Source organism: Camellia sinensis, chromosome 3, assembly GCF_055761805.1.
Source record: "Camellia sinensis isolate YWXY chromosome 3, ASM5576180v1, whole genome shotgun sequence".
Taxonomy (NCBI): Eukaryota; Viridiplantae; Streptophyta; class Magnoliopsida; order Ericales; family Theaceae; genus Camellia; species Camellia sinensis.
The window spans coordinates 32712465-32784553 of record NC_138963.1 but is presented as its reverse complement, the minus strand read 5'-3'; the positions used below and the strand labels follow the sequence as shown (position 1 = coordinate 32784553).

The 72089-nt window shown below is 36.8% G+C and overlaps 4 protein-coding genes across 6 annotated transcripts in view; 2 read left to right on the top strand and 2 right to left on the bottom strand.

Annotated features, from left to right (window-relative positions):
- Positions 1-590, bottom strand: part of LOC114271849 (Tetratricopeptide repeat (TPR)-like superfamily protein) — a 2670-nt gene extending 2080 nt beyond the window's left edge. Inside the window, exon 1 of the mRNA XM_028213485.2 lies at positions 152-590. Coding sequence (XP_028069286.2) covers positions 152-366 — 215 coding nt within the window. The 5' untranslated portion in view covers positions 367-590. The remainder of the gene's footprint in view (positions 1-151) is intronic.
- Positions 591-2361: 1771 nt separating this feature from the next.
- LOC114271895 (protein PELOTA 1) lies at positions 2362-3450 on the top strand. The gene has a single exon (XM_028213561.2). It carries the CDS (start codon positions 2362-2364, stop codon positions 3448-3450), a length of 1089 nt encoding a protein of 362 aa, XP_028069362.2.
- Positions 3451-3719: 269 nt separating this feature from the next.
- LOC114271850 (DEAD-box ATP-dependent RNA helicase 38) lies at positions 3720-11660 on the bottom strand. The gene is made up of 8 exons (XM_082919479.1): positions 11179-11660; positions 10797-11090; positions 9487-9714; positions 8764-8829; positions 5446-5862; positions 5249-5360; positions 4302-4387; positions 3720-4125 (listed from the first exon to the last, which is right to left on the bottom strand). The coding sequence occupies exons 1-8, from the start codon at positions 11437-11439 to the stop codon at positions 4063-4065; spliced, it is 1527 nt and encodes a 508-aa protein (XP_082775605.1). The 5' UTR covers positions 11440-11660; the 3' UTR covers positions 3720-4062.
- Positions 11661-38574: 26914 nt separating this feature from the next.
- On the top strand, positions 38575-68373 carry LOC114271851 (Eukaryotic aspartyl protease family protein). 3 transcript variants are annotated; one of them, XR_014363732.1, is made up of 11 exons: positions 38575-39552; positions 40038-40167; positions 40246-40502; positions 41923-42150; positions 50841-51003; positions 66127-66200; positions 66315-66411; positions 66569-66635; positions 67477-67548; positions 67634-67889; positions 68026-68373. XR_014363732.1 is itself a non-coding variant. In XM_082919477.1 (10 exons), the coding sequence occupies exons 1-10, from the start codon at positions 39302-39304 to the stop codon at positions 67798-67800; spliced, it is 1506 nt and encodes a 501-aa protein (XP_082775603.1). In that variant the 5' UTR covers positions 38575-39301; the 3' UTR covers positions 67801-68373. The 3 variants fall into 3 exon arrangements, 2 of the variants coding, with proteins under 2 accessions (XP_082775603.1, XP_082775604.1); XM_082919477.1 differs by having other exon boundaries at positions 67634-68373; XM_082919478.1 differs by having other exon boundaries at positions 39071-39552; positions 40246-40391; positions 67634-68373.
- The last annotated feature ends 3716 nt before the right edge of the window (positions 68374-72089 follow it).

Here is a 72089-nt window from a genome sequence, read left to right as displayed (position 1 = left end):
ACAACAGGATGAGTGAATCATTAATATTTTTACAAAATTGTTGCTGATATGAAAACGTGAGGGGAAAAGAACTGAAAAATTGCTCTTTCGCTTCAAATATTATTTTCCCCGAGTGTTTTCCGAGTAACCAAACGGGAGGTAATTGACATACCTGACGGCGTTACGTTGGCCGCGAAGCTCCGGAGGGAGTTTACGGTCGTTGACGGCGTCGATAACGCCGGAGAGACGATCGGTGATCTTCTTATTGGGCTTCGGAGAGTCCTCCGACGAAGACGAGGCCCACCTGATCTTGGATACGAAGCCACGGCCAACAATTCCGATCAGAGACGATGCTGAGTCAGCAACTCTCGCGACCCTAGTAGCCATGGCTCGGACCAGAGGGAGATGGAGAGAGAAAGTGGGAGAGTTGTCTCTCTAGAACTTCAACTTGGGCTTGAGGATTTTGGGCCTGGTTTTGTAATGTTTTGTTTCCATCAATTACGGCGTTTGTTTTGACGTGGCACATTTCAAAACCATGACCCACGGCCCAATCGTTAAAATCGACCGCCCTGACTCATTTCATCCATTTTTAAGCTTTTAATTGTATAGGCTGATGGATGCGAATAATTTTTTTTTTTTTAAATGAAACTATATTTGAATGGATGAGAGATTACTTCAACCCTCTTAAAAAGTGATAGTACATTTTTATACTTTATATATATATGTTAAAAAAATAATATTTTATTTAGTAATAATATTAATTATTTATGAAGTATGAAAGTTTAGTCTTTATTTTAATTATTAAAAAATAAAAAAATAAAAAATAAAAATTTAGACTCAAATGAGCCTAAAATAATAAAAAATTATTAAAAAAAAAAAACATAAACCAGTAAAATCTAAACCGTCATATTGTTCCGCATTTACTCGACATCCTACACGATTCATTCAATCCACATCTGCTAACTAAGCGGATGCAGATAGATGCAGATTAATTTTTTTTAATCTAAGTTTAGATAGATGACAGATAAGAGGTCACCATACCCAACCCAGCCCGAGGCACAAGGAGCCTACAGTGAACCGATATGGTACGAGGCCTTATTTGAGCCCAGCTATGATTGGGCCGAGCATGTATTAGTGGGGCGGTTTTGCGGACTGAAACATTAGATTGACTTGGGCTTGGCTGTTTAGAAGGGTGTAGGGCAAGGCAGTAAATTTACCTTTGCGAAATCCAAATTCATGTAATACTAGGATTAAGGGGAAACCAGGTTTTCCTATTTTGTATTACTTTTTCATCATAAATACATGTAAAACTCTGGGAATTTATTCAATCGTTCAACGAGCAGAAATATGCTTTATTCAATCATCGAGGAGAAAAAATATTTTAATTTTGATTTCAAATCACAACTTTGAAGAAATTCATCAAGTAAGTATTCTTGCTTTTTATTTTTTTACTTTTTATTTTTATTTGTAAAATACTAAAAACCACACATAATCATTAGTATTGAGTCTTGCGCAGACCCAAATGCATACTTATTTGTGTTTTCAATTGTTTATTTATCTTTTGCATAATTTTGAATGTGTTCATGAATTTATTGCTTTGCTTGAAGCAATTTATTATTGATCGGTAGAATTAGAGCCATATTTTTTGGGCACAGGTAAACCCCTCTCCAATCCATGATTTAATTTCTTAAAGGGTTGTTACTATTCGGTTGAGTTTTGAGAACTTGTTTTGTGAAGAAAAAAAAAAACTAATTTGATAAAAATAAACACCAAAAAGAGATAAAACTTCTAATTTTTAAAAATTATTTTCATCCAAAAAATAAAATATTATAAAATTCATGGTTTCTTTTTCACTATATAAATGTGTTAAAATTTTCTATGACGGTGGATTATTTAGTTCCAGCAAAATATGAAACATGAAAATCACATTATTATATATATATATATTCATAATGTTATTTTATCTTTATTATTTCTTTAATAAACAATTTTAAATTAAAACAAATTAGAAATATTCAAGTAAAGTGTACCTAAAATAAGGGGTGGTTGGGGCGCTCTAAGAAGGTTTATTAGGTCAGCCATTCATGCTTATGCAAACATTCCCAACCCTTTCTTCGATCCTCCTAGGCTAGGGTAAGATTTCTATTGTCTAATACATACCATACATACACTCGCGTGAAATATATTACCTTTTCTTTCAAATTTTGAATTACCACATACATATTCCTACTTGTGTTTCCTTAATTTAAAAGGATTCCAAAATAAAAATATTTTTTATCTTTCAATCCATACATTCCAAGAAACTTACTCAGAATCCTAGAAATCACAATCAAATTCCTATCCCGAACTAACAAATTTTCTCGTGTCAGAAAAGAAACCACAATGAAGCTACTGGAAAAGCAAATTTTTCCCGACAAATCGGGAGCGGTGAAGATCTTTCTAGAACAACCAGACGACCTCTGGCTTGTGTACAATCTCATCGCTGTTGGAGACGTGATCACCTCCCAGACTTCCCGGAAAGTCAATAGTAAAAACCAATCCAGAGTCAATATTAATCTTGAAATCAAGGTCACGGCCATCGACTACAGCAAAGGCTCGTCGGTCCTTCGTGTCCGCGGAAAGAACCGGGTTGTGAACGAACACATAAATGCCGGCTCGTTTCATACATTGGAACTAGAAAAAAATAAGGAATTTACTCTGGAGAAGAAAGTCTGGGACACAAAAGCGATGGAAACAATGGAAGATGGTCATGATGGTGTCGTTGGCTACGATTTAGGGGTGGTTTTGATGGAAGAAGGGTTGGCTCATGTGTTCTTAGTTGGAAATAACAGTGTTTCAAAGCATTGTGCAAAGATTGAAGAACGTCTGGATCCAAAAACTGGGTTAAACAAGTTTTTTGAAAGCGTTTTACATGCTTTCATGAAGCATATTGATTGGAATATGGTACGTTGCGTAGTAATAGGAAGCCCAGGTAAGATAAAAGCTGAGTTTCACCAATACATTCTGTCTGAAGCACAGAGATCGTCCAAGTTGAAATCGATAGAGAACAACAAGTCATGTATACTTTTGGTGAACACAAATTCAGGAAAGGAAAACTGTTTGAATGAGGTTTTGCATAATATAACAGTCACAAATTTTATCAGAGACACAAAGGCTTCAGTGGAGATTAAGGCAATGAAGGAGTTCACTGACCTGTTATCGAGCAACTCTGATCGGGCATGCTATGGTTTAAAGAGCGTTGAGGCTGCACAAGAGTTGAGTGCCATCAAAACCCTAATGATTACAGACGAACTTTTTAAGAATGCAGAGATTGCTATGAGGAAGAAGTATACCGGATTGATTAAATCAGTGAAGGAAGCCGGAGGGAAGGCACTGGTGCTTTCGTCAATGCATGTGTCAGGTGAGGAGCTTGCAAAGTTGACTGGTATTGTGGCTGTTCTAAGATTTCCGATGCCTGAGCTTGATATGTAGTTTTTTTTTTTTTTTTAAAGGTTTGCATCCATGCATGATTGTAAGAATTCACTTGAGTTAGATAAATGAGATATTGCAGATTCTTTTCCACCTAATTTGGTGCCTGTAGCACTGTCATCCTTTAATCACCTCATTGCAATAAATAAATTGGCATCAACTGAATTGGTGAAATTTATTAATGAAAAAAAAAATGTAGTTGCAGCACAGCCAAAAAACCAAAACACAAAAAAACAAATTCAAATAGCAAATTCAAGAGTCAGCACACAGCGTACAAAAGAATAGCATTATTTGCATTCCTCCAAATGGTAACTTTGGTGTAACAACTCCATATCCACATTAAAAATATAAAAATAAAAACACCTTAACTTCCAAAACATAGGTAGAAATAATTATTCACAAAACCAAACCCCTTCTATAAAACCAAAGAGCTGGAGCCAACATGAACTAGGCATGCACACAGCCAATTGTCATGCTAAGATACAAAAAAAGTTACACGAAAGCTGATATATCATTGTGTGCAACTATACTGATGACTCAAAACACCAGAAATCACTGAAATCACTGGTGTTCATTTTCAAGTATAAACGCTGGATATCATGTCCTCTTAAACATTCAAAGCAAACCGGCCTTTTTAAGAGCTGCCTCAAAATCTTCATTACTTCTCCAGGATGGCACCTGCACCCATAGAAATAGCAAGAATACAATTAGACATTACCCTGATGTGTACATCTTGAGACAAACATTTACACTGTTATTGCCTCCAATTCCACAGTACTCCCACCCTAGTACTGTAAATTTGTGACTCAAAACCCTTAATAATTTGAAAAATGTATCACTTTGTCAGCGATTACCTCAGCTATTTCCATGTTGAAGTGTCTCTCAATCTTGGCCATGATCATAACATCTCTATCATTACACAGCAAATTGAACACGGCTCCTGTAGGAATAAGTAAAACCAATTACAATTAGCAGAAAAATTGGGGAGGAATCTCTAACTCCTCGAGCTTCCACATTTATCCAATATTACTGATACATGCAAACAAATATAGCCTGCTGTTTTTCAGAAACATGCCAGCAGAAGAGGGGACACATGCAGCCACAAATATTGCGCAAGTTACGGATTTTATACGCAATTATATAAAAATAAGGCTATTCTTTGTGGTTTGGAATCACAATCCAAGTTAATAGTTAGTAGCAACTGCTGAAATCCCAGTATCATACAATCACACAACAGACAGACAACCTGAACGCATTTGACCCAATACCTGGACTTCCAACGCCTTGGTCAATCAATAAATGACCGGGCGAGATCTAAATGAACTACAAAATTTCCTTTGACATATCCCATTCATAATCACAACTTGAAACGCCTAATACAATAAATAGCAATAAAGAAAGAATGAAATGGTTTACTTTTTATAATTGCTGCTGATTCAAATTCAATGCAAACTTGTTGACTACATTTATGAATTCCAAGAACTTATACTCCAAAAAATTGGATCAAGTTCTATAATTTGTAAATATAAAATCTACTTCCTAATACCAGCATGCTTCTATAGCTACTGTTAAAAAGTGATACAAGGGTACTTCACATTTTGAGTAATTGAACCAAGTCTACAATGTGACCAAGCACAAATAATTCAGAATTTTAATTATTTTAAGCATAGATCAATGAACAATTCAGAATCTATCAAAGAAAAAAATGAACCAACCAGGAATTGTCTTCATAGGAATAAACAATTGATATGAAGCATTCAAGGAATAGCAAAGACAGGATCCAAAAATCAGCAAAACTTACCCTTGCGGCCAAAACGTCCTGCCCTCCCAACCCGATGCAAGTACACCTCACAGTCGGGTTCTGATGGGGAGTCATGCTTCACCGGAAGATCAAAATTGACAACCAAATTAACCTATTAAAATAGGCAATGTTAGGATGTAAGCATTCTAAGCACTAAATAAGCAAATCATCAACAAATAACACAAAGAGGTGCACACCTGTGATTGGTCAAAACCCCGGGCAAGCAGATCAGTTGATATGAGTACTTGAGTTAATCCATCTTTAAACTCCTTGACAATCTTGTCCCTATCTTCTTGCTTGAGAGCACCTTGAATAGTCGTGACCTCGTAGCCATCATCAGTAAGTGCTTTATGCAGCATGCTGGCACTATTTCTCGTGCGAACAAAAATAATTGTCTGCCCCACCCTCTGTCCTAATTCAAAAATTCTGTCCTTAATTACCATTATCTTTGCAAGTTCATCAGGACACTTCACTTTGTACTGCTTTACAGATTCCAAGGACAGTTCTTCTCTGTTAACAAACATTTGGTTGTAATCTCCTTGGAAGAGATCTTTAACAATCTTTGATACAAAGGCCCTGACAGCATCATCAAAAGTGGCAGAAAAAAGAAGCACCTGGTTTTTGAAAGAAATGAAAATTAAGTTAGATGTGTTGCTGCATTTTGAAAATTCAACAAAGTTCTTTGTGCCTGTTTGGCAGAAATTATTTACAGCTTATTTCAGCTTTCAGCTTAATTTAAGCTATTTTGATGTGTTTGGTTTAGCTTATAACTTATAGCTTATAGCTTTGTGGAAGTCAGAAATCAGCTTATTCTTTGAGTGGGGCAGGAGATGCTTTAAGAATAAGCTGGAAATCAACTTAAGCTGAAAGTTATAAGCTATAAGCTGTTTAGGCATAAGCTATAAGCACTTTCCCACAGCTCTACCAAACAGGGCTTTTGTCAAAAACAGAAATCATCTGAGAAATAATATCCAAGTATCATGTGAGAGTAAACTTTACAGAATGTTCAGTTCATATTGTGCCTGTTTGGTAAAACTTTTTCTAACTTAAATCAGCTTTTGGCTTAAATTAAGCTATGTTGGTGTGTTTGATACAACTTATAAGGAACAGATTGTAGCTTAATTTAAGCCATTTTCGGCTTAAATTTCAAAGTTGCTTAGCTTATGCACGCAGCTGATCATGGAGGGGCAAAATGACTTAAATGCCCCTCACAATTTCAAGTAATTACAAGTGTACCATGTATATAAACCAAAAAACTCTCATTTTTGTCTCTTTGATGAAGCTGTCTGGCGATTTCCGGCGAGATGTCTCCCTCGCTCCGGCGATGAAATAGAGATCTCTCTCCTCTCTCTCTCTGCTACATCCATGGTGTTGTACCTAGGGTTTTTCGTCGTCGATCTCAGGTTCATGGCGATTTCCGACAGATCGCAGCAGATCTCTCTCTCTCTCTTCGCGATCACGGCAGTTCTCTGTCTCTCCGGCGTTGTTCGTGACAGATCGCAATCGCCACGTCGCCGCTGTACCTTCGTCGTCGTCCCCCACGTCGCGATTGCCACGCTGCCCATCAAATCTCTCTCTCTCTCTCTCTCTCTCTCTCCGGCAAGGGTTTTCACTTTTTTTTTTCCTAGAAATTTTCAATATTTTTTTTTAATAAAAAATAATAATAATAATAATTAAGCCATTATTATTAATAATTTTAGTATTAATTATTAAAATTGATAAATTTTAGTATTAATTTCAGTATTATTAATATTTTTAGTATTATTAGTATTTTTAGTATTAATTATTTCAGTATTAATTTCAGTATTTTTATATTAATAAGTATTGACACCTAATTCATTTGTAATGAAAAAATGAAAAAAAATTATACTAATTGATACTATTATTAATTTTAGTATTAATTGATGGTAATTAAGCCATATTAATTGACACCTAATTCATTCATAATGAAAAAACGAAAAAAAATTATAATAATTGATACTATTATTAATTTTAGTATTAATTGATGGTAATTAAGCCATTAATTGACACCTAATTCATTCATAATGAAAAAATGAAAAAAATTATACTAATGGATACTATTATTAATTTTAGTATTAATTGATGGTAATTAAGCCATTAATTGATGCCTAATTCATTCATAATGAAAAAAAATTATACTAATTGATACTATTATTAATTTTAGTATTAATTGATGGTAATTAAGCCATTAACTGACACCTAATTCATTCATAATGAAAAAATGAAAAAAAAAAATTATACTAATTGATACTATTATTAATTTTAGTATTAATTGATTGTAATTAAGCCATTAATTGACACTAATTAATTTGTAATGAAAAAATGAAAAAATTTATACTAATTGATACTATTATTAATTTTAGTATTAATTGATACTAATTATATTAGCTATTGTTATACTAATTATATTAACTTTTATTAATGAAATTATTTTTTTTAAATTAAAACTGAAAAAATGACAAAATAATCATTTTTCTATCATATAAGGGCAAAATGGACAATTACATAATAAAAAGTTATTTTACCGCTTATTAACTGCTACTTAAATCCATAACCCTACAGTTGCACCAAACAGGTTCACAACTTATGTTCATAGCTACAAGCCATAATCTATTAAGCTATAATCTATAATTACTTTTTCACAGCTCTACCAAATGGGGACATTATCAAACTGGCAAAGAATCTCAAGCACTTAACATGATCAATATGAATTTCAGAAATATCCTCAAAAGAATATATATATGAGATTTTTTCAGTAGGTTAAGTTTTAAGATAATACAAAGGAACAAAACTTGCAATAGTATGTTCACTTCCAAATATGAACAAAATCTTTATCATTATTATTATTATTATTTTGAAAAACTTGGACTCATATCCTAGACAGGAAAAAGAACGGAGTTCTTACTAGCTTGGACTCATATCCTAGACAGGAAAAAGAACTGAGTTCTTACTTAAGCATTTATTGTCAAATGACACCACCCTAATTTTCCACACATCATTTGAACCACATCTCTCTCTCTCTCTCTCTCTCCCTCATCACACACATGCACGCACTACGTTCTGTCATCATTACACTCCAGACAATCCCAAGTATAATAACCAAATTTTAAAAAAAAGTCCTACAACACCAAAATGAAAAACTTAGGAAAAATCTAGGTAAAATCAGATTTGCAAAGCAACTCAGGTTTAGGGGCTGTTTGGGATGTCCTAAATAAGTGCACTTTTTTGACTTTTTGGACTAAAAAGTTGAGGAAGAAAATACGGTTGTTTGGGTTAACTTTTTGACTTTTTATGAAAAAAATGTGTATTAAAAAATTGTATAAATTAGTGTAGAGGGAAAAATTAAGATTGGGAGTTGTGCAACCGTACTTTTTGACTTTTGGTGAATAGTGATAACTTTTTAACTTTTTGAGTAACTTTTTGGCTTTTTGGCCACATGCCAAACTTGGCCTTAAGTTTATTTAAGCACAAGATTAGCAAGATATGCAACAAACCTGGCAGTCTGGAGCGCTTCTGACAATAGCCTTCATTATCCTCACGGAATCATCTTTAAAGCCACTCTGCACCACAACAATCTTAATGAGCTACAAAACACATTCATGAAATTCTTGTCAATCATCTTTAAAGCCACTCTGCACCACAACAATCTGCTCAGGGTACTTCTTCAAGTCTACCAAACAATGGCAAACAGAATTTACCAAGCAGAGCTGAAACATCAAACAAGTTGACCAAGACATACTCAAACAGTACAACTTGTTTGTAACCCTAATATACTATGATTGTAACAACGCTAGTGGATAGAAAACAACCAACAGCTAAGAGATTGAGGAGATTTCATCATATAATAAGCTTAATCACTACAGATAATCTCAGTACATACATCTGTTAAACAAAAGTTACCCTAATATACAATGATTTTCACAATGCTAATGGATAGAAAACAACCAACAGCTCAGAGATTGAAGAGATTTCATCAGATAATAACCTTAATCACTATAGATAATCTGAGTACCAACATGTGTTAAACAGAAGTTTTTAATTGTCGATGTCTACACATAAAAGTTGGCATACACGTTACGGTTGAGAAAAGTCACTAGATAGACACTGCAAACGCAGAATGGCAAGGAAAATGACGCCCACAAAATATAGACTCAACCGGACACTGATTTTGGGTTTTATAAAACAGACATAATCTAAAACAATAGAAATGATAATACCTCTGCCAACATGTGGTCAGCTTCATCAAAAACAAGAATCTTCAAAAAACTCATGCTCAATTTCTTTGCTGAAACCCATTTATTGATGGTACCAGGAGTGCCAATCACCACTTGAGCTGTAATTGGTGGTCGCTTTGAAATTGGCATATAATTGGTGCTATCCATTGGTATAGCACATTCCGAAGTAATTCCTGTATACTTTCCCATCTTCTTAAGTACTTCCATGTTCTGCACCATTGTACATTCACTACTATTAGTCCAATTCTCAACTTACAAACCCTTACCATGGATTAGACGGTAAAATACACATTATAGAAAACCAATCTTTAAATTTTTTAACATAAAAACCCACCAAACAACCAGATATCACTAGTCCAACCTTAGTTAAAAATTCCATAGCAAAACATATTCCCACCAAACAACCAGATATCACTAGTCCAACCTTAGTTAAAAATTCCATAGCAGAACATATTGAATAGATAACGACAAAAAATTAGTTAAACATTCCATGGCATAACTTATTGAATAGATAACTGAAAAAAAAAAAATATATATATATATATATATCAAACACACAGAATGATGAACACCGTCAAACAAAAAAACATGAAACCCACAAACAACTTTCAGAACCACACACTCTCTACCATTATTTAAGCCTAGGCTCATAAACACTTTAATAAACAAGACAATCCCTCAAATATACACACAAGTACGTCCAGTGATAATCCCTGGTTGAACATTTTCTTTATGAATTACAAAAATCAATTAAAAGAAACTGCATTGCACAGTTACGGCCCCAACTAACCCTTAGATCAATTAAAATTTAGCTTTTAAGTCTTTGTCAAAATGAACAGAGTTTTGAGAAATAAAGAATATGTTTTAAAAGATAAATTTCAAACTAGGGTTGTATTTTGAAGATTGTTGCTTTTTCAAAGAATAGATTCGATTATTTTTGTTGGAGTAGATATGTATTTTTCCTGAGAGCTCGGGAAAGGAAAAAAACGAATAGGATTTTTTTTTTTTAAATCGACAAATAAGATATTATTCAATTTTAGTTCTAGCTAATAGGGTTTTTTTTTTTAATAATTTATTCAAATAAGATGTTGCGAAAAAACACAATTATTAATGTTCTTTGCTCATCTGGTTCCAAAAAACAAACACCTATTTTTTCTTTATGAAATCTCAACCCAAGGAGTACCTTAATTAATACTAAAACCACATGCACTTCCAAAACAGAGAAGAGTTCAAACATACAGTTACAGTACAAGCATCAATAAATACACAAAGATATATCATATGTAGCGAACCTGAATCGCCAATTCTCGAGTAGGGCAGATACAGAGAGCCTGAGGAGCACTGACTTTGGGATCAACACGGCTCAACATGCCAAGCACGAAACAAGTAGTCTTTCCAGAACCATTATGTGCTTGAGCAACCAAGTGCTTGTACGGAGGAGTCAAAATCATCGGCAAACTGATCGCTTGAATCTTACTCGGCCTCTCAAATTTCATTTCCACATATAAACCCTTCAACAAGTCCGGAGACATTTTCAAATCCTCGAACGACTTCGCAGAGTTATACATAGTATCGCCCGCTACAACCTGGTGGAAGCAAATTAGAAACCCTAATAAGAATTTGAAATCAAAATCGAAACCCTAGAAATATAGGAATTGAGAGAAGAAGAGTTACGGCTTTGATGTTCGAGTCTTCGGGGTCGTCGAGGAACTTGTGGACTTTTTTAGTCTCGTCTATGGCTAAAGATTCGATCTTCAGATCGTCGGAGGTGGATTTTTCGTCGGATGTTGATGGGGCGTCTGGTTCTTCGGGTTCGTCCGCTATGTCGCCCCATGAGAGTTTGGTTTCCGAAGGTTTGGTCTCCGCCACCGTTGCGGCGGCGGAGGAGGAGGAGGCGGCGGCGGCGGCGGTGGTGGTAGAGTCGGTGTCAGCCATGGGGAGTTGTAGAGAGAGAGAGAGAAACAAGGACTCTTCTGGTGGGGTAGTATGGAAGTGGGAAATACTTGGGAGTATAGAATTCGCTTTTTACAGACATGTTCGCTTGGAAACGACGCTACGACCCTAGAGGGCCGGGAATGCCCAAAGACGACTACCCACTTAGCCCAGCCTGGCCCAGAGGGCTGAGCATGGTTTGAACAGGGAGTGGGCTTCTACTTAAATTCAAGTCTCGTTTGAAACAGAGTATGTTAGTAATTTTTAAATTTTTTATTAAAAAATGTGTTAACAAAAAAAGTAAAGAGAATGATTTTAAAAAATGTGTTAAAAAAAAAAAGTAAACAGAATGATTTAATAATTTATAATAACTTTTAATTTTTTAACTATCATACTTAATGTCCAAACCAGGCCTACTGATTCAAATTGGAAGATGTTATTGATATGACTATTTTTTTCCTTTTTTTTTTGAGTAATTAGGATGCAATATTTTAAATAAAGAAGTCAATTACATAACTCTAGGGTAGCGCACACCCTAGCATCATCAAGGCTTCTCAAGATAAGTTTTATATATATATATATATAAAAGGAATAATATGATCTAAATAAATTAACAAGTTGATTTTTTATTTATTTATTTATTTTTTTAGTTTTCAAAACAAGCCTTAATTACAAAAGCAAGGAGGTGGTTGCTGAAAAATATGAATTTCTTCATTTGTTGGAGCTTCTTGATTTGTTAGTAGGTCAGCGCGCAAGTGTTTGCCTCTCTTCAAACATGGTTAATTTCCTTCACTCCCAGTTGAGCCAAGAAGGATCTGCAATCAACAATGAAGTTGTAGAATTGATAAAAGTCATTTTCGTTGCTAAGAATGAGATGTTTTAGCATTAATGCATCAGTTTCCATTTCCAAGTTCTTGATATTAAGGTCAAGGGCTAGTTTCAAGCCATCCCTCATTGCCCACAATTCAGCAGCAGCACTAGTTGTTTGGGGAGTGATTTATTAGTTAAAATAGTCAAAAATAAAAATAAATTAAATTATCACATCACTCTCTCTCTTTTAGATATATTTTCGTAAAAAGTTAAATAGTTAACTAAAATAGTTAATTTTCAATCGAGCTTATTTATTAGCGTTGTGACTGGCACACATAATGCGTATATAATTTAAGTAAAAATAAAAATTAATAAAAAAATAATATTATAATATTTGTGCTGCTCAAGTAGTAAGTTAATTTTATTTTTTTTTGGTTAGACTAAAGGTCTTAATTTTGAGTCTTGTGCACCTCTCTGTATGCCTTTATTTATTTATTTTTAAGTAAAGTTGTTAAAATCAGGATCCTATGTTGGATCGTTTGGGTGTTTATAGGATCGGATCGTAGAATCGAATCGAGAATCATAAGATCCTACCAAAAAAAACAAATTATATAATAATTTAATTTAAATAAACATTTCTTAATTAATAAGAAATGAAAATATTGTGAAAAATATAATACTCCATGTAAAATGTACATATAATATTATACAATAGAAAACTCGATGGTAAAAATTTTGTATTTCATCAAAAAATAATGCGAAGAAGAAGAATTTTATAACAAAATATTTTATAATCTACAATAATGCATAAAATGTGAAGAAAAAATATTTAATAAAGTTGGATATAAAAATAGATTAAGAATTCAAAAGAACAACATAACCGAATGATAATGTTTGTCGTTAGCATCCTTGGTGGAGCGAATTCGAGTCACAAAAATAATCTCTCCAAAAATTAGGATAAAGTTGCAATCATCTTACCATTCTTAGACTCTACTAAAATTAAGTTTGTCTTTTCGACTAGTTAATTTTCTCAAATTACCGCAATATTTGAACGTTTGTTTCCTATTTTGTTTTTCTTAGTCTATTTGATTGAATACTATTTAATTTTTATTATTTATTTTGATCACATAAATTGGTATTTAAACAACAAACATAAAATTTACAATAAAATATGTCATACAATACAAACAAAGCTTGTAAATTGGATCGGACAGGATCGCATTTGGATCGGGATTCCACGATCCTATAAGATCCCATTACCAAGATCGAAAGATCCTACTTATAAGGAATTTTTTACACGATCTGGATCGATTGTACTCAAATAGATCGTAAAATCGTAGGATCGTAAGATCCGAATCAGGATTCTGATAACCATGTTTTAAGTAGAAAAATGAGAAACGTGTGATATAAAGAGAAGCAAACAAAGGTGACGTGTCTTCACTTTATATAATAGTATAAATAAGTTCTCTTAATTTTTTCACTTATCAATATTCTTAAAAAATGTTAGGGTAAAATAGACAATTTAGAAGTTATTGCTTCATTAAAAAAGTATATTTAGGAGTTATCAGTATTTAAGTTCATAACATATGATTGACCAATAATTAATCCTTAAAAAATCGTTCATTTTGTAAAGTATATAAGAAGATTATTCATATAAAAAATAGATTAATCAAAAATTAATAGCCACTCAAATATATCACATTTGTTTTTGAAAAAAAAAACGAAAATAAAAAAGGAAGATCAATTGTTGAAATAATATTTGTTGTTTATTTTTTTTATGATTTTTTTTTTCATCATGTGATTACCTATATTTTATCAATCTAATTTTTATATGAATAATATGCTTAGTGAGCCATATAAATTGAATAATTTAAATTATCAAAATGAGTTCGAAATGTATCCATGAGTAATTTATTAATCGGGTTCATTTTTAAAAAATCTTATTTATTTATGTATATTATATATTTAATTTTGTAACTGATTTATGTATTCATAAATCAAATTTCATAATATAAAGATTTAAGGATGGAAAAACCAACTTAAAACATTAGTAGCACATAATATTTTATGGAGTAATCACATCACAATGGTGTCAGAGAAAAAGACTACATAATCATGAAAAAAATTATAATTTTAATTATTAATATATGTGTATATATATAAAAATTTTCACTGATTTATAAATATTTTTGTAAAACTACACTGATTTAATATTTTTCCATATTTTATTTATGTGTTGGTGGTTAAAAAATGCATGCATGCGTCCATCAATTGCTATCCACATGCAGGTAGCTTTCCCTTTAAACACGAAGGAAACTTCCTATCATTTTCAAGTTTGTGTGTTTTGTGCGGGTGTGTAATCAACAATGAAATAGACCATTCAACTAATGCTTACAAAGATGATTACGGTGTGGTTTGGGGGAGTCGGTTGGCTTTTTGATTTTTTGATTATTTTAAGTATTTTAGTCTGGGTTAAAAAGCTTAGGCCAAGTTTGACATATCTAAAATAATCCATCTTTTTATCTTTTTATCTTTTTTCTATCACATCACCTCTCTACTTTTTTGCACATTTTTTCGTAAAAAAATAAAAAGTACATTTATTTAGGTCATCTCAAACAACCCCTTAGTTTGGGAAGAATTTTTTGACTTTTTGACTTTTTTTTGTGAGAGAATGGTATAATGATTATGAATTGGATATGATATTTTGTTTGTTGTGACTAAAATAATCTATTTTATTTTTTGTGACTAAAATACCCCCAAACCTATCCAAATCCACTTGCCAAACCATGACACAAGTTTTGTATCTTAATACTGATAAAATAAATAAATAAATAAATAAAACTTTTGTATCTCAATAAACTAATAGAAATAGACCTTTTTTAAAATTAAAGGGTGTCTTAACAAGAAAAGCAATCGTATAATATTAACAAATCATACTTTTTATTGGCTAAAGTCAGTCCGATACAAAAATAAAAAAATAATAAAAATAAAAAAGTAATCCCTTATTTTCAATATATTTCATCATTTGGGATTTGACCTTTTCAATAATTTTTTTATTTCTTTTTTTAAAAATTTTATAAACCTTTTTTAAAAAAAGTTTTAGACTGTTAAAATCTGTTCTAGATAAACTACAAAAGTATAAAATAAAATAAAATATATATTTAAAAAATCCACTAGAAACAAAAAATAAAGTCAAATTTTTGTTTATTTATTCATCGTACCTTAATGAATTTTTTGACACAAATTTCAAAACAAAATCACTAAAGATAATTATTTTTCAAAAAAAAAAGAATGACCTTTTTAATTATGCCAAACTACGCCTTGGTATAATCTAACCTCTTAAATTTTTCAAAGATTATAATGAAAGAAAGAGTTTGACGAACAAGTCATGGTACCTGATTTTCAAAGTGTGAACAAAATACACATTTTAATTAATTTAAAATTATGTAATTCACAAGTCTTAGCAGAGTCAATACACTTTTAAATATATGTTTTATAATTTTAAGTAATGATATAGTGTGTATTATTTACACACTTTGCTAGAATTAAATAAATTTATTTTTCAAGTCATAATATATATGATTTTTTTTTTTTTTGAGAAAAAAAATTAGATTTTTTTTTTATGAGTTGAATATAAGCTTGGATATAATAAGTTAAATATTTTGACCAATTTTGTGTTTGGGCATAATTGTTGGACAAGAAAACTACATTTCAGCCCAATAATGGAAATTTATATCCATCAAACTATCGACATGGGTTCGGCTTTCTTGCACGCTTTACATGCTTTAGGGGTGGCGCCATCAAATTTCCTAATCAATTCCTGGACCTGCGGGCGATCTACTGTGAGCTTGTGGGGACTTTTTTTTCGGAGTCTTTTTCGATAATTTAAATCGTTGATATTATAAGGTTCGTCGAGTATATAATTTATATTAAAATTCAAGTTAATGAGAGATCCATAATCGCATGATTAGATTTAAATTGTTTTACAAAAATTATCAAGATAATGTCAACCGTTTATTTTTTAAAAAACAAAAGTGCTCTTGTTATAAAGCTATAGATTTTCAATCAATTTGATTTTTTGCGTAGATGATCTATTCAACAAACCTTACAATATGAACGGTTCAAATTATTAAAAAAAACTAAAAAAAAAAACCCACAAGCTTACAGCAGATTGCTGCTGTGACTTAATCACAGCAGCACCCCTAGGTTCATCATTTCTTTAGCATTCATTTGGCTAATTTTGTTAGGTTAAAAAAGTATTAAAAAATAAAATAGGTTAAATAAATCAATAAGATAAAATGTCATATCCAAATATAGTTATTTCATTTTTTTCTCATAAAAGTCATAAAAATCAAACCAAACGAACTTTTTAATCCCAAACTAAAAAAATCCAAACACAAAAAAAACTAATTAAAAAAGTCCATGCCAAACAGCGACTTAATTTTGGCAAAACTTTAAAAGTTAAAAATATATATATGCATTTCTAAAATATGTTTTTTGTCTCTAATAAATTTTTGGAAAATTTATTTATAAATCTCATCTTAAGGAATGGTGATTCAATTAGTTCTAAGAATTTTCTTATAGATCAATTAGTCCCGTTAATTTTGGAAAGGTAGATTTATATATTATTTGAAAATTAAATTTACGGTTATACCTTTATTTCTATTATTTATTTATTTTTTCTTGTGTTAGAAATGTAAGATATACAATATATAATAATCAAATTTGGGATGAATTTTATATAAGAATCTTTTTTATTTGGAAATATTAGATATATAAAATTTTTCAAACATTCTAAAAAGATGTGAGGTTGTTCAAATATTTCAAAAGAAGTATAAAAACTCCTTGATAAGCTTTGAGCAAATGTATAATTTCAATCTATAACACTCTAATGTAGGAGTGTAAAAATGGCCTGTGGCCCGTGACCCGTGGCCGGGCTTCACCCGGCTTAGGCCCGGCTCGTTTAGGCCTAGGCCCAAGTGTGACAACTCTCACCTCTGATTAATGTTAAACTGTGACTGAACATGGTAAGTAACTAATAAGAACGAAATTCTGAACTGATTGTATGAGTGTATTGTTTCGAATGCATTTCTATCTGTTTGATTTCTGAATGAATCTGTTCATGTTTTAACTTTGAACTGCGAATTGAATGTCTTATCGGCGACCGAACCAGAAATTGATTAGTGTTTTATGCTAATCAGAATTTATGTGATTTTATGGTAGGTTTAATTGAAATTTGATTTGGAATGATTAAATTAGATTAAATAATGTTAAATTATTGAATCAAAGTTAATTACACTTTTGCCATACTAGTGGGCCACTTTGTTGATACATGTTTGGAGCTTAATTCATTTTTGTCACGCCATTTCTTCGTCCACTTGGAGACCCAAACCGTGAGAGAGAAGAGGGTAAGAGAAGATTTGAGTTCAACAAGAATTTGACTTGGAGAATTAGGAGAAATTGAAGAGGATTTGCAAAATTGGGCTTCCATACCTTGAAATTCAAGACCTACGTAGGATACTCATCCTTTGGGCTACATATTTAAGTTGTTACTTGCATGGTCCATGGTAAAATTGGTGATTAGAGTCTAGAATTGGCTCAAAGTGTTGTATTGAGTAGCTATAGTTGCATGCATGTTCATGTCATTGAGTTTTGAGGTCTTTTCTATGAAAATTTCTACATGCATGTTCATGTTTTTGTTATAGTCCATGACTTCACCATGATTTTGAGCTCAATCTTACATTTAGTCATGTTTTAGAGCATTGGAATTCATGTGAACTCATGCATGTTAAGTTCTTGCATCATTTTTGAAGTTTTTTGAAATTGTGTTCAATTGGCTTACTTTTGGGCTTGATTTCATAAATTGATCTTTGAAACACGTTGTACTATGAGTCTTTAAGTGTTTTCCAGGAAATTAGCCCAAAAGAATCGAGTTTGAAGCTTTAGGAGTTGAATTTTGTGCTTGAGGATCAATCTGGAAATTTTAGATTTTGGATCCATGCTCGAGTAAAGGACTTCACGCTCGAGCGTACACTCTGAGTACATGCACTTCCGCTCGAGCGTAGAAAGTCACGCTCGAGCGTGAAATGCATATGCCCAGAAGTTCATATATTTTGCAGTCCGCTCAAGCGAGAGAATTCACGCTCGAGCGAGGATTTGAGTCTCACGCTCGAGCGGAGGTCGAGCGTCCGTATAACGTGAAAATCGTGCATCCAGTACTTTTTCATGAGTTTACAGCTCGCTCGAGCGAGGGAAGTCACGCTCGAGCGGAGCTCCTTTGTCTGCATATCCGCTCGAGCGTAGAAAGCCACGCTCGAACGTGGACCCATGTTTCAGCAAATTTTAAAAAGTGTTTTAAAGTGCATTTTTGCGTCCTCATTTTATCCTAGGCATTTCTAGGCCTAGTTTAAGGCATCTTAATGAGGATAATGTTATAGAACCACACCAGTATAGTTAGGGGCTGAGTTATTAATCCCGAGTGTGTGTTCGTTCTGCAATTGTAGGGTTGGCATCTGAGGACGCTCATTAGCCTATCTGTAGCCCAGTACTCTGTGAGTAACAATGTTATAAAGATATGTTCAATTATGATTATTTTCTGAATGATCAACTGTACTGCTTACTGAAATGCTATTGTTCAATGAATGAATGTTTGTCCTATTTGTAAACTGTACTCGTGGCATCCATAGCAACCTACTGTTACTGTTACTGTTACTGCTACTGTTACAGAGATCTCTATCAGTTCCCATGTTGGAATTACTACTGTTTACCGTTATGATGGCCATCAACTGACTGTTCGGTCTGTTAAGACCTACTGTACTGTTTTGCTATTGGATGTACCATATATGACTGCTTTAGTTTCTAAATGACTGATATGACTGTTTATTATTGAAATGGCATTCATTCTTAACCTCTTTACACAGTTGTTATTCACTGTTTATATTTATATGTAGGTGTCCAAGCACCAGACCAGAGCTAGGAGCGTCAGGTTAAGCTCCTGTTTTGTCAAGCCAACCTTTGTGCCTCATTTTGAGGTTCTATAGAGACCCTAATTTTTGGTAATTACACATGAAACCCTGAGCCTTAGTTTAATAGCATTTTAGCACCTAGTTTCGTAAAAGTTTGCAAAATGGCCCAATAAAGAATAATTTTCCTGTATATTATCAAAATTAAACCGAGAACACCACCTTATAATTGGAAATACCCTAAAACTTGGTTTTTATTTATTTACCTCTTAGTTTATAAATTAATTCATACATTTTATTTTTATTTTTATTTTTATTTTTATTTTTATTTTTATTTTTATTTTTGTTGTTCTTTTATTTATTATTTACTTGAATATTTATTATTTATTTGAATAGAATATTATTTATTTGATTTTTTACATAGGTGTCACAAGTAATATTTTGGTGGAAAATTGATTGAAAAACAAAATAAAAAAAATATCTAGATATTTATGCTTCTTTAGTCATTAAGCTAAGACCATGCTTATTTCCTATAAATTAGGATCCTTGTCTCAATTCCACCCCCACACACACACACATACCAGCAGCCAAGGAGAGGGTGAGAGAAGGAGAGTGTGATTAGAGGGAAGTAGAGAAGAAGAAGAAGAAAAGAAAAGGAAGAAAAGAAAAGGAAGAAAATGGTGCCTTCTAGGATCAAGGTAAGAACACACCCTTCCATGTCTTCTCCAATTCTTTCACCCATCTCATCCTATTGTCTAAATACCCTCTTGTGTTGCATATTAATGGTATATAGGGTTTTTGATGTGTATGAAAGTGTGGGTTTGATTTAGTGACTTTGCTTTACAAATTTTCCAAATTATGCACTGTTGCAACTTCTCTAATTTAAAAGAAATATCAAACCTATTTATTTTTCAAATCTGAATTTAGTGTAGGCTATTTGGTGTGTTTAGAGCTTTTGATAATTTTTCTAGCCCCTAATTATGTGTTTTTAGGGCTTGGATATTTTATTTAGAAATCTGGTCCTGAGTCTCTGAAAAACAGTCCGCTTCTTTCAACTTTATAAAATTCCATAAAAATCATCTCATGTTGGTTCTTCTGTCAAAACTTAGAATTCTGAGTCCTCTTTCCAATGGAATTTATATGGGTGAAAATCATTGGGTAAATTGAGAGGAAAGCTAGTTTTCCCAAAGGGTAACAAATCTGGACAAGTTTTTGAATATAGCTTGTAGATGAATTTCTGGAGGTGCTGTGCAAATTATGAGAATTGGAATTGAAACTAGACATGTTAATTATTATTTCTGTGCAATTTCAGCCCCTAATTTGACCTAGAAGTATTTTTCCCAAAGCATTCTTGTTAACCCTGCAGAACCGAACTGTGTTGGAAATGGTGTTTTATTGTGTTATTTGTCTCTAAGTATTTCAAAGCATGCCTAATGTTATTTGCTTGCCTTACCATACTTATGTATGCTTATCATGGGCTATATTTCTTCTCTTATGTTTGTCTCATGCTCTTTTATATTACCGAATTACCGAATGTGACTAACTTGCTTGGCAAAAGATTCAATAAACGGGAAATGATAAGGGGTTGGCAATGGGTGACGTTCACATTAGTGTTGGAATAATTTATACATATGAATGGCATGAATTATGATGGGATTCAAACCAAATGAGTTAAGTCTTGCGCAAGCAGTCTAAGCGAGCCCCTAGGTTGACACGGATGTATTCAGACTCCATGCGGTGGTTTCGGGGTGTAAGTGAGCCCTTTGGTATGGTATGTGCAAGGTGTAAGCGAGCCCTAGGCACGATTTGGTATGGTATGTGCAGGGTGTAAGCGAGCCTAAGCATGATTTGGGTGTAAGCGAGCCCATTTGTTTGGCTGTCCCTTTTGAGGTCCATCAATGTCATTGACTGGTAAATAACCAGGAGGTGGGCATAGATGGTAAGGTTTGCAAAGCAGCAAAATGAGGAGTTCTGAATAGTCCGGTGTTCAATCCTTGTGGTTGGGTAGAAGGATTTCTTTGGGAGATTCTAGATGTCTAGTCTAACTACTAATTCATAGACCCTTGTTGTAATATTGTATGTTATGTTACCTATTTTGTTCTGTGTATGGTTGATTGGTTGATAGAAAATATGTGAGTGTGTGTGTGTTTTACTGGGCATTCTAAGCTCATGGTGTGTCATGCCAGGTGATGAAGCAGTTTACAATGGTGAAAGTTATTTCGGAGGCAAACAAGATGAAGTCTTGGAGCTGTGGTTCATTTGAAGACTTAAACTAGTTGTTTTTTTTTTTTTTTGACTTTTGGCTTGGCAATGTTTTGGTAATCCTATAATGGAACATAAACGAATTATCTGTGATATTAAGGCCTCGTTTGGGGACTTATATATTTAGCCAAAAAGCCAAAAAGTTACTATTTTAGCCAAAAAGCCAACAACTCTTACCAAAAAGTCAAAAATTCTCTTTTCTCTCTACTTTTTGCACATCTTTTCGTAATTAGCCAAAAAGTCATCCCAAACATATAAGTTTTTTTTACCTACTTTTTTAGCCAAATAGCCAAAAAATTACTAAATTAGCATGTTCCCAAACGAGGCCTAACTCTGGTTATACATGTATATTAAGATGTTCTGGTTATCTATCCTACTTGTGTTGTATTGTTGTGCGCATTTAACGGCCTAGAAGTTGGGGCATTACAGGTTCCATGTCTGTTCAAGCTAGGGTTGCTCTAGGGTGTCTCAGTTCCACCCTTCTGTCTCCGTTTTGTAACAAATGCTATAGACTTGACTGTACAGTTATAGTTAGGGATTTGATCCCTGACATGGATGTTTGTGTATATGTTACATATATATATGTTTTGGTTGTCAATGTGGCATGTTTATAAAAAGTTTTTTTATATTCAGACTGTTACAACTCATTGGACATCTTTTATTTACTATTTTGGCTTCCGCCAGCCCCTTTACTCTGTATTTCTGTCGTTACTGTTAAGCAGGCCTTCGGTAATCACAGACCACTGGCCAGTTGCGATGCTAAACCCATAGGGTCGGGTTTGGGTTGTGACACCGAGTCCAGCCTGAGGCCATGGCCTTGGGCCATCGTTTTTGAAGCCCGACCCAATTGGCCCAATCCATCGGCATGCTCAAGGCCCTTTCAAAAGCCCAGCACAAGGCCCAGGCCGCCCGAGGCCCTTATTTTTAATGAAAAATAATAAAATTTTGGTGGAAAAAATTAAAAAAAAAATTGTTTAGGCCTGCCCGAAGCCCGAACCCAGACCCAGGACCAGCAGCCCGGTCCACTGGCCCACCCAAAGGTCGAATACCCCTCAGCCTGGACTTGGGCCTAGTTTTATAGCCGTGGGCCGGCCCGACCTTTTTTTTTTGCGGGAGTCCGCAAAGCCCGACATAGGCCAGGCCTAGCCCAAGACCAAATGGGCTCGGTTGGGCCAAAATTACACCCTTACTCTAATGTAACACTAAAAAAAACCTCATTATTATACTTTTTACAAACGTAACACTCTAAAAAAAATTTATTATACTTTTTCCAAACGTAACATTATAATGTAATACTAAAAAAAAAATCTTTATTATATTTTTTTCTAAACGTAACACTAAAAAAAAAAAAAAAAAAGTGTAACACCCCAATATAACCAAAAAAAAAAAAATAGTGTACTTTTTCTAAACGTAATATTCCAATGTAACACTCAAAAAAAAAAAAAGATGTGAGATTTTTCAAACTATTTTAAAATGGTGTGGGGTTATTCAAACTATTCCAAAAGGAGTACAAAAATTCCTTAGTAAGCTTTGGGTAAATGTATAATTTCAAACTGTGAGTGAAACGTTTGGAAAAAGTACACTAAGTAGTTTTTATGTGTGTTATATTGGAGTGTTATGTGTGAGATTACATTGATTCGAGTGTTACATTTGGAAAAATTACACTAAGGAGTTTTTTTGTGTGTTACATTGGAGAGTGTTATATGGGAGTGCTATGTTGGGAAAAAGTTCAAAGTGCTACGTTGTTACATTTGGGAAAAATATATCACGGAATTTTTTAGTATGTTACATTGAAACGTTACGTTATTAGAGTGTTGTTACGTTCTTATTCGTAATATGAGATTTGTTCAAAAATGAGAGAAAATCCAAAACTTCTATGGTATAGATTGGCTAAATATGTAATTTCACATTTAAAGAAATTCACTTTTATCCTTAAAAAATTAAAGACAAACATGTAAGTAACTATAATTTTATATAATTTCTACTTTAATGAGACTTTTAGATTTATAAAAAAAAAAAAAATGAAGGAGTAAACAGTTGATAAAATCACATTATCAAAATTATTGGTGTTTCACCCCTGATTTTTCTTAGAAAAAAAATTGTGTTATTTTTTATTTTTTTAATTTGCCTAATTTAGAAGAATCTTAAAAATAAATTCAAAAAATATTCATTAAAGAAAGTCCACATCCAGCCACCATTTCCTACCACTACCTTTAGCCACCGTGTCAAGTTCGGTTCGGTTCGATTCGACTCGATTCAGTTCTGCTCAACTGTAACAACCCTCGTACTGTTTACTGATTTATGACCGATTGATTACCGTTAATCACCGATTACTGTTAAACGAAAACTGATAATGACTGATAACTGACTGATAATCGAACTCAATGAAATACCGAACCGACTGACTGAAATTGAAACTGAATTGACTGAGTATATGTTAGTTAATTGCATTCTATCTGTTTGATTGTCTGATTATCTGTTCATGTTTATATGTTTAAACTGCTAATTGAAGGCCTTATCGGCGGCCGAATTAGAAACCGATTGATGTTCCGTGACCCTCATAATTAATGTGATTTTATGGAATATTTATCTGAAAATTGATTAGGTATGATTAAAATTAGATTAAATAAGCTAATTAAAGAGTTCGGTTTATTTACCATATTGCCACCCTTAGTGGCACACTACCTAGTGATGCTAGAACCTTGCACACATTGAATCAAAACATTTCCTCAGCCATTTTCCTTCTCATTGCCGACCAAGAGGGAGGAGAGGAGAGAGAGTGAGAGGAATTGAATTCTACCTTGGGTTTTGCTTGGAGAATTGAAGGAATTGAAGTATAGATTGCATATTTGAGCTCCTAGTCTTCTAATTCAAGCTCTAGGTAAGGATCTTATCTTCTTATTGATGCTATTGAACTAGTTCTTGCATGGTTCATGCTTCATTGTAGAACTAAGTCATGATTTGGGTCATTAATGGTGAATTGAAGCTCATTTCTTGCATGCATGGTTGAATTAATGAGTTTTGAGTTGAATTCATGGTAAATGGTTACATGCATGTCCATGTTGTAAGAGTAGACCATGTTTTCATCTTGTTTTGAAAAGAATGAGCTCATTTGAACAAGCTTTGAAGCTTTGATTTGGTTTAAATCCTTGCATGTTTGCATGTTCTTCATATTTTTGAAAATGGGTTTGAATGAGGCTTTAATTGACTCACCTTTGGGGCTTGAATTCATAAATTGAGCTTTGAAACTTGTTATTCATTGAATTTAATGATGTTTTCCAGAATTTGGGCCCAAGAGGTCGAGTTTGGAGTGGTTGAATGCTTGGTTTGAGCTTGGGAGGCAAATCTGGAAATTCCAGATTTGGCTTCCTCGCTCGAGCGAAGGATTCCCCGCTCGAGCGAGCACCTTTGTCCAGGGCTCCGCTCGAGCGACCATCGAGCGACGATCGCGCGTAAAATTTCAGCATCCAGTACTTTTACTGTTTTGCAGACCGCTCGAGCGAAGGATTCCTCGCTCGAGCGAAGCCTTTGATTTTGGACTTACGCTCGAGCGTAGAAAGTCTCGCTCGAGCGAGACTCTTATTTTCAGCAAACTTTGCAAAATATTTTCTAAGTGTATTTCTGCATCCTCATCCCATCCTAGGCATTCTTAGGCCTAGTTTAAGGCATCTTGATGAGGATACCGTTGTAGAACACACCAAGGCAAATTAGGGATTAAGTTATGAAATTTCCCAACTGTGTAGCTTAGTGTGTTCAACCTGTGAACTGTGTAGGGTTGGCAACTGGGGAGACACGCTCTAGCATACTGTAGCCCAAACTCTGTGAGTAACAATTGTGTAAAGATATGTTCAACTGATTATCTTCTGAATACTGAACTGAACTGTTTACTGAACTGGTATTATTTACTGAATGAATGTATGTCCTTTATTTCTGAACTGTACTGTGGCATCCTTAGCGCCTACTGTTTACTGTTACTGCGACAGAATTCTCTGTCGGTTTCCTTGTGGAACCACTACTGTTTACTGACTGATGGCCATCATTACTGTTCGGTCTTTTAAGACCTACTGTTACTGTTATGCTAATGGATGTACCACATATGACTGTTTACTGTACTGAACAACTGAATGAACTGAATGACTGATTGAAATGAACTGTTTTCATACTGTAAGGACATTCATTCTTAACCTCTTTACATATTGTGTTATTCACTGGGCTTTAGCTCACTGCTCATATATATATGTAGGTGTACAGGCACCAGACCGCAGCTAGAGGCGTCAGGGTTACTCCAGTTTTGTCAAGCCAGCCTTTGTGCCTCACTGCGAGGTTCCGAGCCTACTGTTAAGGCTTAGGGGTGTTTTAGAATTTTTCCCCCCTTTTTGTACTGTTTCACTGTTTTGTATAGACTGACTGTTTACTGTACTGTTATACAGGGATTAGGTCCCTGTACTGTGTGACTGTTAATTTTGTATACTGTGTTGTACAGACGGAATGTTTTCTGTACTGTTACTAGGGGTTGAGTCCCTAGCTAAATGTATGTGAATATTGTGTATACTGTTCTGTACTGTTTTTGCATAATGTATGAAAAGCCTTTTTACATACAGACTGTCACAGCTCAATGGACACTATTTATTTACTGTATTGGCTTCCGCCAGGCCCTGTACTCTGTTTTACTGTATTACTGTTAAGCAGGCCTTCGGTAATCTCGGATTACTGGCCGGTTACGGTACTAAACCCATAGGGCCGGGTTTGGGTCGTGACAGAGTGGTATCAGAGCGATACTTACCACGAGTTATACCGCACACACGTGTCCAAATGAGCTATAGGGGGGTCCTAGAAAAAGTTATTAGGGCATCTCATGAGCATGATAAGTGTGTGGTTATGTTATGACTGAATACATGCTAATGTGGTAAACTGTTAAACAAATGACTGCTTATGTTTAAAACTGTTATAACTGCTTATAGTGAAATGGACAATGCAAATGAACTTGAGTCCTCATCTACTGAGGCAAGAATGGAAAGAATGGAAAGAATGATAGAACTGATAACTGCTAGACTTGAACAACAACAGAACCAACCGCCCCCACCTCCTCCTCCTCCGGTACAGCCGGAACCTAATGTTAATGTGAATGATGGGGACATAATTGCTTTGACCCAGAAGTTCAGCAAAATGAAACCGCCATCCTTCCAGGGAGGCCTTGAACCGTTAAAAGCTGAAGCGTGGGTGCTTGAGACAGAGAAACTATTTGAAGTGTTTCCGTGCTCTGAAGCGAATAAAGTACTGTTAGCTACCTTCACCCTCCAAGAAGAAGCTAGAAGGTGGTGGATGTTAATCCGTGAAACAAACACTGTTATGACTTGGGCTCAGTTCAAGGAGTCCTTCTTTGAAAAGTACTTCCCTCAGTGTGTCAGGGATAGAAAAGTGACTGAATTTGAACAGCTGAAGCAGGGCACAATGTCCGTTGCAGAGTATGAAACAAAATTTACTGAGCTTGCTCGTTATGCACCGCACATGGTGGATACTGAATATAAGAAGGCCAGAAAATTTGAAGGTGGCCTTAATGTGGCAATACTTGACCGGATAAATGTTTTGAAACTACCGACTTTTGTGGGTGTTCTCGACCGGGCATTGATGGCCGAGTCGAACATTGCAGCAGTGAAACAATCTGAAACACCAGCAACTGAATGGCATGGCAAAAGGCAGGGTTTCAAATTTAAGAAAGGCAAGTACAACCCGTTGAACAAAAAGCAAAACACAGGGTCAATGACTACTTCTAGTCAAGGAAACCGTACAATACCGCCCTGTTCTGAATGTGGAAAAAATCATAAGGGAGTTTGTTACAAATTATCTGGAGCCTGTTACAGGTGTGGCAAGGTGGGCCACATGGTTAAAGATTGCCCTTCTGCTCCTCAAGGCAATAGCAAAGCTGCAGCCAGCGGCGCAGCATCAAATGCTCCACCAAAACCGAACCCTAAAGCTACCGGGAAAGAGCCTGTGAGGCAAGGCCGAGTGTTCGCACTAGTACCGGGAGATGTGCAGAATACCGAGACCGTTGTGTCAGGTATCCTTTCTATCTGTACGCAAAATGCATATGTACTGATTGATTCGGGGTCTACGCATTCATATGTGTCGCATGCCTTTTCACGAAAATTGAATAGACCCTTAGAACCTATGAACTATCTGCTAGTCGTATCATCACCCGTAGGGGGATCCATGACATGTGCTTATATGTACCCCGCATGTGAAATTATTGTTGGGGATATGCATCTGTTTATTGATTTACTGCCATTGAACATTGATCATTTTGACGTAATATTGGGGATGGATTGGTTACAAAAATATCATGTCACTATTGACTGTGTGACCAAGCAAGTTGTTTTTCGTCCACCTGGTCTACCTGAATTTGTGTTTAATGGGAGTGGAGTAGTACCTCCTCCGTATTTGATTTCATCAGTAAAAGCTGTTAAATTAATTAGAAAGGGGTGTAAAGGATATCTGTGTTCTGTACTGACTGTGTCTACTGATGATAGTGTTAAAACTGATGTGAATTGTATTCCCATAGTCAGAGAATTCCCAGATGTATTTCCAGATAATCTTCCAGGAGATTTGACTGACAGGGAGATTGAATTTACCGTTGATGTGATTCCCGGAACACAACCAGTTTCTAAAGCTCCCTACCGAATGGCTCCAACTGAACTGAAAGAACTGAAAGTGCAACTGCAAGAACTGTTAGACAAAAAGTTTATCAGACCTAGCACTTCGCCATGGGGTGCTCCTGTTTTGTTTGTCAAGAAGAAAGATGGCTCACTGAGACTGTGCATCGACTACCGCGAACTGAATAAGGTAACTGTAAAGAACAAATACCCATTGCCACGCATTGATGATTTATTTGATCAGTTACAGGGTGCACAAGTGTTTTCTAAGATTGATCTCAGATCGGGGTATCATCAACTGAAAGTTAAACCGGAAGACATTGATAAAACTGCTTTTAGAACAAGGTATGGACATTATGAATTTCTAGTTATGCCTTTTGGAGTCACGAACGCACCAGTTGCTTTTATGGACCTCATGAACAGAATTTTTAAACCGTACCTTGATGACTTTATTGTTGTATTTATCGATGACATATTGATTTACTCCAAGAGTATAGAAGAACATGAACATCATCTGAGACTTGCCCTACAAACCTTAAGAGAACAGAAACTGTATGCTAAACTGTCTAAATGTGAATTTTGGCTTGACCATGTTATGTTTTTGGGGCATGTTGTTAGCAAAAATGGAATTTCTGTTGATCCGCAGAAAATTGAAGCTGTAGTGAACTGGCCTAGACCAACAAATGTGACTGAAATCCGAAGCTTTTTGGGATTGGCTGGATATTACAGAAGATTTGTCAAAGATTTCTCCAAAATTGCTCTACCATTGACTCAGTTAACTCAGAAGGGGACATCATTTGACTGGACTGACCAGAGAGAATCTGCTTTCCAGGAGTTGAAAACTCGACTTGTGACTGCACCAGTTTTGACTTTACCCTCAGGTACGGATGGTTATACTGTATTTAGTGATGCTTCTCATAAGGGTTTGGGATGTGTTTTAATGCAGAATGGGAAGGTTATAGCTTATGCTTCCCGACAACTGAGACCACATGAAAAGAACTACCCAACCCATGATCTGGAACTTGCTGCAGTAGTATTTGCACTGAAAATCTGGCGTCACTATCTGTACGGGGTGACATGTGAAGTATATACCGACCATAAGAGCTTGAAGTATTTCTTCACACAGAAAGAACTGAATATGAGACAGCGGAGATGGCTAGAACTGATAAAGGATTATGACCTACAGATATTGTACCATCCGGGAAAAGCCAATACCGTTGCCGATGCATTGAGCCGGAAGTCGATTGGAAACTTAGCCTGTTTGCTTACAGGACAGAAAGAGTTGCTTTGTGACCTTGAAAAATCTGAAATAGAAATTGTTTTGAGAGAACAAGGTGGAATCTTAGCTGCTATTTCTGCTCAACCGGCACTGATCGAGGAGATTAAAGAGAAACAGCAACTGGACGACTTCTTGAAAAAGATCATCGAAGAAAGAGAATCTAAACCGAGACCGGGATTCAAATGTGAGAATAATGTACTGAAATTTCAAGAAAGACTGTGTGTACCAAATGATACTGAAATGAAAAGAAGAGTTCTGCAAGAAGGCCACAATTCAAAATTGTCTATCCATCCGGGGAATACGAAAATGTATCAAGATCTGAAACAGAATTTCTGGTGGCCGGGAATGAAGAAAGAAATTGCTGATTTTGTATCCAAATGTCTTCATTGCCAACAGGTCAAAGCTGAACATCAACGACCTGTCGGATTACTGCAACCCTTACCCATACCGGAATGGAAATGGGAGCACATCACGATGGATTTTATCGTTGGGTTACCTCGCTCCAGAAAAGGTATGGATTCAATTTGGGTTATTGTTGATAGATTAACCAAATCTGCTCACTTCTTACCTGTCAAGACAATCTATAATGCGGACAAATTGGCTGTTATCTATATTGATGAAATTGTAAGACTGCATGGAGTGCCTGTGTCTATTGTTTCTGACAGGGATTCGAAGTTTACATCGAGGTTTTGGCAAAGCCTACAAACTGCACTGGGTACTGAACTGAGACTGAGTAGTGCCTATCATCCTCAGACAGATGGCCAATCAGAAAGGACCATCCAAACTCTGGAGGATTTACTGAGAATGTGTGTCCTTGATTTTCAGGGAGACTGGGAAAGCCATTTACCCTTAGCTGAATTCGCCTACAACAACAGCTACCATTCGAGTATTGGTATGGCGCCTTTCGAGGCATTGTATGGCAGAAAATGTAGATCTCCAATCTGCTGGGCAGAAGTTGGAGATGGGCCTTTGCTTGGGCCCGAGATTGTGTATGAAACAACTGAAAAAGTGAAACTGATACAGCAAAGACTGAAAACTGCACAGAGTAGACAGAAAAGTTATGCAGATGTCAGAAGACGGGACAGAGAGTATGAAGTGGGTGATCACGTTTTTGTGAAAGTGACACCAATGAAAGGCCAGACTCGTTTTGGAGTCAAAGGCAAGTTAGCACCGAGATACGTCGGACCTTATGAGATTATTGAGAAAATTAATCCGGTGGCGTATCAAGTTGCGCTCCCTCCTGAAATGGAACACATGCATAATGTTTTCCACATTTCTATGTTAAGAGACTATCTTCGGGATCCCTTCCATGTAATAGAGCCTACCCACGTAGTGTTGAGTGATGACTACACTTACGAGGAACGGCCTATACAGATTGTAAACCGACGGATCAAGAAACTGAGGAACAAAGAGATCCCGTTAGTGAAAGTTGACTGGCAGAACCATGGTGGCGTGTATGCCACTTGGGAAAGGGAAGATGACATGGCTAAACGATATCCTGAACTGTTTCCACTGAATCCTGTTTTCTTCCAGAATGAAGGTAACTCGAGTTTAGAGGACTAAACTCTTTATAAGGAGGGGAGACTGTAACAACCCTCGTACTGTTTACTGATTTATGACCGATTGATTACCGTTAATCACCGATTACTGTTAAACGAAAACTGATAATGACTGATAACTGACTGATAATCGAACTCAATGAAATACCGAACCGACTGACTGAAATTGAAACTGAATTGACTGAGTATATGTTAGTTAATTGCATTCTATCTGTTTGATTGTCTGATTATCTGTTCATGTTTATATGTTTAAACTGCTAATTGAAGGCCTTATCGGCGGCCGAATTAGAAACCGATTGATGTTCCGTGACCCTCATAATTAATGTGATTTTATGGAATATTTATCTGAAAATTGATTAGGTATGATTAAAATTAGATTAAATAAGCAAATTAAAGAGTTCGGTTTATTTACCATATTGCCACCCTTAGTGGCACACTACCTAGTGATGCTAGAACCTTGCACACATTGAATCAAAACATTTCCTCAGCCATTTTCCTTCTCATTGCCGACCAAGAGGGAGGAGAGGAGAGAGAGTGAGAGGAATTGAATTCTACCTTGGGTTTTGCTTGGAGAATTGAAGGAATTGAAGTATAGATTGCATATTTGAGCTCCTAGTCTTCTAATTCAAGCTCTAGGTAAGGATCTTATCTTCTTATTGATGCTATTGAACTAGTTCTTGCATGGTTCATGCTTCATTGTAGAACTAAGTCATGATTTGGGTCATTAATGGTGAATTGAAGCTCATTTCTTGCATGCATGGTTGAATTAATGAGTTTTGAGTTGAATTCATGGTAAATGGTTACATGCATGTCCATGTTGTAAGAGTAGACCATGTTTTCATCTTGTTTTGAAAAGAATGAGCTCATTTGAACAAGCTTTGAAGCTTTGATTTGGTTTAAATCCTTGCATGTTTGCATGTTCTTCATATTTTTGAAAATGGGTTTGAATGAGGCTTTAATTGACTCACCTTTGGGGCTTGAATTCATAAATTGAGCTTTGAAACTTGTTATTCATTGAATTTAATGATGTTTTCCAGAATTTGGGCCCAAGAGGTCGAGTTTGGAGTGGTTGAATGCTTGGTTTGAGCTTGGGAGGCAAATCTGGAAATTCCAGATTTGGCTTCCTCGCTCGAGCGAAGGATTCCCCGCTCGAGCGAGCACCTTTGTCCAGGGCTCCGCTCGAGCGACCATCGAGCGACGATCGCGCGTAAAATTTCAGCATCCAGTACTTTTACTGTTTTGCAGACCGCTCGAGCGAAGGATTCCTCGCTCGAGCGAAGCCTTTGATTTTGGACTTACGCTCGAGCGTAGAAAGTCTCGCTCGAGCGAGACTCTTATTTTCAGCAAACTTTGCAAAATATTTTCTAAGTGTATTTCTGCATCCTCATCCCATCCTAGGCATTCTTAGGCCTAGTTTAAGGCATCTTGATGAGGATACCGTTGTAGAACACACCAAGGCAAATTAGGGATTAAGTTATGAAATTTCCCAACTGTGTAGCTTAGTGTGTTCAACCTGTGAACTGTGTAGGGTTGGCAACTGGGGAGACACGCTCTAGCATACTGTAGCCCAAACTCTGTGAGTAACAATTGTGTAAAGATATGTTCAACTGATTATCTTCTGAATACTGAACTGAACTGTTTACTGAACTGGTATTATTTACTGAATGAATGTATGTCCTTTATTTCTGAACTGTACTGTGGCATCCTTAGCGCCTACTGTTTACTGTTACTGCGACAGAATTCTCTGTCGGTTTCCTTGTGGAACCACTACTGTTTACTGACTGATGGCCATCATTACTGTTCGGTCTTTTAAGACCTACTGTTACTGTTATGCTAATGGATGTACCACATATGACTGTTTACTGTACTGAACAACTGAATGAACTGAATGACTGATTGAAATGAACTGTTTTCATACTGTAAGGACATTCATTCTTAACCTCTTTACATATTGTGTTATTCACTGGGCTTTAGCTCACTGCTCATATATATATGTAGGTGTACAGGCACCAGACCGCAGCTAGAGGCGTCAGGGTTACTCCAGTTTTGTCAAGCCAGCCTTTGTGCCTCACTGCGAGGTTCCGAGCCTACTGTTAAGGCTTAGGGGTGTTTTAGAATTTTTCCCCCCTTTTTGTACTGTTTCACTGTTTTGTATAGACTGACTGTTTACTGTACTGTTATACAGGGATTAGGTCCCTGTACTGTGTGACTGTTAATTTTGTATACTGTGTTGTACAGACGGAATGTTTTCTGTACTGTTACTAGGGGTTGAGTCCCTAGCTAAATGTATGTGAATATTGTGTATACTGTTCTGTACTGTTTTTGCATAATGTATGAAAAGCCTTTTTACATACAGACTGTCACAGCTCAATGGACACTATTTATTTACTGTATTGGCTTCCGCCAGGCCCTGTACTCTGTTTTACTGTATTACTGTTAAGCAGGCCTTCGGTAATCTCGGATTACTGGCCGGTTACGGTACTAAACCCATAGGGCCGGGTTTGGGTCGTGACATCAACTTAACTCAAGTCAACTCGTTAATATTATTGAAAGTTGATTTCGATTCAACTTGATAATATATTTTTAATATTATTTATATTAATGTATTTATATATTATTTAATATATAAGTAATATATTTATTATATAATTTAAATAAAAATAAATGAGTCGAGCTTGATAAGCCGAGCTTATTCGAGTTCTAACTCGGCTCATTTATTAAACAAGTTCGTCCTAAAAAAAAAATAATTATTAAGCCTCTGTTTGGGAAGTGGATTGGCTTTTTAATTTTTTGATTTTTTTGGCTATTTTAGCCTGGGCTAAAAAACTTGGTTTGAGAATGGCTTTTTGGCTTTTTTGACTTTTTTTGTAAGAGAAGAGTGTAATGATTATGGGTTGGATGTGATGTTTTGTTTATTATGACTAAAATAGCCTATTTTGTTTTTTGTGGTTATTTTAGCCCCAAAATCACTTGTCAAACACCACCTAAACAAGTTGAGCTGAACTAAGTCTTTAATGAGTCGAGCTGAGCTTGTTTGTGAACAATTCGATTTATTTTGCAGTCATCCTTTTAGTTGGTCAAATAAAATTTTAAAACACATGTCTGTTAGTTTTTTTAAAAGAAAATATAAAAAAAATGATTGAACTCATGCCATTAATTTGAGAGGCGAATAATGTTTTGCCACATGTACCTTTAGTAAAATACGAATATGTTTTGGGCATATTCTAAAGCTTTAATAATGTCATTTAACCTTACCAAAAATAGCAAGAGGTGGCCAAATCTAATCACCAAGGATCCTCTAGAGTGAAATTTTCCTAAAGTTTCCTAGAGTGCTATATTGTGTGGTTGAGATTTATTGGCAAGTCACATCAGAAAAATTGATGTGATTTGCCAGTAAATCTCAACCATACACTGTAGCACTTTAGGAAACTTTAGGAAAAAATCACTCTAGAGGATCCTTACTCAAATCTAATACGAATTCCCTCTTGCCCATTCCCATTATTGAAGAAGTGGCTCAAAACTCATGGTTTTGATTTTTATGAAAGTATTACCATTTAAGCTAAAAAATTGTACTCACTTTTTAAAATCTAATGATGTGCCATTTTATTAAAATATTTAAGTGAAATCTCTCTCTTATTTATTTTTTAATTATCAATTAATTATTTAATTAACACATCATTAAATTTAGAAAGTAAATCTAAAGAGTTAACTTACATATAATTTATAAGGCACATCTTATTTTGCTTTTTTGTTCCAAACTCTCCCAACAATACCTAGTACCTACCCACCTTTGTGCAAACTGTAAAACATGGATTTGTTAATTTTGTTAGTGTTAGGTCAAGTTTGGTATATCTCAAACAGTTAAAAAGTCAAAAAATTATTTAAAAAGTTAAAAAGTTATCACTACTCATTAAAAAGTTAAAAAATCAAAAAGTACGAATGCACAACTTTCAATCCTAATATTTTCCTACACACTTATACAATTTTTTAATACACATATTTTCATAAAAAGTCAAAAAGTTAACTCAAATATCCATATTTTTTTTCCTCAATTTTTTAATCTAAAAAGACAAAAAATATACTTATTTAGGACACTCCAAACAATCTCTTAATATTTATTTTTATTACTATTTTGGATAATGACTTGTCATGATATGTTAGGTCACTTTAAAGGGGTATGAAACATTAATGTCCCCTCCAGCATGCGGACTACAGGGTGTTTTCGGAAGTTGGTAAAAAATTAATTTTTAATTTTTTATCAATTTTTTTAGTTTTTTGGAAAGTAATTTGGAAAGTTGGTAAAAAATTAATTTTTTACTTTTTAGTTTAATATTTATTTATGGTGTCAAATCAAATTAAAATGATCAAAATATCCTTACCTAACATAAAAAAAAATTTATTTTTATTTTTTTGTCATAGGGCTTAATTTGTAATTTCACACCTGCGTTTTTGGCCATTCCCAAACCAAATTTGTTGCATTTTTGGCCACTTACGTTTATGGAAAATGATAAAAAAACATGACTTTTTATGGCCCTTCCCAAAACGGCACTACGTCTAGGCATGGTTTGAGAACTGTCGCTTTTAATTAAAAAATTAAAAAGTCAGTATAAATTATTATATATATATTTTTATATATATATTTTTTAATAGAAAGTTAAAAATTATTAAAATAATTTATTCTTAAACGATTTTTTCATCATTATTAAAATAGTTTACCCTTACACATAAGGTTTTAAGAAAGAAGTTGAGATTTTTGATGATTTATTTTCATCTTTTAGACATGCCAAATTTGAAAAGGTAATTTGGTTAGAAATGTTCCCATTGGCTTTGGTTAGAGATGTCCTTAGGTAACTTTACACAGTAATCACATAAAGTAATATATATTTTTCCTATCTTAAAATAAAATGGTTACTATATAAAGACGTGTTGAGAAAGTTTAGACCTAAAATTTTAGATTTCATTTTTCTATTAAATTGTAAATGTATCACTGTGCTATCCACTAATTTGAGCAAATTGCACTTACTTTTAGGAATGACAATAGGGGATAATGGGGTGGATATTAATTCTCCATCTCCATTCCCCTAAAATAAATTTTTCCCATTCCCCATTCCCCATTCTCCATGGGTACCACCCTCCCCATTTTTTAATGGGTATGGATTTTTCCCAACTCACTTTAATTCTCATTTTTATTTTTTATATTTAATGTTAACAACCACTTTTTTTTTTTAAGGTTCACAACAAAAACTAAATATACCTTCAATCTTTTTTTTTTTCTTTTCTAATATATTTAATGTTAATTTTTTTTTTTAAGGTTCACAACAAAAGTTAAATATACCTTCAATCTTTTTTTTTTTTTTAATATATTTAATGTTAACAACCTTCTTTTTTTTCTTTTTTTTTATAAAGGTTTTAGCTAAATATACCTTCAATCTTTTTTCTTTCTTTTTTAATATATTTAATGTTAACAACCTTCTTTTTTTTCTTTTTTTTTTATAAAGGTTTTAGCTAAATATACCTTCAATCTTTTTTCTTTCTTTTTTAATATATTTAATGTTAACAACTTATTTCATTATTTATTTTTCTTTTCTAATATATTTAATGTTAACGATTTTTTTTTTTTTTTTTTTTTTTTTTTTAAGGTTCACAACAAAAGTTAAATATACCTTCAATCTTTTTTTTTTTTTTTTAATATATTTAATGTTAACAACCTTCTTTTTTTTCTTTTTTTTTTATAAAGGTTTTAGCTAAATATACCTTCAATCTTTTTTCTTTCTTTTTTAATATATTTAATGTTAACAACTTATTTATTTATTTATTTTTTATTTTTTATTTTTTATTTTTTTAAGGTTCACAACAAAAGCTAAATATACATTCAATCTTATTTTATTTTATTTGGTTCAACAACAAAATCAAATACACATTAATTAATTAATTAAAAAGTTTGTTTTATAATAATCAAATATATAATTTTGAGACAATCAAATAAGTTTTAGTAATTGAAAAAAAAATGTAGAAGAACGTGGAAGATTAAAAAAAAATTACAACCATCTCTCTCTCTCTCACTCTCACTCTCTCCCCTACATGTTATAAGAACCTGATTACAATATTATAAGAGTCTGTTTGAAGAAATAAAATGTGAAAGAACCTGTTTCATTTTAATTTGTCAAATCTAATTATACCTTTAACAAATCTGAACCACTCATTTTAAGATATCTATGCATTACCACACCCAATCCATCCTCCATCTTCTTCCTTTAGTCCCCCACGAATTTTATTGTTTGTTACTTTTAAAAAACAAAAAATGTTTTTTCAATTAATTTTTATCACCATTATTCTCACTTTCACTGTCACACTACCATCACCATAGCCACTACTATCATCACTGCCGCCATCACCCAACCACTATGTAACAATCTCTACTTTCACCTTCATTCCATCACCACCACCACCAAATATAATAAAATATATTTTAAATTTTTTTTATAAAAAATATTTTTCATTAAAAATATTTTCTATCTAAATAAATGAAGCATAACATTGGGAAACAAGTTGATTTCAGTTAAATCTGTTCATAACTAAGAAAAATTCTTTTAATTTAAAAAAAATTATTTAGTAAGACTTTGTATCCCCTTTTTGTTTTTCTAGCAAATAAATCTTTGTACCCATCATTTCTAACCAATCACGACTCATGCTTGTTTTGATTTTCTACAATTTTCTTATTTTCAAATACATTCACACACACATATATATATATATATATATATATATATATATATATATATATATATATGTGTGTGTGTTGTATAAATTGTGTGATAACATAAAACAAATAGATTCATACTCGTTAATTGAAATTTCAGAACAAGCAAACCATTCTGAAAATTATAATACACAACAAAATAAAATAACATGGAAAAGCAAACCGAAACCTACACTAGACAGTGTCCTTAATTTTTTTAAATAAATTAAAAAAATTCTAGATATGCATAAAATTTGACAAGAATAATGTGACAATGTTAATTATTGTGTATTTGATTTTATTGTTGAGCCAAATAAAATAAAATAAGATTGAATGTATATTTAGCTTTGGTTGTGAATCTTAAAAAAAAAAAAAAAAAATGGTTGTGAACCTTAAAAAAAAAACAAAAGAAAAAAGATTAAATGCATATTTAGCTTTGGTTGTGAATCTTAAAAATTAAAAAAAAAAAATGGTTGTGAACCTTAAAAAAAAAAAAAAAAAAAAAAAAAATTGGAGGTATATTTAGCTTTGGTTGTGGATCTTAAAAAAATAAAAAATAAAAAATAAAAAATAAAAAAATAAAAAAAAATAAAAAATTGGTTGTGAACCTGAAAAAATAAATTAAAAAAAAAAATTGAATGTATATTTAATTTTGGTTGTGAATCTTAAAAAAAAAAAAAAAAAACATATGGGGAAATTAGTGGGTACCCATTTCTAACCTATCCTCTGTGGATATTTAAAGAATATCACTTACACTACCCAATGGATAAGAAAAAGAGGAGAAAACCCATGTATTTGGGTTGGGTCTCCATGGATACCCACATGGTAAGTTATCCATTGCCATCCCTACTTACTTTGTCCGAGAGATGAAAAAAATATAGTTAATCACATACTTTTGAAATAATTATACTAAAATTTTTGTCATGATGAAAATGATTGGTGGACAGAATAATAATATAAAATATATGACAATATGATTTTTTATTTATACGATAAATGAAGTATAGATGAAAAATGACTTAATTATTATATAAATTAAAATTTTAAAATATAAAATTAATTATTATTATTTTTTTATTAAATTTGAAAGGTAGTGAGTGTAATTTACCAAAAAAACATTTCAAAGAAGGTGGGGGTAATTTACCAAAACATTTCAAAGAAGGTGGGTAATGATTGTTGTTTTTCTCTGTTTTTATCTTTGTTGACCTTCCACCGACCCCTCGTGGACTCTCCTTTGTGAAAACGGTGTGCAAGAGAGTCACCTCCTCCCCCACCAAGTCCAGATTAGAAATGTTTTCATTTTCACTTTCACTTTCACTTTCACTTTCTTAATCAAAATCCCAAAATTAAAAAAAAAAAAAAACAAGAAAGAAAAATAAAAAAAAGCTTGACTGTGTCGCTGTTATCAGCTTCCTCTGTTCTCTACAATCTCTCTCTCTCTCTACTTTCTGTCTCAAAAAACACCTCAATTTCAAATTACACATAATACATATACATATATATATATATATAGAGAGAGAGAGAGAGATTTCAAATTACACATATACATAGACATATATATAGAGGGAGAGAGAGAGAGAGAGAGTAGGGGAGGTTGAGCCGGAATGCCGGTGATGCGTGGTGTGGAGTTCTTGATCTTCGCCGCCGCAGTGGCGGCGCAGGTATCGGTGGTGTATTCCGGTAGTTTTCCGACGAGCATCCTGACTCTGGAGAGGGCTTTTCCGGCGAACCAGAAAGTCGAGCTTGAGGCTCTCCGAGCTCGTGACCGAGCAAGACACGCTCGAATTTTACAAGGCGTAATCGGCGGCGTCGTTGATTTCTCTGTCGCCGGTACCTCTGATCCCTACATAGTCGGGTATAAATTTTCTCTCTCTTTCTCTCTTTCCTAGTGCATAATTTGGTCAATTTTGTTATAATCTATGATAATTTGCTGTTCTGTATGTGTATGCATGTTTTAATTACGTGATTTTTAAAGAAATTGATTTCAATGTTTAAGTTGTTGGTAAATTTTTGGTTTTTATCTGTTCTTTGTTATTGATTGTCGTTTGTGAAATTGGGTCCATGAATCTGATAGATTTGTGGCAATCTAGTTTTTGTTCTGATACAAACTTTACTGGGTAAAACCTGACGGATATCATTTTTAAAAAAACATGTGCATTGATTCAGTTGACTGTATTCTTCAACTTTGTTATTTTTGTTTATTTATCTTGTCTGGGTTCTTCTGAATTTAATTTAATTAATTTATTTATTTTTACTTCAATTTTGTTGAAATTTGATAGTAATTATATGGAATTTACACTATTCTTCATTCTGGGTTTTTCGTTTTATGGTTTTATTTAGGCTTTATTATACAAAAGTTAAACTAGGGTCTCCACCAAAGGAATTCAATGTGCAGATTGATACTGGAAGTGACATCTTGTGGGTTACTTGCAATACCTGCAATGATTGCCCCCAATCAAGTGGAATCGGTGTGAGTATTGATTTTTCTACTTAATGTAGTTTCTTTGATATGTTGAATTGTTAGACTGATACTCTTTTGTTTTTGCAGATTGAGCTCAATTTCTTTGACCCTGCTAGTTCGTCAACTGCGTCTCTGGTTTCTTGCTCTGACCCAATATGTGCTTCTGTAGTTCAAGCTGCAGCTGCAGTTTCTGAATGCTCTTCCCAGAGTAATCAGTGTGGTTATTCATTTCGGTATGGAGATGGAAGTGGGACATCTGGTTATTATTTAACTGATTTAATGTATTTTGACACAATTATGGGGGCTTCTTTGGTTGCTAACTCTTCCGCACCTATTGTTTTTGGGTAAGTTGTTGATGTTATGACTTCTAATGATGGTGTATTTCTGTGTGGGATTGAAAATGATCATTAGATGAAGAGAGTAGATGGTCAGGAGAGTCAAAGCAGAAGCCTAACCATATTAATACATCCATGAAAACACGCAGTAAAACTAATCCAACCTGACTTAACCAATCATGTGCTTGAATGGCATTAAGTAAAACATGTTCTATGACCAAAAAAAAAAATTATTGGTGTTCATTCTCTTCAATTATTCTACATTGTTATGGTTACTGGTGAAAGAACGATGAGGATAGTAGAACTGAATGGGGATCAATGATAACTGGGAAAATAAGAATGAACTGATGAAAAGGTTAACTAAAGTACGGTTATTGAAGTAAGGGGGCTTAGTCAAGGTTTTAAAAAGCGGCCGCAACCGTTACGTAATGCCGTTACGTAACAGTTGTGGTAGTTACCGCCACCCGTTACGGCCGCTTTTGCAGTGTGATTGAGATTCACAGGTGTATCGTGCCGTAGCGGCTGCTATAGCGGTCGTAACGGTGCCGTAATGGCCTGTTGTGCACCGTTACGTAACGGTTCCGAAATGCTTCTTTTGAAAAAAAAAAAAAAAATGTTGAAAATGGGGGAAGAGAGATAGAGAGAGAAGAGGGAAGATGGAGGAACAAGAGATAGAGAGAGAGAATAGGGAAGATGAAGAACATGTTATTGATTTATTGAAGTTATAAGATCTATGCTATCCTATTCAGCTGCTATCACTCAACCATTTTGTTTGTGTGTGTCTATCTATATATTGTTTGAAAATAATAATAATAATAATAATAATAATAATAATAATAATAATTGGTTATTATCTATTTGGCTTGATTAATATATATATATATATTTAGGCTTTTATTTATTCTCTTACTATTGTCATTGTTTATCTTATATATAATAGTTAGTGATTGATTTTTTGTATAATATAAAATTATTAATTATTAAAATAAAATGTAAAAAACTCAGTTTATAGTGATTTAAAAATATGAAATATATTGGATCAAACTTAAAAATTTATAAAAATTGATCAATATTTATTTTAAAACCCAATAAATATGATCATGGGAAAAAAAATGTGCGTATCCGTAAGTTTTTTTCAAATTGTGTGAAAAATAAAAAAATTCACGGTTCCAGTTACCGCAACCGTTACGCTACGACCTTTACACCGTGCCACCGCCACCGTTACGGTGACCGCAACCGCTTTTCAGAACCTTGGGCTTAGTAGAATGTATCTTATATCTGCAATAGCTCTTCAACATATTAGGAGTTGTATGTTAGTTTAAACTTTCAGCTTTTTATTCTATTGCAGTTGCTGTATCCCATGTTAATGTTCATTTTTAGTTTTGTGGGGCTGCAACTTAAATCTTTTGGATGGCTGTTTTGGAAACAGGTGTAGCACCTATCAATCTGGGGACTTAACTAAGACTGATAGAGCAATTGATGGGATTATTGGGTTTGGTCAACAGGATCTGTCTGTCATATCACAACTGTCATCACGAGGGATTACTCCCAAGGTGTTCTCCCATTGCTTGAAGGGAGAGGGCAATGGTGGTGGTATACTAGTTCTTGGTGAGATTCTGGATCCAAGCATTGTCTATAGTCCCCTTGTCCCATCACAGTAAGTATTTTTTTCACCATTAAAAGCTTTCTTATTCTTTTTCTGGCACTCTTTCTATGGATATTGTGGTCATATGTGGCAATAAGAACTTTGAGTATACTGCACACAATGGTTTTGATTCCATTGAATCATAGCATTTTATATATTATTTATTTTCTAAAAAAGTGTGAAGATATTGTATTTTATATTAGTCATTTAGGGTAGTTTCGTCTATTAGATTATTAAGGTTTATTTCATTTAGGTTATATATATTGTACTCAGTGATTCATTCGATATATACGAAATAGATGTTCTTTGTTATCATGGTATCAGACCGGGTTCTGAGTCAAACCTTTAGAAGCCCTTGAGTCAACATCTTCTTCCCTGTGATTGTCTGGTTCGACTGAAGGCTTCTAGCGACTAATAGTTCTCTCGCGAATGCCTCTGCCTGGCTTCGAGACCCGACTACCCTGTCTCGTGCCTGTTTTTTCTGTTCTACTTCATGATTTTCATTCGTGGTTCTCTCATTAATTTCGGCTCCAAGTCTTCGATGTCGTTTGTGGTTCTCTCGTCAATTGCGACTGCTTGACTTTGCTTTGATTTCTCTCTGGTCGTTCGTGGTTCTCTGGTCGCTAGGATTGGGACTCTCTCCTTCGCCCTTCCTCATCGTGATCTCTGGCTCACTGTATCTCTTTGACTGGTGCTACTCTCTCTCTTTTCTTCACACTTCGTCATCGTGGTCTCTGGTTCAGCGTGTATCTCTGTCTGGTACTATTCTTATTTGCACTGGGTTGTTTGATTATTGCAATATTGCTGATGATAAATTGCAAGCCATCACCACTAAGTTGGATGGGACAAATTATTCTTATTGGTCTCATGTAATGAAAAATTTTATCATGGGTAAAGGTATGTGGAACTATGTTATTAGTGTGACTACTCGACCATTGGAATCCAAAGAAATTGAGGCTGATGTTGCTAAATGGGATAAGAAAAATGTACAAATTCTTACTTGGTTTCATAATTCAGTTCAAACCACCATTGGTATGAATTTCTTCAAGTATTTTACTTCTAAATAAGTTTGGGATTATTTGAAAACTATGTACCTTGAGTTTAACTTTGCAAAACAGTGTGAACTTGAGATGTCTATTCGCAGTGCTAGTCAGAAAGATAAATCCATTTAGGAATTTTATAATGAGATGACTACTGATTGGGATCAGCTTGTTCTAATGGAACCATCAGATTTGCAGTTACTTGACAGTTATACCAAGTATCGGGAGTAGCAACGTCTTGTTCAGTTTCTTATGGCCCTTCGTGATCAGTTTGAGCCACTTCGGGACGCTATTCTTCATCGGTCCCCCTTGCCTTCTGTCGATGGTGCTGTCCGTGAGCTTATTGCGGAAGAAACTTGGTTCAAGGTGGCTCATGGTACTCCTCATTCCCAATCAGTTTTTGCCACTCCTCCGCTCTTGCCAACCCCACCATCTCCTTTATTTCAAGTTACTGGTAAGCCCAAGCCTCGGGTTTCTATGGATGAGTGCAACTTCTGTCATTAGAAAGGTCATTGGAAACATGCTTGTCCTAAGTTGGTGTAGCCCAAGGGCCGTTCACCTGGTCCACCATCCTCTAAGCTGACATCTTCGGGATCTCGCTCATCTGCCGCCTTTTCTGCGCCAGTTTCTAAGAATGATCTATCTTCCAATATGTAGTCTATGTTTGAGCCTATGATGCACGGACACGGACACGGACACGGGACACGGACAGGGGAAAACGCAAAATTTCAAAAAATAGGGGACACGACACGCTGGGGATACGTTCAATATATATACTTTTATTTATTTATTATATGTAAAATTAAAAAATATAAATATTATTTATTTATTTTGATATCAAATATTATTCACAAATTAAAATTTTCTTATAAATAAAAATAATTTATTTAAACAAATAATAATATCTAAAAAATAGAAAAAAGGAAAAGAAAAAAAAAAGAAAAAAAAGATGTTTATTCAAATATATATCTAGTATATAATATATATACTATTATTATTAGTATGTAAATATATATATGTATATATATTATTAGTATATAATGTATATAGCGATCGATGGTCAAACGAGGCGCCGAAACACCATAGCGAGTGAGAGAGAGAGAGAGAGAGCAAAGAGGGAGACGACATAGGCGAGGAAGACGACACAGACAAAACAAAGAAAGAAGAAGAAAAATGAAGAAAAGCAGAAGAAAAGAAGAAGATCGAAGAAGAGATTTGAAGAATCGAAGAACATACCTGATCTAGGGCTCCATTTCGACAGGTTTTTCACCCTCTCTCTCTCTCTGTCTGCAACAGGGTAGGGTTTCTCTCCCTCTCTGTCCATAACGTATCCATAGCGTGTCCAACAGTGTCCAGACGAGTGTTCGGCTGCAAAAATTCAAAAAAAAAAAGGGACATGTTGGGTAGAGTGTCGGACACGTGTCCACCGCGTGTCCGACACCCAAACGTTGCCTTAGGAGACGTGTCCGTGCTACATAGGTTTGAGCAGTTCAAGTCTTTCATGGTGGCCAATCCAACTCTTTCGTCCCAGGCTTCCGCTATGATTACCACTTAGTTAGGTTTGTCTGGTTCATCCTCTTCAGGTAATATCCATACTTCGTGGATCTTTGATTCTGGTTGTTCACATCATATGACCCTTGTTGCATCTCTTCTTAGTAATTGTGTCTCCCCTCCTTCTCCTATCACTATTGCTATTGCTAATAGTTCCTCTATGCCTGTCTCCTCTATTGGTTCTATTTCCTCTTTCCATTGTCTCTTTCTCCTGTATTTTATGTACCTCACCTCTCACTCAGTCTTATTTCTATTAGTTAGTTATCTAATTCCGGTTTTGATGTTGTTTTCTCTTCCTCTCATTGTGTTGTGCAGGATCAGGTCTCCAAGAGGCAGATTGGGATCGGGCGTAGAGTTGGAGAACTATATATCTTGGACAACTTACATGTTCCTTTAGATGTGTCTTCTATTGCATTGTCTTCTTTTTGTTTAAACAATAAGTCTTCTTTATTTTATATTTGGCATTCTAGGTTAGGTCATTTGTTGAGTGATCGTTTGAGGATGTTAGTTCAGTCTGGACATTTAGGCCATTTTCCCATTGCTGATATTTCAGAGTGTCGTGGTTGTAAACTGGCTAAAATGTTTGCTTTTTCATTTAATAAAAGTAATTCTATTTCATCTTCGCCTTTTCAATTGGTTCATAATGATGTTTAGGGTCCTTTCCCTATAGTTACCAAGGGAGGTTCGTAATATTATGTGTCTTTTGTGGATGATTACAGTCGGTTTACATGGGTTTATTTGATGACACGAAAATCTGATTATTACAAAATATATTCCAATTTTCACTCCATGATTTGCACTCAGTTTTCCACTACCATTAAAGTTCTCCATTCTGATTTGGGGGGTTAGTATTATTTGTTTGAGTTTGAGGAGTTTTTAGCTACTTATGGTACTATTTATCAGTTTTCTTGTTCAGACACTCCTGCCCAAAATGGTTGAGCTGAACGCAAACATCGCCATCTCCTTGATACAGCTTGTTCTTTGCTACTCTCATCCTTTTTCCCTTCTGTCTTTTGGGAAGCTGTGCTCATTGCTGCATATCTTCTCAATCGGATGCCTACTCTTCTTCTCTCCGGCTCATCTCCGTATGAGCGTCTTCTTGGTGTTACTCCCAATTATTCCATTTTTTGTGTTTTCGGTTCTACATGCTTTGTGCTCCTTCTTAAACGGGCGTGGTTTAAGCTTAGTTCTCGTTGTGTCCTATGTGTCTTTTTAGGGTATGACATTAATCAGAAAGGTTATCGGTGCTATAATCCTGCCACCAAAAAGCTTTATGTGTCTAGGCATGTCACTTTTTTGGAAAAACTACCCTACTACACTATATCTTCCACCCCTGTCCTTATTACCAAGGATGAATTGGTTCACGTTGACTCATTTCCTTCTGATGTTTCTTCTGATGAGTTTGTTTCTGATCTTGAGATCTCTACCTTGCCTCTTCTAGTACCTCTAATATCTCGCCAGCTCCTCCCTCTCCAGCTCCCTCTTCCCCTGCTCCTTTTCTTGTTTATTAGCGTCGCAAAGCACTTCCGAGCTTGCCTGTCTCTAGCTCTACTGTCCCTCCAGCTGTTTCTTTGGATCCCGCTCCTTTTGCACATCGCTTTCCCATGCGTGATCGTCGTCCTCCGAACTAGTATGGTTTTGGTAATACATGTTTTTCCCTTTCCTATTAGTCTTTTCTTTTTTGTCTTCATACTTATTTTGAGCCTAGGTCCTATAAGGAAGCTTGTCATGATCCCAATTAGATTGCTGCCATGAATGACGAGTTAACTACTTTGGCTAACACTCAGACTTGTGATTTGGTTCCATTACCTGCTAGCAAGAATGTTTTAGGCTGTAAATGGGTCTAGAAGGTCAAAACCCTTTCTGATGGTTCTTTGGAATGATATAAGGCTCGTTTGGTTGCCCAGGGTTTTTCTCAAGAGTATGGGATTGATTACGATGAGACTTTTGCCCCCATTGCCAAGGTGACTATTGTTCGTACTCTTATCTCTTTTGCTGCTGCCTATCACTGGCCTTTGTTTCAACTCGATGTCAAAAATGCCTTTCTAAAGGGGCATCTTGCAGAAGAAGCGTATATGCGCCCTCCACCGGGTCTCTCACACCCTCTTGGTGTGGTTTGTCGTCTTCGCCGTGCTCTCTATGGTCTTAAGCAGTCTCCTTGTGCTTGGTATGAGTGATTTCACTCTGTTGCACTTTAGCTTGGGTTTTGCCCTAGTCATCATGATTGTGCTTTATTTGTTCGGCATACTTCTGTTGGCCTTGTTCTTCTTATCTTATATGTGGATGATATGATCATCACTGGCTCTGATTGTAAGGAGGTTAAGCATCGGTTGTTTCAAGAGTTCGAGATGAAAGGTTTGGGGTCTCTTCGGTATTTTCTTGGTATTGAAGTTGCTACTTCTCCTACTGGGTATCTTCTCTCTCAAATTAAGGGGTGGTTTGGGATGGTCTAAATAAGTGTACTTTTTGACTTTTTATGAAATATGAGTTGAGTATGGGTTGAGTTTGAAGTGATGTGGTAGAGAGGTGGTGTGACTTAAATAAGATGATGTGACTTAAATAGGATAGTGACTTAAATAGGATAGTGACTTTTTGACTTTTTTAGGAGATGACAAACAAGGCCTAAATATGCCGTGATATTCTTTCTCGTGCCAATCTCACCGATGATAAGATTGTCGACACTCCTGTTGAGTTGCATGCTAAGTTTTGTGCTTTTGATGGCGTTTCTCTTGAGGATCCCACTTTGTATCATGAGTTGGTTGGGTGCTTTGTTTATCTCACCGTTACTCGTTCGGATATCTCCTATGCTGTGCACATTCTCAGTCAGTTTGTTTCTGCTCCTCGTTCCACACACTAGGCTACCTTACACCATACTTTGTGCTACCTTCGGGACACTTTGTTGCAATGTCTGCTGTTATTTGCCTTTTCGGACTTGACTCTTCATGCCTATGCTGACGCTGATTGGGCCGGTGACATCTCTGATTGCAAATCCACTTCTGGTCTTTGTGTTTTCCTCGGTGATTCTCTCATATCTTGGAAGAGTAAAAAACAGTCTATTGTTGCTCGTTCCACTGCTGAGGCTGAGTATCGTGCCATGACTCATGCTACTTTTGAGATCGTTTGGCTTCACTGGCTTCTCTCTGATATGGGTGTCTCTCTTTCTGATCCAATTCTGTTGTATTGTGATAATCAGAGTGCTGTTCAGATTGCTCATAATTCAGTCTTCCATGAGCGGACCAAGCATGTTGAAATTGATTATCACTTTGTTCGACAACATCTTCAGGCTGGCACTATTTCTCTCCCTTTTGTTCTGTCCTCTCTTCAGTTGGCCCATTTTTTTATGAAGACTCACACTGTTACTCGTTTTCGTTTTCTTCTTGGCGAACTTTCGATACTTTCTGCGCTCGCATTCTCATTTTAAGGGGGGGTGTGAAGATTATTGTATTTTATATTAGTCATTTAGGGTAGTTTCGTCTATTAGATTATTAGGGTTTATTTTATTTAGGTTATATATATTGTACTCAGTGACTCATTCGATATATACGAAATAGATGTTCTTTGTTATCAAAAAGAACCCTTTCAATCTAAGCTTTTTATATTAAAATTTTCTCCTTCTACCACTCCTATTACTTTGTCTGAATTTCCTGAAATTGTGATGATTTGTTTTTGCTGTCATATTGGGGGTGCATGTGTGTGCACTAATTATGTTGATTATAAAATCTTCTACTACATGTTGTATTAAAATTATGCTTTCCTTAGTTCTCATAACAATCACGACCTCTTTGAAACTGCTTTACCGTTATCTTTCTATGTCTATCTCCCCTAACATTATGAAGCTTGTATTATGTATTTTTTATTGTTGTTATTCCTGGCCTACCCAGTTAGTTTATTGTAGACAATTGTAGGCATTGTTTGTTAGCTGTCCTTTAATATATTTGTTGTCATGCTGTCCTTTTAGCTTAAAAAAACCCTTCTTTTCAAGTCACTAATTTAAGTCTGTTATCTTGAACTAATTGCTTTAATGGCAATCGTCTAATCTATCTCAAGTATCTTTTCCCTGTCATTGCATCCAAATGGTGATGCGGCATGTCCCTTTAGAGAAGATTTTAGCCATCTCTTGCCCATTTCCTCCATACCCAGTATTGTAAGGCAATGTATGACCTAGTATTTGCTTGCCTTTTATGCTGAATACAACATTCTTCCCTTTGTTGGCTTGAGAGCTACTATTTTATGAATGATCCACTTCGCATGAGATGACTAGGTGTTTTTAAACATACTAGCTTCATGGGTAGGTCGGCATATTCTAAGTTATGCATTGCACGTGGTGGGGCTTTATTTGACATTATTTCTTCTTGACTTTAAACTCTAAAAAAATTTAGGGTATGTTTGGATGGCAGGTATTAAAGGGAATGAATGACTGTTCTATGATTCTTGTGTCAATGCAATTCAAGCATTTGGCTTGGTTAGGAATTCACTATGAGAAAATGATATAATATCAAATATTGTGGGCCTATCTACTTGTTTTACTTTAAATGGTTCACACTTCTCTAGGAATGTGAGATTTTTATAGGGAATATGGGAAGATTCCCATTTAGTGTGGTAATCTCATTCTAACTTCGGAAGCTAATTAAGAATCACATCCTATTCTTGGACGCACCCAAACAATGGAATGAAGGAATGTGGAATGCAATTTCCTCTCCATTCTTGCCATCCTAGCCTCAAGTATCCTTTACCCAAGGGGTGGAACATTTGGTAAGGGGCCACATCGTAGAAGTGGAGGAATTGAACTTGAAAGGTGGCACTCCATCTAGAGAAATCTCATCGATTGCTTGATGCATGTTGACAGGTTAGACCAAAGATTGTATATACTAGGGGGGAAAAAAAACCAGCGTTGGTTATTAGAGTTCATGGAAGGATTGAAGGATGCTACCAGGCATCGGAGTTGGAGATAGCCTTCAATTGCTAGTATGAATAGTTACCCCTTCATTCATTGCAGTTGACATCTGTAAATTTTGCAGAACATATGACATAGTGATCATACAAGCTTAAAGAATATGAAAGTCATGGAAGTGGTTCAATTTCAAGGGTCACACTTGGACCTTGCATAATTGACTTCTAGTCTTATAAAGTCATTCGCTGCTGGTTGGCTGTACATGTTTCTTCAAATTTTTAGGATTCAAGATGTTTATACCTTCTAGACATGCATTGTAGGGTTGGCCATGGGCTATAATTTAAGTCAGGCTTACTGTTAGCTGTATGGCTGTTGGATTGAATAGGATTTTAAAGTCAAAGTTCTTAGTTTATAGGGACTTTGTCCTAATAGGTTAGGAGTCCTTAGAAATTTATATGAAGCCATGTTATGCAGTTCATATGGAGTCTTAATATGTTAAGAGTCCTTAAAAATATGCATAAAGCAATACAATCCTTATAAATCACTGATGACTATATCTTAAAGACTTTTATGAAGCTTTTGAAAGCACATGTGATGTGTGTGATACTTAAATCACTGACGATTTTTTATTTTTATAATACTCTATACCATTTTGGTCATTGGCCCAGTACATGGTATAATTTAACTGAAATTCACATAAAATCTGTTCTAGCTTTTGTAAAATGGGGACTAGTGAAACTTTTTGCAACATCATAGGTTTTATCTTTAAAAACAGATAATGAACTGTTATGGTAACTTGCTGATGTTAGGTGGGAATCTAGATGTTGAAAGGGTTCGAGAAACTGGGTATTAGTATTGTAAAATAGGATTTATGTTTTTAATGCTGGAGTTACTGTTAAGTTGTAACAAATGGCACTATCTTCTTTCTTGGAGATTCCCATGAACTTGGCAAAAGTTTGAAGTATGTATCCAAATACTTCTCTATGTTATATATACTTGCATTACTAGTCATTAAAATAAAATTTTGTTGCAACAAGCTTCTGCTTTTCTGTGATTTTTCTGAAGTCCACCATTTCTGTTTTTCTCATATCTGTTCAGTTATCAGTATTTATAAGACGAATATTTAAGTATTTTTCCAACTAACATAGATGTGAATATTCGGAGAATGCATATATTTATTCTGCTGCGTGTTTGATTATTTTCTATCTCAAATCTTTCAGGCCTCATTATAATTTGTACCTGCAGAGCATTGCTGTCAATGGCCAATTGTTGCCTATTGATACTGCAGTGTTTGCAACATCAAATACTCAAGGAACAATTGTTGATTCTGGAACAACTTTGTCGTACCTGGTGGAAGAAGCTTATGATCCTTTTGTCAATGCTGTAAGTTCATTTTTGCCGTTTCTTTCACTTAGAAAATATGAGGAAGAAGAAATATATTTCTGTTATATTCAAAACTTCTTATCTTACAAGACCAAATGACACTCCTTATATAGGAGATATTACAAACATCATTATAACCCATTATATGCCACTTACATATTATATATTACCACTATCATATTATATACATGCCACTATCTACCACCAACACCACTATCATATTCTATACATGCCACTATCCTTCACCAACACCACTATCATATTATATACATGCCACTATCTACCACCAACACCACTATCATATTCTATACATGCCACTATCCTTCACCAACACCACTATCATATTATATACATTAACACAAATTTCCAGCACTCCCCCTCAAGCTGGTTTGAAGATATCTTCCATAGCCAGCTTGCTAGTCAGCTTATCAAATTGCTTCTTGTGTAGTCCCTTCGTTAGCACATCAGCTAATTGTTCACCTGTTGGAAGGTAGGTCATACAGATTATGCCAGCATTGATTTTCTCCTTGATGAAATGTTTATCCACTTCTATATGTTTTGTGCGATCATGTAGAACTGGATTATGAGCTATAGATATAGCTGCTTTGTTGTCACAATAGACCTTCATAGGTGTCGGGTGAGAAAGCTTTAATTCTTCAAGAATTCTTTTAATCCACATTACTTCACAGATTCCATGGGCAATAGCTCTGAACTCTGCTTCTGCACTACTTCTAGCTACCACATTCTGTTTTTTACTCCGCCATGTAACTAGGTTCCCACCTACAAAGGAGCAGTATCCAGATGTTGATCTCCTGTCTGTAACACTTCCTGCCCAGTCTGCATCTGTGTATACTTCAACTTGAAGATGCCCATGTTTCTTGAACAGTAAGCCTCTCCCTGGAGTTCCTTTCAAATATCTTAAGATCTTATAAACGGCCTCAAAGTGCTCTGCCCCTGGTGAGTGCATGAACTGACTTACCATGCTGACTGCAAAGGCAATATCAGGCCGCGTATGAGACAAGTAAATCAATTTCCCTACAAGTCGCTGATATTGTTCCCTCTCTTTGACTTCTTCAGCCTTAGCAGCTTGTAACTTCAAGTTAGGCTCTGTAGAAATTTAATGTATAAAGAGAAATGATTGTATTATTGATTGATATAATGTTTTTGTGTATATTACAAATGGTGAGTGGCTCATTATATAGGAGAGGGTGAGTGTAGTAGGTGAGGAGTAGGTGAGGAGTAGGTGGTGGTAGGTGATGGTAAATTGGTGGTAGGTGATGGTAAATTTTAACAGCCCCCCGCAAACTCAAGGAGGATCGAAACTAACCAACTTGAGTTTGGAGAGAGTAACAAAACAAGAAAATACATAAAAATAAAAGAGGATAGGAGACACTGTATGGTCGTGTCAGACTATTGGTGAAGACACTGGATGGTGGTGTCATAACGTTGTAGAGGACACTGTATGGGGGTGTCATAACGTTGTAGAGGACACTGTATGGTGGTGTCATAACGTTGTAGAGGACACTGTATGGTGGTGTCAGACCGATGTAGAAGACAGTTTATGGGGTCATGTCGGACCGTTGTAGCAGACAATGTTGTGACAGTTTACAGAGTCTTGCTGGACCCTTGTAGAAACTAACCGGAATCTATGTCGGGACAGTTTACAGAGTCTTGTCAGACCCATAAAGGAGCTAACCGGAATCAATGTCGGGACAGTTTACAGAGTCTTGTCGGACCCTTAAAAAGTCGCACCCTCAAAAGGTGTGTCCAATCTTTCAAAAGGCGTGCCATCAAAAGGCGTGCCCAATCCATAAAAAGACGTGCCATATATGATGGCGAGGCACGTGAGTGCCTTGGCTGGCGCGCCCGTTTGTCGTCTGGCGTCAAGTGGCGCGCGATACGCGTGGCTGCCTCGGCTTATTTAACCAAGACGGGGGCTGAGGCTGAGGCTGAGGCTGAGGCTGAGGCTGAGGCAGAAGCTGAGACAGAAAAACTGAGAGAAACCTCTGAAAAATTCTTCGTGTTCTGAGAGAGATACTTTGGAAATACTCTGGATCCAACCCTTCTCTGAAAAAACTCAGCAACCCATAACATGGCCTCTTCTTCCCGTTCAGCTACCCAGAACATGGCCTCTTCTTCCCGTGGGCTGCTCACTCTCTTTCCCGACCTCAATGAGTCAACAAGAGAGAGAACTGGTGCGGTGGCCAGTGAACCTCAACCAAACACCTCTGGTTTTGCTCCGTTGAACTTTCCGATGCGGTCGGTGGAGCAAAAAATGGCGGTGCAAACGGATATTGAGGCCAATTAGTATACTTTGAAGTCATGTGTGGAGACGATGACGGCAGTCACTAACTTGTCGCACCGGCTGCAGAGTAGGACAAATGAGGTGCAGCATTTAAACGGCCAACTGGCTCTGCTCCAGCGCATGTATAAGGATGCGCGAGCAGAGATAAGTGTGCTGAAGGCGGAAAATAAGGAGCTGAAGCGGAAGGCCACCGTTATGTTCCGATTTGGAGGGCCGCCATATGCTGTAGTGGAGGAGCAGGGTGGAGTGATCGTGCCCAGTGGAGTGGGAAACACGGAGGCAACACCGTTAAGGGCCGTTCAGGACGGAGGCAAGAAGAAAAGACCGGCGGCAGAGTAGAGAAGAAAAATCCCGCCCGTGGATGTGGTTTTGGGTGTTTGTTTGTTTGGTTGTTGTTGTTGTTTTTTTTTTTTTTTTTTTTTGCTGTAAAATTCTGATCGGGGTTGATCCCCGGCATGAAGAAACAACAAGTTTGTGGAATGATGATTTTTTTTTTTTTTTTTTGGTGAAAAGTAAGGGAATCGAATAATAAAAAAAATATGGAGATGGTGATGAAATGATAAGCATGGTGATGATGAATATATAATAATGAATAAAAAATAATAAAGGATGGAGTGGGGAACAGGGCGAATTGAGAGCACCAATTAAGTTTTATAATAAAAAATAAAATTTGGGCGGTGGATGGGTGTGATTAAAAAAAGAAAAGTGAATTGGGTGTGCCCCTTTCTCTCTCTCTTACGGAAAAATGGTGAAGGAAACAAAATGTATAAACTAATGAAAAGAAAGCAAAATATATATGTGTGTGTGGGGTTTTGGATTCTGAGTATGTGTATAATAATAATAAGAAAATGAATGAGGAGAGAGAGGGTTTTATGTTTAAAGAAAAGAAGAGTGGGTAGATAATAGTAAAATAAAAAGAAACGAAAAGAGGGGACAAAACCCATGTGATAAAGTGGAGAGAGAGAGAAGAGGGTCAAGTCCCTTCCTGTGTCTTTATTTATTTTTGTATATCCATCTTTGCAGATCACATGTGCCACAAAATTGGCCCCACCATTATTTGCCTGATAGATAGATGGCTGGAAGCCCTTGACAACATCAGCACCACATATGGCACCAAGGCACTGCATCACTATGTAGAAAACAGCCCTTGTTAGGGACAGCTTCCTTGCCATAGAAATGAGTAACTGGGAGAGGAGCTGCTACTGTTTACTTCATGGTCTTAAAGAGAGAGATCGAGAGTGGTCTCAGCGCAGAGGTGGTACCATGGCTGTTGCTGCGGCGATGTGGTGACTGGAACAGAAGAAGCACGGGCGTGGCTGCTGTGAGGTGGTGCTTCCCGTGGCTGCTGCTACTGTGGCGTGGTGATGGCAGCGGTGGTGTCTGGGGCAGTGTGTATGTGTCTTCTGTACTTGCTATGGAGAACTTCAGATCCAAATCATGCAGGGATGGAAGGATGCAGACAGAGAGCAGCTTCAATGGAGGTAGGCCTACCAGGCCAGGTCATCCTACTAGCATGCATGATCTGAGAAGTTACAGTACTTCTTATGCCACATCATCATTTGAACAAGCACAACCAACCCAGATGGGCAAAGAATTGAAGATCAAGAAAATCAAGAAAAGCACTAGTGTCGGGTCATCAAAAAGTTGGAGTTTGAATGATCCAGAGTTGCAGAGAAAGAAGAGGTTTGCAAGCTACGAAGTTTATGCTGTTGAGGGATGCAGACAGAGAGTAGCTTCACTGTGGGGGCAGTGCAAGGAAGGCTCCGAATCGGGCTGCGATATGAAGGCAAGCTCGCCTGAGACTCGTGAGCAATATGGATTGGCCTTGTTGCCCAATTTCAGTCGCACCGCTCCAGCAGGTACCGTGGTGTCGTTGGAGTGGTTGTGTGGGTGTTCGAGTGGGAGAAATGTTGCCACCGTTGATGGCAAAGAACTCGAAGACCAGCGGGCAGCGAAGGCAAAGTTGCCAGCCGGCTGCCCGCCGGTGAGAAAGAAAATACAGGCCTAAATCTTATTGCTTTGATACCATGTAGAAATTTAATGTATAAAGAGAAATGATTGTATTATTGATTGATATAATATTTTTGTGTATATTACAAATGGTGAGTGGCTCATTATATAGGAGAGAGTGAGTGTAGTAGGTGAGGAGTAGGTGGTGGTAGGTGATGGTAAATTGGTGGTAGGTGATGGTAAATTTTAACAGGCTCGATCGGAGTCTCCACCATCTTACAACCAAGCATACCTGTTTCTCCAAGGAGATCAAGAACATATTTTCTCTGATTAACGAATATACCTTCCTTGGATCTTGCAAATTCCATTCCGAGGAAATACTTGAGGGCTCCCAGATCCTTAATATGAAATTCTTTTGCGAGTTTCTCTTTGAGAGCTGCTAACTCTGCTTCATCATTACCAGTTAAAATGATGTCATCAACATAAACAATCAAAATTGCAATTTTACTGTTTTTTGAATGTTTATAAAATATTGTGTGATCTGCTTGACTCTGCGAGAAGCCACAACTGATAACTGCCTTCCCAAAGCGTTCAAACCACGCTCTTGGTGATTGTTTGAGTCCGTATAATGACTTGTTCAATCTGCATACTCTGTCGCTTCCAAGTCTCTGCTCAAATCCCGGCGGTAGGCTCATGAACACCTCCTCTTCAAGATCACCATTGAGAAATGCATTTTTAATGTCAAGTTGATGTAGAGGCCAATCTGAATTTACTGCAAGAGATAACAATACTCTGATGGAATTTATTTTAGCAACAGGAGTAAACGTCTCCTGATAGTCGATCCCATAAGTTTGAGTGAAGCCTTTAGCCACCAGTCTCGCCTTGTATCTCTCAACGCTTCCATCTGCGTTACATTTTATCGTAAACACCCATTTACACCCAACTGTTTTCTTGTCTTTGGGTAGATCAACTATCTCCCAAGTACCACTTCTCCTTAAAGCATTCATCTCCTCCATGACTGCTAATTTCCAATTCGGATCATCCAATGCTTCCTGTATATTTCTTGGAACAAACAAGTGTGAAATCCTAGATGTGAAAGCTCTATGGTTTTTAGACAGTCTTTGATAGGAGAGGTAATTTGCAATAGGATGTTTAATGCAATTTCGGACATCTTTCCTAATTGCTATACAAGGTTTTAAAAAGCGGCCGCAAACGTTACGTAACGCCGTTACGTAACGGTTTTGGCGGTTACCGCCACCCGTTATGGCCGCTTTTGCAGTGTGATTGAGATTCACAGGTGTGTCGGCCGCAGCGGCTGCCGTAGCGGTCGTAACAGGCCGTTACGGCTGTTACAGCACCGTTACGTAACGGTTCCAAACTGTTTCTTCCGAAAAAACACACAAAAAAAAAAAGCTAAAAATAGGGGAAGAGGGATAGAGAGAAGAGAGAAGATAAAGAGAGAAAATGGAGGAGCAAGAGATAGAGAGAGAGAATAGGGAAGATGAAGAACATGTTATTAATTTGTTGAAACTGTAAGACCTATGCTATTCTATTCAGCTGCTATCACTAAACCATTTTGTTTGTGTGTGTCTATCTATATATTATTTGAAAATAATAATAATAATAATAATAAGTGTGGTCATTATCTATTTGGCTTGGTTAAAATATGTATATATATATATATATATTTAGGCTCTTATTTATTCTCTTACTTTTGTCATTGTTTATCTTATGTATAATAGTTAGTGATTGATTTTTTGTATAATATAAAGTCATTAATTATTAAAATAAAATCTAAAAAACTCAGTTTATAGTGATTTAAAAATATGAAATATATTGCATCATACTTAAAAATTTACAAAAATTGATCAATATTTATTTTTAATCCAATAAATATGATCATGGAAAAAAAATATGCGTATTGGTAAGTTTTTTTCAAATTGTGCGAAAAATTAAAAAATTCACGGTTCCGGTTACCGCAACCGTTACACTACGGCCTTTACACCCCGCAACCGCAACCGCGTCACCGCCACCGTTACGGCGACCGCAACCGCTTTTCAGAACCTTGTTGCTATAGGAACATCAAGGTCGGAAATAGAAGGAATAGGATTACCTAAAATTTCGATGCCAGAACTCGGGTGGACATTCGGGTCATTAGGATGGACATTCGGGTCATTATTCCTCAGATGAAATCGCTTCCTAGTATAAACCTGAAGCTCAGGATTTAGATCATTTTGTAGTACTTCTCCCCCTAAACAAGAATCTTCTTGACTAGGCACCATAGAACTTGGTTCTCCTAAGTGATCATTATCAGACAGATGTGGTTTTTGTATAGGATAAATGACATTGGGGAGCGGGATAGAAATATCCCAAAAACGGTCTTCTACTCCACTTGTCTCCCCCTGAAGAGAAGTGTTGGGGAAATAGGATTTTGTTTCCACAAATGACACATCCATACTCACATGAAATTTCTTAGTTTGAGGATCGAAACACTTATACCCCTTTTTGTTTGAGGAATAACCCAAAAAAACACATTTTATAGCACGGGTGTCAAGTTTTGAACGAAATTGACTGGGAACATGAATATAGGCAGTACATCCAAAAACTTTGGCGGGTAAATCAGAAAACAACCTCGTGTCAGGAAAAAAAGTTTTGAGACAATCAAAAGGTGTTTTGTATGTTAACACCTTTGTAGGCATCCTGTTTATCAAATAAGAGGCTGTTAAAATTGCTTCACCCCATAAATATTTAGGAACATGCATGTAAAACATTATAGCACGTGCTACTTCAAGTAGATGTTTATTTTTTCGTTCTGCAATGCCATTTTGTTGAGGGGTATCCCGACATGTAGATTGATGAAAAATCCCATTTTTTTCCAAAAACTCACCAAACTGCTCATTGAAATATTCTGTTCCATTATCAGAATGTAAAATACCAATTTTGGTTTGAAATTGATTTTCAATCATATTGTAAAAATTTGTGAATAAATTTTTCACGTCAGATTTTTTATTCATCAAATAAATCCAACATAAGCGGGTATGGTCATCAATAAATGTAACAAACCATTTTTTACCAGAAAGAGTAGTGATTTTAGAAGGGCCCCAAACATCACTATGAATCAAATAAAAAGGTTTGGAAGCCTGGTAAGGTTTTGGCAAATAAGTAGAGCGATGAAATTTTGCAAAAATGCAACTTTCACAATGAAAAGAAGAGCAATCAATCCCTTTAAATAATTCTGGAAATAAATGTTTCAGATAAAGAAAACTAGGATGTCCTAGCCTATAGTGCCATAGCATTATTTTTTCTTGTGGTGGTTGCAGTCGTCAACCGATTTCCATTCGTATGCGTTGAAGATGTCAAGATCCTGCCACAACTTTTTCAACGAATTGAAATATTTGGTGACGGAATCATCTCCTTGACGAATCTCTCCCAACTTCAAAGTTAATTCGAAAACTTGAGATTGATTTCCTAGGTCAGAATACATCTGACTAACATTATCCCACAATTATTGTACAGTAGTATAGCACATGTAATTAGAGCTTATATCCTCCTCCATGGAATTGACCAACCATGTCATAACCATGGAGTTTTCAGCGTCCCAACTGTCGAACAGCGGATCATTAACAGCAGGAGCCTTCTTGTCACCAGTGATGTAACCGATCTTTCCTTGCCCACGGATATACATCCGGACAGATTGTGACCAGCGGAGAAAATTATCACCATTTAGGCGGATGGTGGTGATTTGGACAGAGTGAGAGTTGGACGTTTTCACCGGAATGGCAGCGGCAGGGGTTGAAGTGGTTTCGAACGTGACTTCCGACATGGCTATGACGGTTTTAGGGCTGCTGTGTTTTTTGTTGCTCTGATACCAACTTAGAAAATATGAGGAAGAAGAAATATATTTCTGTTATATTCAAAACTTCTTATCTTACAAGACCAAATGACACTCCTTATATCGGAGATATTACAAACATCATTATAACCCATTATATGCCACTTACATATTATATATTACCACTATCTACCACTATCATATTTGTTAAAAATTCAATGTATAAAGAGAATTGTATTATTGATTGATGTATTGATTTCTGATTGTTGTATAATTGATATTACAAGGAGTCCTATTATATAGAAGAGGATTTGGGTAGTAGGTGAGGAGTAGGTGAGGGTAAATTGGTGGTAGGTGTAGTAGGTGTGGTAGTAGGTGGTGGTAGGTGTAGGTAAATTCTAACAGCCCCCCGCAAACTCAAGGAGGATAGAAACTAACCAACTTGAGTTTGGAGAGAGTTACAAAACAAGAAAATACATAAAAATAAAAAAGGATAGGAGACACTGTATGGTCGTGTCAGACCATTGGTGAAGACACTGAATGGTGGTGTCATAACGTTGTAGAGGACACTGTATGGGGGTGTCATAACGTTGTAGAGGACACTGTATGGGGGTGTCATAACGTTGTAGAGGACACTGTATGGTGGTGTCATAACGGTGTAGAGGACACTGGATGACGGTGTCAGACCGATGTAGAAGACAGTTTATGGGGTCATGTCGGACCGTTGTAGAAGACAGTTTACGGGGTCATGTCGGACCGTTGTAGAAACTAACCGGAATCTATGTCGGGACAGTTTACAGAGTCTTGTCGGACCCATAAAGGAGCTAACCGGAATCAATGTCGGGACAGTTTACAGAGTCTTGTCGGACCCTTGAAAAAGTTGCACCCTCAAAAGGTGTGCCTAATTTTGTCAAAAGGCGTGCCATCAAAAGGCGTGCCCAATTCATCAAAAGGTGTGCCGGACATGATGGCGAGGCACGTGGGCGCCTTGGCTTGCGTGCCCGTTTGTCGGCTGGTGGTAAGAGGCGCGCGATGCGCGTGGCTGCCTCGGCTATAAGACAGAGGCTGAGGCTGAGGCAAAAAACAAAACCTGCGAGAGATATTCTGAGAGAGATTTCTGAGAGAGATTCTGTAACACTCTGTTTTCTGAGAGAGAATTCTGAGAGAGATACTGTGTAACACTCTGGTGCCTAGTAAATGGCTTCATCGTCTTCCCGCGGGCTGCTCACCCTCTTTCCCGACCTCAACGAGTCAACGAGAGAGAGAACTGGTGCGGTGGCACTGGAAACTCAACCAAGCGCCCCGGAGTTTGCTCCGTTGAACTTTCCGATGCGGTCGGTGGAGCAAAGAATGGCAGTGCAGTCGGATGTGGAAGCCAATCAGTATACATTAAAGTCATGTGTGGAAACCATGACTGCGGTTACAAACTTGTCGAATCGGCTGCAGAGTAGGGCAAATGAGGTGCAGCAGTTAAACTCCCAGCTGGCTCTGCTCCAACGCATGTATAAGGATGCGCGAGCAGAGATAAGTGTGCTAAAGGCAGAAAACAAGGAGTTGAAGCGGAAGGCCACCGTGATGTTCCGTTTTGGAGGACCACCATATGCTGCAGTGGAGGAGCAGGGAGTAGTGATCATGCCCAGTGGAGTGGGAAACACGGAGGCAACACCGGCAAGGATCGCCCAGGACGGAGGCAAAAAGAAGAGACCGGCGGCAGAGTAGATAAGAAAAATCCCGCCTGTGGATGTGTGTTGGTGTATTGTATTGTTTGGTTTTTTTTTTTTTTTTTTGTTTAAAAATGTGATCGGGGTTGATCCATGAATAAAAGATGGTTTGTTGGTTTTAAGAATAATAATAAGAATAAGATATGAATGGAAAGCATGTGCGCTGGTAGTGTGAAATGGATTGTGCAAAAGTTGGTGTTGGGTAATAGAAGATAAGAAACAGAAAGATATAGATATACTAAAATAATAATAAAAAAACTGAGTGGGGTTAGTGGGTGAAAAAAAAAAAAAAAAAAAAAAGATAATCAACAATTGAGGTTTCTTGAAAAGCATCAGGACCGAGTGACAGCTCATGCACAGTGATTACACCTTTTAAGCTAAAGCACAATACACATGGTCTGGTACCTTCACGCGGCTGACATTAGCTCAGCACCAACTTTTGAAGCACGCACATGAAGAGCTTAATCAGAGTAGTCCAAAAAAGAAGAGGCGTAGGCTGGAAAAAGCTGGAGAGAGTCCAGAAATTGGGGATGAGTCCAGCAAGACTCCAGCTTCAGCAAGGCATAAAAGAGGATGCAATTGCAAGAAATCTGGTTGCCTAAAGAAGTATTGTGAATGCTATCAGGGTGGCGTTGGATGCTCCATTAACTGCAGATGTGAAGGGTGTAAAAATGCATTCGGTAGAAAGGATGGATCTGGTACAATAGGAGCAGAAGCTGAACTAGAAGAAGAACCGGAAGTATCCGAAAAGAGTGTCATACACAAAAGTTTACACACAAATTTAATCCAGAACAGTTCTGAACAGAATCCAGATTCTACTCTTCCAGCAACACCTCTACACAGTGGCAGAGCATCTGTGCAGCTACCATTTTCCAAAAACAAAATCCACCTTTACACTAGCGAGCCACTAGCGACCAGCGAAGACTGATACCAGCGAAGACTGATAATACAATTTTCCAGATTCTACTCTGATACCAGCGAAGACTGATAACCACAAAAACTCAACGCTTGTCCACCAACGAGCTGAACCAGTGGATGGAAAACGCACGACCGAAGCAGACAATACCTACGATGGTTTAGTGGCAGCGGAATCAAGGTATGTGTAGAGGTCCGGCGGGCAGCGAAGGCAAAGTTGCCGGCCGGCTGCCCGCCGGTGAGAAGGAAATACAGGCCTAAATCTTATAGCTCTGATACCATGTTAAAAATTCAATGTATAAAGAGAATTGTATTATTGATTGATGTATTGATTTCTGATTGTTGTATAATTGATATTACAAGGAGTCCTATTATATAGAAGAGGATTTGGGTAGTAGGTGAGGAGTAGGTGAGGGTAAATTGGTGGTAGGTGTAGTAGGTGTGGTAGTAGGTGGTGGTAGGTGTAGGTAAATTCTAACAATATTATATACATGCCACTATCTACCACCAACACCACTATCATATTCTATACATGCCACTATCCTTCACCAACACCACTATCATATTATATACATGCCACTATCTACCACCAACACCACTATCATATTCTATACATGCCACTATCCTTCACCAACACCACTATCATATTATATACATTAACACAAATTTCCAGCACTTTCTTTAAAATTTATTTTCTTAGGGGAGATACAAAATAAAGGGAAACTGGTGGCATATACTAGTGAAGCCGCATCAAACTTTAAAAAGCCTGTTTAACAGTATTTATGTCTAAGGTACTTAGCCCAGCATTAGCGTCAAAAGGTATGCTAAACAGTAACATAAAGGCCTGAAATCAAGAGAAGAAGATTTCATATCTGGCTTATTAACCTTGATTAACATGGGTTATCTCATTATGGTGTACAACTACTTCCTCCTCCTCCTCAAGTTGGTATGTACTTGAGCATCCAAACATTTCAGACTATTTGCTTAAATTGACAGCAAAACGACTATTTAAATCCATCTAACTCTAATCATCGTACTTTCCTAAATAATGTGTTAGAATTTTCCATCTTTACCTTCACCTACTCCACTACACACTCCACTTCACCTACCTCCACTTCACCACACACTCCACTTCACCTAACCCACTATCACCTCCACTACACCTACTACCACATTTTCTTCTATATATAGATTGTATAGGAATTGTAATTCATCAATCTTGTAATACATCAATCAATAATAATACATCAGTTATTTTAACATGGTATCAGAGCAAGGTTAAGAACCTGGTCATTCTGCTTCCCCGGCGGGCGGCAGCCTCGCCTTGGCCGCCCGCCGGACCTTTACACATACCTGACTCCGCTGTAACTTCATCTTCCCGCAAACCCTAGCTCTGAACTTTCCCGGAAAATCAAACAACTCCGAGAAAGAAACATGTTGGAGCTGAGGCTTGTTCAGGGCAGTCTGCTGAAGAAGGTCATGGAGGCGATCAAGGATCTGGTCAACGACGCCAACTTCGACTGCTCCGCCACTGGATTCTCTCTCCAGGCCATGGATTCGAGCCACGTGGCCCTGGTGGCGCTACTCCTCAACTCTCCCTGATTTCATCCACCGCTTCGCCACACCTCAGTCCCTCTCCGACTGGCTCAAGCCCCGATTGCCCTCCGACTCCTTCGCTTCTTGGGGTGTCAAGCCCGGCACCCAGCACGTCCACAATCTCTGGAGAAATGTTGGCAACCACAGGATTTTCTGCCCGATCCTGCTTCTGAGGGATTTGATGAGCAAGTCCGGGAACTAAGGGAAAGGGCAAAGGAGATTCCAGATGATTACTTTGTTATTTTGGTGGAGACAGAGAGCATCTGGGCTACAACACACTTAGCACACACACCCGACACACACGCACGGTTTTCCAAAAAAAAAATAAAAAATAAAAAAAATAAAAAAAAACAAAGGCTCTCTCTCGGGTTGCATTTTGAAGGGGGGGCAGCTGGGCACCCATACACGAGGCGCACACACATCTCATCATTACATTTCACACTTTACACACCACCCTTCTCCACTCATATTTTTTTATATTTATTTTTATTCCATCTTTTGACCCGGACACACACTGTTTTGCACCCCCATCATCATCTTTTTCTCTGTTTTCTTTCTCTATTTTATTGTATTATTATTTAAAAAAAAAAAAAAAAAAAAAAAAAAAAACAGAAGAAGAAGAACTGCTACCATACTCATTTTATTCATGTTGGGGCTCACCCCGATCACCATTTTACAAAAAAAAAAAAAAAAAAAAAAAAAAAAAAAAAAAAAAAACACAAACCAAAACAAAACACCCACACCCACAGTGGGATTTTTCTTCTTTACTCTGCTGCCGGTCTCTTTTTTTTGCCTCCGTCCTGGGCGGTCCTTGACGGTGCTGCCTCGGAACTTCCTTGTCCACCAAGTACGTTCACTCCCCCATACTCTTCCCCTGCAGCATATGGCGGACCTCCAAATCGGAACATCACGGTGGCCTTCCGCTTCAGCTCCTTGTTTTCTGCCCTTAGCACACTTATCTCTGCTCGCGCATCCTTATACATGCGTTGGAGCAGAGCCAGCTGGGAGTTTACATGCTGCACCTCATTTGTCCTACTCTGCAGTCGGTTCGACAAATTTGTGACCGCCGTCATGCTTTCCACACATGCCTTCAGAGTATACTGATTGGCCTCCACATCTGACAGCACTGCCATTCTTTGCTCCACAGACCGCATCGGAAAGTTCAACGGAGTAAACTCCGGGGCGCTTGGTTGAGTTTCCAGTGCCACCGCACCAGTTCTCTCTCTTGTTGACTCGTTGAGGTCGGGAAAGAGGGTGAGCAGCCCGCGGGAAGACGAAGCCATTTTTCTGGGCTACAAAATGTTCCACAGTTTCTCTCTCCAAAGAGGCAGAGTTTTTCAGAGAAGGGTTGGTTTCAGAGGTTTCAGAATGGTATGCCTCAGCCTCAGCCTTCGTCTTGGTTAAATAGCCAAGGCAGCCACGCGCATCGCGCGCCTCTTGCCACCAGCCGACAAACGGGCACGCACGCCAAGGCGCCCACGTGCCTCGCCATCATGTCCGGCACACCTTTTGATGAATTGGGCACGCTTTTTTGATGGCACGCCTTTTTATGGATTGGGCACGCCTTTTGATGGCACGCCTTTTTAAAAAATTGAGCGCACCTTTTGAGGATGCGATTTTTTATGGGTCCGACAAGACTCTGTAAACTGTCCCGACATTGATTCCGGTTAGCTCCTTTATGGGTCCGACAAGACTCTGTAAACTGTCCCGACATAGATTCCGGTTAGTTTCTACATGGGTCCGACAAGACTCTGTAAACTGTCCCGACATAGATTCCGGTTAGTTTCTACAAGGGTCCGACAAGATTCTGTAAACTGTCCCGACATTGATTCCGGTTAGTTTCTACAAGGGTCCAGCAAGACTCCGTAAACTGTCACAACATTGTCTTCTACAACGGTCCGACATGACCCCATAAACTGTCTTCTACAACGGTCCGACATGACCCCATAAACTGTCTTCTACAAACGGTCCGACATGACCCCATAAACTGTTTTTCTACAACGGTCCGACATGACCCCATAAACTGTCTTCTACAAACGGTCCGACATGACCCCATAAACTGTTTTTCTACAACGGTCCGACATGACCCCATAAACTGTCTTCTACAACGGTCCGACATGACCCCATAAACTGTCTTCTACAGCGGTCTGACACCGCCATACCGTGTCCTCTACAACGTTATGACACCACCATACAGTGTCCTCTACAACGTTATGACACCCCATACCGTGTCTTCACCAACGGTCTGACACGACCATACAGTGTCTCCTATCCTTTTTTATTTTTATGTATTTTCTTGTTTTTGTTACTCTCTCCAAACTCAAGTTAGTTAGTTTCTCTCCTCCTTGAGTTTGCGGGGGGCTGTTAGAATTTCCCATCTTTACCTTCACCTACTCCACTACACACTCCACTTCACCTACCTCCACTTCACCACACACTCCACTTCACCTAACCCACTATCACCTCCACTACACCTACTACCACATTTTCTTCTATATATAGATTGTATAGGAATTGTAATTCATCAATCTTGTAATACATCAATCAATAATAATACATCAGTTATTTTAACATAATGGAATCCACTTCATACACTGCAAGAGGTTTCAATTAGCACAAGATGAATTGTTTGTATTGCCTGGGGGAAAACTACTGAATCTGTGGCAGATTTTCTCATTTCGAAAGATTGAAAATTTATCCATGTGATATAGTTCATCCACTGAGGAAGTATACTTTTTGTGAAGAAATTTCGTAGAATTCACTGCCAAATTAGTTTGAAGCTTATTTGCTTATTGACTTTGCAGATAACTGCTGCTGTTTCCCAATCTGCGGTGCCATTCACTTCGAAAGGAAACCAGTGTTATCGAGTACCCACCAGGTTCACCCAGTGGATGATTTTCTTCTTATTTTTTTGGAACAAATTTTTAAAAATAACTAAGATTACAAGTTTGTTTAGACACCTGAATAGGATCCTTTCTTGTTCTGTGTACAGTATATCTGAGATATTTCCTCCCGTTGCTTTAAACTTTGCTGGTGGTGCATCCATGGTTTTAAGACCAGAAGACTACCTTGTACATTATGGTTTTGTTGTGAGTTCTTGAACTTTCTTCTTTAGTTCAATTCCTCCTTTTGTCTGACTTTTCTGTAATAGACATGAATAAATTCATTTTAATTTTAATTTTTTTTATAGTGAAATATATCATGCTACATATGTTAAATCTTGAATTGAGCAATTTGTTGTGACAGGATGGTGCTGTAATGTGGTGCATTGGCTTTCAGAAAGTTCAGTATCAAGGAATAACTATTTTAGGAGGTTGGTTCCAGGACTAAATATATATTTCAATGGACAAATACTTTGGCAAAGTTGTTTAATCGTAAAGCAACTTCCGCCAACCCTTAATACTCTCATGTTTTGTGAGCAGATTTAGCAGGGTTTTTTTTTGTCATTCCATTGAAGTGTGAGGCTATTTAGTAACTCAAAGTAGTACATGGATTCGAATGACGCTACCTGTTCTAAATGCGGCTACATATTTTGTCAAATTTGATTGGGGTTGCAGCTACTTGCTGCCTCTCGCCAAAGTTTTGTTTATTTTTTGTAAAATTGTACTGCAATAGGTTTCGCCATCTTCCTTTCCTCTTTCTTTTTGTGTGTGTGTAGTATTCTCAAGTTTTTGCATGTTTACGTATCTATGTATGCATCTATATACATGGTATTATATATTACAAGCATCATTAACTTGGAAAGAAAATATCTGCAGTTTGACATGTCATTTTGTTCAATATGACCTCTTTCTTCTTTTTGGTCTTTAAGCATTCTTAAGACCAACAAGCTTTTTCTGCAGAAACTCTTCATTCTTGTGCATATGTTCCCCTGTCTCTGTGCGTGTTAAAGTTCTTTCAACATTATATGCTATTAGAATATCTATCTATAAATACATTCACGCAAACATGCATATATATATATATATTTCATTATTCCATCCACCCCCACCCCTAAAAGAAGTCCATCAATGCAAATTGTCATCTTAATTTCACCAATTTTATGTTTCATTTAGCATTGAAGATTGCAAATTATGAAGCACGGTTTACGTGCATTGCCGTACATGCTCACCTTTTATATTGAGAGTAACGAATTAATTGGCTTCTTTGCGCAGATCTTGTTCTCAAAGATAAGATTTTTGTTTATGATCTAGCTCGCCAACGGCTCGGGTGGACTAATTATGATTGTAAGTCCATCAGAACCATCTTTTTTCGGAGGATAAACTAGTCTTATTTGCACCGCCATCACCTATTTGAGTTTCTTTTATTCAGGTTCAACGTCCGTAAATGTCTCCATAACTACTGCCAAAGATGAATTCATCAACGCTGGGCAGTTGAGTGTGAGCATCTCATCAAGAAATGCCCTCTTCAAGTTAATACCTATGAGCATTACTCTCTTTATGCACTTCTCACTGTTCATCGGGTTCCTCTTGTTGTAACTTAAATCTGCTACTTGAAACCCTATTCTTTGCCCCGACATCTATTGGCTTTGCTGATTTTATTTATTAACAATCAGCCAGGCATTGTGGTATTGTTCTGATTCCTGCAAGTAGCTCATTCCTGTGCTCATTCTTTTCCTGACCTCATTCCGGTTAATTAACTGATGAATTCGGTCCCTTATCGTATTCAACTCTGACTATAAATTCCTCTTGCTCTTGTATAAGGGTCTTGTCTCGAGCACTTCCAGCATTGTAAATTATATCGGTAGTCCATGGTTGAGGTTTGTAGAATGAAATTGCAGGCATTTGGAAGTAAAACACGGCAGTTTGTAGCGATTGCTTTCCAGTTTAGCAAGAATTGTACAAATAAGGTTTAGTTTTGTAAAGCTGGTTTGTTTTTGTAAGACATTTGTAAACTCTTTGTTTTGTTTTGTTTTTTTTTTTTAAGTTTTGCTTTTTCGGCCAAATGCTTTACAAATGTTTTGTAAGACATTTTTAATGCTGGTTTGTTCTTTGCCCAGACATCTATTGGCTTTGCTGATTTTATTTATTAATATTCAGCCACGCATTGTGGTATGGTTCTGATTCCCGCGAGTAGCTCTTTCCTGTGCTCATTCTTTTCCTTACCTCATTCTGGTTAATTAACTGATGAATTGGGTCCCTTATCGTATTCAACTCTGACTATAAATTCCTCTTTTTCTTGTATAAGGGTCTTGTCTTGAGCACTTCCAGCATTGTTAATTATATCAGTAGTACATGATTGAGGTTTGTAGAATGAAATTGCGGGCATTTGGAGGTAAAACATGGCAGTTTGTAGTGATTGATTTCCAGTTTAGCATGAATTGTATAAATAAGGTTTTAGTTTTTATAGCTGGTTTGTTTTTGTAAGACATTTGTACACTTTTTGTTTTGTTTTGTTTTTTTGAAAGTTTTGCTCTTTGGGTAAAAAATGTAGTACTTACATTACCCAGTTGCATGAAATCCTAAGATATATTCTGTTGAAAAATGATATTTGCAATGAATGATGTCTGTCAAAATTGTATGGAGCCATAAATTCATTTGTTCCTAGTTGTGCTTTTGTATTGCTCTTGTTTTGACATAATTACAGTTAGAACATAATTATATTGGTTTCTTATAGGTTTTAATTTACTTTAACACTAACATTATTTTCAGTAATAATTTATTATTAGGTAAATAGAAAATTGATATTGTCATCTTGTTTATATTGAAATATATATATATATATATATTTGCATGTTCACTCTAATTTTGTCTTCATCTTAACCTCCTAAACCCTAAGCCTACGTATCGCTACTCTACCCCAGCCATCACCAGCTTTGGTCACCATCCTCTCCTGCCCTTCTCCAACTAGAGGGACCCTTTTCATTCATCTTCAGTCCATCCTAGCCACTGCTATCCCTCTCTAGCACATCCCTGCCGTCCCTCTAGGGAGAGAAAGAGGGGTTGCACAAGAATGAGATAAAAAGAAGAATAAGAATGCAGGGATGAGGAGGAAAATGCAGGGGCAACAAGATTTGGGGAAGGAAGAAGAGGTGATTGGGAGGAGAGGTAGGGGAGAGGAGATCCCATACCAAAGGTGGAGAAGCAGGGTAGGAGAGGCTAAAGTGGGGGGTGGTGGAAAAGGGTGTGCAAAAGGTTGGAGGGTTGAGAAGGTTGAGAAAGGAGGGTATTGAAAGCGGGAGTGACGAGAGATGGCGAAGAGGCTAGGAAGGGGCTTGTTGGAGGTGGGGGAATGGCGGGGAAGAGTTGAGAGGTTGGGAAAAGAGGTTGTTGAAGATAAAAGGGTGGCGAGAGAGGGTTGCGGGGTTGGAAAGGGGTTACTAGAGGTAAGAGAATGGCGGGGGAGGGTGTGGAGGCTGGGAAGCGGATGGATAGATGTGGGGAATTAGAGGAAAAGAGCTACGGGATGGAGTTGGCAGGAGTGGAGATCCAAAAAAATGGCATAGTTGTAATTATATCATCATACTTAAAAAGAACAAAGATACAAAGAGTTAGTTGTCTCATAAGAAAACTTTAATTAAAACATGAGCCGAATCAACTACTTTTCACTCTATCTTAGTTATATGTACATAATTAAAATAGCCAAAAAAGATAATTAATCTTTTCAAAGAGAGGTCTACTAGCCCAATCTAAGGTGGTGGTTGGTAACTCTAAGAACAAGATCAGCCAACGATAATATGTTAATAGTGACAGCTTTGATATTCAGCATCTTGCACTGCTGCAGGATTTCCAAGCATTGTTTGGTTTCAACAGTAGTTGTTGTTGAAGTTGTGTAGAACATGAACATGCATGACTCTCAGCAAACTTCATGACATTACCACTCCAGTTGCTGCAATACAAAAATAATTAAAAATTAAAAAATTAACTCATTATCTTTATTTTTTATGTCTTTTTTTAAAAAATTAAAAAATCATTAAAACCTTGGACCACACATCCATGCACCATCAATGATGAAGTGATCAAAAACTGGGCCTGCCTGGTGGAAGCAACTTTGGTAGGTAGGTGTCCAAACAAGAAAGGTAAGGGCCATTGGCAGTACCTTTTGGATATGGGCTGGCTGGGCCAATTTCACACCCATGCCCTTGAGCTACATATTTGTGGAATAAAGACTGACATATTGCGGGCCTTTGATAGTCATATTCAGTATTTAAAATTAAATATATTAAGTGATAATTAATTAAACTCATTTAATAATTATAATTAATGTTATTTAAGAATTTAAGTATCTTTTAAAATGTAAATAAAAAAAATTTAAGTCATGTAAAATTTATTTAATTCTAACTAAATTTATAAATACTAAATATAAACATCAACCTACATTATTACAAAACCACCACCACTATCACAACTACCTCCATCATGCCGCCACCACCACCACTACTACCATTGTTACCTCTACTGCCACTGTCACGACCCAAACCCGGCCCTATGGGTTTAGCACCGTAACCGGCCAGTAATCCGAGATTACCGAAGGCCTGCTGAACAGTAATACAGTAAAGCAGAGTACAGGGCCTGGCGGAAGCCAATACAGTAATTAAACAATGTCCAATGAGCTGTGACAGTCTGTATGCCAAAAAGATTTTTCATGCATTCATACATATACAAACAGTACAGTCTATACAAAATTTACAGTCACACAGTACAGGGACTTAATCCCTTGATAACAGTACAGTTAGGTGCCGTTTGGTAACACTTACGTTTTCAGTTTTCTGTTTATATTTACAAAATTTTAAAAAATTCAAATAAAAACTTGTTTGGTAAAATTTTTGATTTATAAATCAGTGGTCTCAGTTTATAAATTTGGCCAAAAAATGAAAACACAAAAAATGTGTTTCCGTTTTGAGTTTTGAGTTTTTTTTTTTTTTACCATCCAACACTAGCCACCACCCGCCACCATTTTCCACCACCGTCTTCCGCCACCACCACTCACCATCCACCTGCCACCACCACCCACTACCCGCCACCTGCCATCCACCCGCCACTACCATCCACCGCCCGCTACCACCACCCGCCACCTACTTGACACCACCACTCACTACCCACCTGCGACCACCATCCACCACATGCCATCCACTCGTCGCCGCCACCCACCACCACCACCACCACTGCCACCACCTACCCGCCACCCACCTGCCACCACCACCCACCACCCACCACCCACTCGCTACTACCTATCACTCGCCACCGTCACCCACCCACCCACCCATCTACCACCACCACCACCACCACCACCACCCGCCACCACCCAACATCACCCGTCATCCGCCATCCACCTGCCACCACCACCCACCACTCGCCACCACCACCCACCACTCGCCACCACCCACTCGCTACCACCCACTACCGTCACCCACCTACCCACCATCATCACCCACCACCCATCTGCCACCACCCATCTGCCACCACCCACCACCACCCGCCATCCGCCACCCACCACCCGACGCCGTCACCCACCCGCCACCACCCACGACCACCTGTCATCCGCCACCCACCTGCTACCACCACCACCACCACCACTACCCACTCGCTACCACCCACCACCCGCCACCGTCACCCACCCACCACCCACCACCACCACTCGCCCGCCACCACCTACCACCACCAGTTACCCACCACCCACCATCACCACTTTCCACCACCGTCTTCCGCCGCCACTTGCCATTTCTCACTCTTTTTTATATTTTTAAAATTTTTTAAACATTTTGTCAATTACCAAACGCGTTTGTAGTTTATGTTTTTCTAAAAATAAACAAAAAATAAACAAAAAC

What these genes read in the sequence shown, in the direction of transcription:
- LOC114271850 (XM_082919479.1), bottom strand. Translation starts at nt 11,439, where the DNA reads ATGGCTGACACCGACTCTACCACCACCGCCGCCGCCGCCGCCTCCTCC. An exon ending in GAAGCGCTCCAGACTGCCAG is followed by an intron (nt 5,863 to 8,763) that starts GTTTGTTGCATA and finishes TTCAAAAACCAG; the next exon opens with GTGCTTCTTTTTTCTGCCAC. An exon ending in TCAACATGGAAATAGCTGAG is followed by an intron (nt 4,126 to 4,301) that starts GTAATCGCTGAC and finishes CTATGGGTGCAG; the next exon opens with GTGCCATCCTGGAGAAGTAA.
- LOC114271851 (XM_082919477.1), top strand. Translation starts at nt 39,302, where the DNA reads ATGCCGGTGATGCGTGGTGTGGAGTTCTTGATCTTCGCCGCCGCAGTG. An exon ending in TCTGATCCCTACATAGTCGG is followed by an intron (nt 39,553 to 40,037) that starts GTATAAATTTTC and finishes GGTTTTATTTAG; the next exon opens with GCTTTATTATACAAAAGTTA. An exon ending in ATGATCCTTTTGTCAATGCT is followed by an intron (nt 51,004 to 66,126) that starts GTAAGTTCATTT and finishes TTGACTTTGCAG; the next exon opens with ATAACTGCTGCTGTTTCCCA.
- LOC114271895 (XM_028213561.2), top strand. Translation starts at nt 2,362, where the DNA reads ATGAAGCTACTGGAAAAGCAAATTTTTCCCGACAAATCGGGAGCGGTG.